The 72,089-nt window shown below is 44.6% G+C and overlaps 2 protein-coding genes across 2 annotated transcripts; both read left to right on the top strand.

Moving 5' to 3' along the window:
* Positions 1-37,436: 37,436 nt before the first annotated feature.
* LOC124170402 lies at positions 37,437-38,596 on the top strand. The gene is made up of 5 exons (XM_046549123.1): positions 37,437-37,620; positions 37,703-37,830; positions 37,931-38,105; positions 38,185-38,260; positions 38,337-38,596. Exons 1-5 carry the CDS (start codon positions 37,437-37,439, stop codon positions 38,434-38,436), a joined length of 663 nt encoding a protein of 220 aa, XP_046405079.1. The 3' UTR covers positions 38,437-38,596.
* Positions 38,597-56,516: 17,920 nt separating this feature from the next.
* Positions 56,517-59,774, top strand: LOC124170401. Its single transcript, XM_046549122.1, has one exon. It carries the CDS (start codon positions 56,517-56,519, stop codon positions 59,772-59,774), a length of 3,258 nt encoding a protein of 1,085 aa, XP_046405078.1.
* Positions 59,775-72,089: the final 12,315 nt, after the last annotated feature.

Here is a 72,089-nt window from a genome sequence, read left to right as displayed (position 1 = left end):
TGCCGTTTTCTTTGCAATATTTTGATTAAAAGTATTTTTTTTAACTTTTTCAAATTTTCAATGCTTTTCTTATGGGCCGAATTTCGGAATTTTTTTCACCAATATGCAATAATCGTAGGACAAATTCACTTAAATGCAAGATACTAGATTTTTTATTCAATTTTTCGGCTATCTTCATGTATCCAAACGACGAAAAAATTTCGAGTTATTAACGATTATGTATTTCCATTGAAATTGCGACTCCTACAACGTTCGGTAACTTACAACACATCCGCCGTGAAGTTTGCATTCCCTCAACACACGATTTTAAATTTTTCCCAATTTTTTTTTACCACTTCCCGACGTGGTACGGACACCAAATTCAGGTGATTGACGTCTTTCTCGTGCCCGTACGCGCCGCTACCAGGAAAACGCAGAATATTTAATTTTAAGGGGTGACACCGTCGAAAAAGCATGCTTACACTACAGCTACAGAGCCGAAAATTTTATCCAAGGTTAACGATGCCGCGTTTTACAGACCAAGCACTTTAGGTCCCCCGAAAACCCCCTGTGACCCCCCAAAAAAATAAAAATTACTTAATAAGTCGTATATTTCGTGTACCATTCATCCCAGTTGTATCGTTTTTATTGATTCCGAATGGGAATTGTGTCGGCTATTTTTACGCGTCATGTTCAATTATCCTGCCCCAATTACACACCCGCAATAAAACTTCAAATTTTTAAATGTACATTTCTTAACAAAATAGTAGAGTAATAAAAGGGGTTCCAGGACAAGGACACCTAAAACCGATTTATTTTAACCACTTCCCCATAAGGTACGGCTACGAAATTCACAATAATTATGCCTTATTACAGCGCCTATGCACCGCTATGTGGAGAACACAGAATTGGTAATCTAAATGTGAGTAATACGGGAAAATTCACTGTTCCCCTACAGTTAGATCGCTGGACTTTTTACTGTAGGTAGACTAAGACCTTTTATACAAGAAAACCCCTCGATATTTCCCGTGGCTTCCAAGAAGACCAGGGAAAAAATTATTTTTTTTCTGTGAACAGCATGTTCTTCGGTGTTTTCGCATATTTTAGCAGTAACTCCCTTCTCCTATGACTCATCGCTAAGGAATTTATTTGGATGATTGCGACTGTTGTCAGTATACTCATAAAAACCCCTGGAAACCCCCCGGACCCCGTTCGAAACATCGTCATAAGCTAAAATGCCACAATCACGGCTAGCATGCGTCTACATTCAGCCACATTCTCCCCCGGCAGCCTTTGTAAACGATCGGGGAAAGCTGGTAGTACGCATTGCTCTGTGAAGAGTGAAACCCCCGCCGGCGAAGCTGCCCCCGCCCCAGGAACGACGGAGACATTCCGAGGAGTCAGAGGCACGGAAAACCTCCGAGAACCCTCGGGCGGCAAATCCGCTCCAACACGTGGAGCAGCCGAATGGGTGTCTTACGAGTGGGGAGGGCGCCGATAACCCTTGGGCGGCGAAGCCGCCCAAAGACGAGGAACGGCGAAGCCGTTCCGAGGAGTCGACGGTTCGGGGGGACACAGTAAACCTTGGGCGGCGAAGCCGCCCCATCACGCGGAAGGGCGATGCCGTTCCCAGGAGTTGACGCCTCGGGGGGACACGGGTAAACCTTGGGCGGCGAAGGCGCCCCATCACCAGGAAGCTTACGGGGGGAGGGCGCCGATAACCCTTGGGCGTCGAAGCCGCCCACAGACGAGGAACGGCGAAGCCGTTCCGAGGAGTCGACGGCTCGGGGGGACAAAATAAACCTTGGGCGGCGAAGCCGCCCTATCACGCGGAAGGGCGACGCCGTTCCCAGGAGTCGACGCCTCGGGGGAACACGGGTAAACCCTGGGCGGCGAACCCGCCCCATTACGAGGAAGCTAACGAGGGAGGGCGCCGATAACCCTTGGGCGGCGAAGCCGCCCTCCCGCGAGCAACGGCGCAGCCGTTCCGAGGAGGCGATGGCTCGGGGAAATAGGTAAACCTTGGGAGGCGAAGCCGCCCCATTACGACGAGATAACCCTTGGGCGGTGAAGCCGCCCACAGGCGAGGAACGGCGCAGCCGTTCCGAGTTGTCGAAGGCGCGGGGGAACACCGGTAAACCTTGGGCGGCGAAGCCGCCCCGCCACGAGGAAGGGCGATGCCGTTCCTAGGAGTCCACGCCTCGGGGGGACTCGGGTAACCCTTGGGCGGCGAAGCCGCCCTAACACGATGAACGGCGAAGCCGTTCCGAGGTACTAGCTGGTGTCTGTTGGAGGGCTGCCTCAATATATGGGCGGCGAAGCCGACCCACAACGAGAAACGGCGAAGCCGTTCCGAGGAGTCCCGGGTGGGACGGCGAAGCCGTCCGGAGGGGGCGGCGAGGAACGGCGCAGCCGTTCCGAGTTGTCGCAGTCTCGGGGGAACACCGGTAAACCTTGGGCGGCGAAGCCGCCCCGGCACGAGGAAGGGAGATGCCGTTCCCAGGAGTCCACGCCTAGGGGGGACTCGGGTAACCCTTGTGCGGCGAAGCCGCCCTCACACGATGAACGGCGAAGCCGTTCTAAGGAACCAGCTGCTGTCTGTCGGAGGGCTGCCTAAATATATGGGCGGCGAAGACGACCCCTCGTCGAGGTACGGCGAAGCCATTCCGAGTAGTCGCGGGTTGGACGGCGAAGCCGTCCGGTGGGGGCAGCCGGCGAGGCCGGATGCGGGGGGTTTTAGGGGGCGTAGCCCCCTAACGAGCGCGCGCAGCGCGGCGAGACCTATCTATATACAGCCCTTGTGGTGACTGACTGACTGATGGATACAAATTCCCGACCACTTCTAGAAGTGCTGGAGTGCTGAAATTTGGCACGCGTGCGGGCAACCCGATATGATTCGGAGGAAAAATCCGAAAACCGGAAGTTTCCGCCACGTGTCGTCGCTAGGACGACAAAATGGCCGAGATCGGGCTTTTTTCGGGGACCATCTTTCGGTTTTTATTTTACTGCGCGCGAATGGTGTGTGCCACACGGATCGCTAATGCATTTCCTAAAAGCTGATGAACGTTGGCACGTAATAACGTAATGTTGTAAATTTCTTTTTCAGAAAATTGCAGCCAAAATGGCGTCCAAAAATTCGTTTTTCTATTAAAATTTCATAAATTCCGCTCCCTTCGACTTAATTTAAGGTATAGGATAACAAAAATGATTATTATATATGCTTATATCATCGTCTACGAAATATAGGTAACAATTTTCTTTCATCGTCCTTGGTTACTGAGAAAAAATTAAAATATTCCGAAAATCACCGAAAATTACGATTTCCAAAAGATTAACACAAGATTATGTCAATTTTAACCTGACCAATTTCTTTCAAACTTTGTAGTTACATACACCTATTTATTGTTTTACAGAAAACATGAACGTTTAATAAATGATTCAATATATTTAACAGCGAAAAAATAAAAATGGCGGGCACTACTCACTTTTTTCAGGGACTGGCTTTTTATTGTATTACTCTCGAAATATAGATGTCATAGGGCACACTACTGTTAGATATGGCAGTAAATGAATGTGACCATATATTATCGTCATCTTTAAACCCCCCGAAACCCCCTAAAGAATTAAAATTTGCATAAAAGTAGCCTTTTCGGGTACTTTTCGTCACAATTCCGCCGCTTTTCCAAGCCTTACCTCTCATCGCTACGGAATTGATGTGGATGATTGATGACCGCTGGCAGTAAAAACCTATAATCCCCCGGTAAACCCTCATACACCCCCCCAAAAAATAAAATTTTGCATATAAGTCTACTTTTTGGATACTTTTCGTGACTATTCCACCGCCCCAACGACTCATCCCCACGGAATTAATGTAAATGGATGGTGACCGCCAGGAGTACACAAATTTAAACCCTTGCTATCTCCCTGAGATCCCTCCCAAACGTAAAATGTGTCATTTAGTCTCCTATTTGGGTACTTCTCGCAAACATTACGCCACACTACCCGTCCCCTCTGAGCTCAAGATCCGGAATATTTGGTGAGGGCGAGCAGCCGTAAACCATACGGGAAAATACACCAGAAACCCCCGATCACCTCCTGGAACATCGCTGAAAAAAAAATTAATGAATGTTAAAGTCGCCTTTCCGAGTAGTTTTCGTCACAATTTAACCGGTGCCCAAACCACTTATTAAAACCCCCGATAACCCCGTGAAACCTCCCAAAAAATTCTAATAAATCGCCTCTCCAGGTAAAAGAATCGTCAAACAACTGCTCCGGACCCCTAGGACTTATTGGCACGGAATTTATGAGAACGATTTGTGACCACTGGTTTAACACAAGTATACCCCCGGTATTCCGTTGGAACCCCCCGAAAAAAAATTAAAAACTTGCCTTTAAGTCTTCTTTTATGCGTATTTGTTGCCACTATTACTCCGCATTGCACTACCCCTTTAAAATCATCGCTACGTGATCACTGTGGACGATTGGTGACCGCATGCATAACATATTAAAACCCCCGAATCCCCCTGGGCACCCTTCCAGGTGGAGAAGAGCATTAATGAGGACTAAGCGGAGCAGCCGCGGGGGGGCTCCTCAACCTCAAGGCGGCGAAGCCGCCCCAAAACGAGGAACGGCGAAGCCGTTCCGAGGAGTAGCTGGCTTCGGCGAGGGGGAGCTTCAGTAACCCTCGGGCGGCGAAGCCGCCCCGATGTTCAAGCGGCGCAGCCGCTTTGGACTCCCCCCATCTCTGGGCGGCGAAGCCGCCCCTCAAACGGATAACGGTGAAACTGTTCCGAAATGCCCTCGCCCTCTGGGCGGCAATGGCAACCCCAGACGAGGAACGGCGAAGCCGTTCCGAGTATTAAGCAGGGCAGCCCTGGGGGGGCACACTCAATCCCTGGGCGGCGAAGCCGCCCTTCAGTGAGGAACGGCGAAGCTGTTCCCAGGAATGAGTGGGGTGCCTCCCTACCCCCTGGCCGGCTAAGCCGGCTAGCTGAGATGAGATTATTTGAACTTCAAAAGTCTTCGAACGACCAAAAATAAAGACGGCGAAGCCGGAACCGGGGTTTTTAAGGGGCGGAGCCCCTTAACGAGCGCGCGCAGCGCAGCGAGTCTATACTATATACAACCCGATGTGTGACAGATAGCACACTCACTGATTCACGTATACAAATTCCCGACCACTTCCGGACGTGCTGGGAAGACGAAATTTTTACAGGTAGTGGAGAAAAAATATTCATCGGGGGGAAAAGTCCGAAATCTCGAAAAAGTCGATCGGTTTTCGAGATATATCGATCCGAATTAACATTGGAGCCTTATGGGACTAAAACATATTCCATTATTTGCCTACTTAAAAATGTCACCGGAACATGAAATTTCACTGACGGAAACTAGATTTTTTGGTCAATTTTTTGATGCGAAACTTTTGCCATATTTTGATTGAAAGTATTTTTTATAATTTTTTTAAATTTCCAATGCTTTTCTTATGGGCCTATCTTTGGATTTTTTAAAAACCAACTTAAAATCGTTGTAGGAATAAGTCCCTAACGTATGAGACACTAGATTTTTTGGTTGATTTTTTGGTGTGGTTGCCTTTGCAATTTTTTGTTTAAAAGTATTTTTTTTAACAATTTAAAATTTCCAATGCTTTTCTTATGGGCCGAATTTCGGAATTTTTTTCACCAATTTGCAATAATCGTAGGACAAATTCACTTAAATGCAAGATACTAGATTTTTTATTCAATTTTTCGGCTATCTTCATGTATCCTTAAGACGAACAAATTTCGAGTTATTAACGATTATGTATTTCCATTGAAATTGCGACTCCTACAACGTTTGGTAACTTACAATACATCCGCCGTGAAGTTTGCATTCCCTCAACACACGATTTTAAATTTTTCGGAATTTTTTTCTGCCACTTCCCGACGACATACGGCCACGAATTAACGTGAGTGACGTCTTTTTGTTGCCCCTACGTGCCGCTACCCGGAGAACGCAGAATACTTAATTAAAACGGATGACACCGTCGAAAAAGCATGCTTACACTACAGCTACAGAGCCGAAATTTTTATCCAAGGTAAAGGATGCCGCGTTATACAGAACAAGCACTTTAGGTCCCCCGAAAACCCCCTGTGAACCCCCCAAAAAAATAAAAATTACCTAATAAGTCGTATATTTCGTGTACCATTCATCCCAGGTGTATCGTTTTTATTGATTCCGAATGGGAATTGTGTCGGCTATATTTACGCGTCATGTTCAATTATCCTGCCCCAATTACTCACCCGCAATAAAACTTCAAATTTTTAAATGTACATTTCTTAACAAAATAGTAGAGTAATAAAAGGGGCTCATGGACATGGACACCTAAAGGCGAATTTTTTAAACCACTTCCCCATAAGGTACGGCTACGAAATTCACAGGAGTTATGCCTTATTAAAGCGCCTATGCACCGCTATGTGGAGAACACAGAATTGGAAATCTAAATATTAATAATACGGGAAAATTCATTGTTTCCCTACAGCTAGATCGCTGGAATTTTTATTGTAGGTAGACAAAAACCTTTTATGCAAGAAAAACCCTCTAAATTTCACGTGCCCTCCTAGAAGACCAGGGAAAAAAATTATTTTTTTTCTGTAAATAGCATGTTCTTTGGTGTTTTAGCATATTTTAGCAGTAATTCCCTTCTCCTATGACTCATCGCTAAGTAATTTCTTAGGATGCTTGTGACCGTAGTCAGTACACTCACAAAAAAACCCTGGAAACTCCCAGGACCACCTTAAAAACATCGTTTTAAATTAAAAAGATGCCACAATCACGGCTAGCATGCGTCTACATCCTCCAATATTATCCCCCGGCAGCCTTCGTAAACGATAGGGGATAGCCGGTAGTTCTCACTGCTTGGTAAGGAGTGAAAACCCGGGCGGCGAAGCTCCCCCAGCTCCAGGAACGTCGGACGCACTCCGAGGAGTCAGAGGCGAGGAAAAAACTCCGAGAACCCTCGGGCGGCGAATCCGCCCCGACACGCGGAGCACCCGAACGTGTGTCTTACGAGGGGGGAGGGCGACGATACCCCCTGGGCGGCGAAGCCGCCCACGGGCGAGGAACGGCGAAGCCGTTCCGAGGAGTCGATGGCCCGGGGGGTACACAGGTAAACCTTGGGCGGCGAAGCCGACCACGGGCGAGGAACGGCTAAGCCGTTCCGAGAAGTCGACGGCGCGGAGGGACCCAGGTAAACCTTGGGCGGCGAAGCCGCCCCATCACGACGAAGGGCGATGCCGTTCCCAGGAGCCGACGCCTCGGGGGGACTCGGGTAACACTTGTGCGGCGAAGCCGCCCTCCCACGAGGAACGGCGAAGCCGTTCCCAGGAACTAGCGGGTCTCCGTCACAGGGCTACCTCGATATCTGGGCGGCGAAGCCGACCCCTGACGAGAAACGGCAAAGCCGTTCCGAGACGTCGGGGGTGGGACGGCGAAGCCGTCCGGTGGGGGCAGCCGGCGAAGCCGGATTCGGGTCGCCGATAACCCTCGGGCGGCGAAGCCGCCCACAGGCGAGGAACGGCGAAGCCGTTCCGAGGAGGCGACGGCTCGGGGGGACACAGGTAAACCTTGGGCGGCGAAGCCGTCCACGGGCAAGGAACGGCGAAGCCGTTCCGAGAAGTCGATGGCTCGGGGGGACCCAGGCAAACCTTGGGCGGCGAAGCCGCCCCATCACGAGGAAGAGCGATGCCGTTACCAAGAGTCGAGCCTCGGGGGGACTCGGGTAACACTTGGGCGGCGAAGCCGCCCTCCCACGATGACCGGCGAAGCCGTTCCGAGGTACAAGAGGGTCTCCGTCACAGGGCTACCTCGATATCTGGGCGGCGACGCCGACCCCTGACGAGGAACGGCGAAGCCGTTTCCGAGACGCCGCGGGTGGGACGGCGAAGCCGTCCGGTGGAGGCGACGGCTCGGGGGGGCACAGGTAAACCTTGGGCGGCGAAGCCGACCACGGGCGAGGAACGGCGAAGCCGTTCCGAGAAGTCGATGGCTCGGGGGGACATAGGAAAACCTTGGGCGGCGAAGCCGCCCCATCAAGAGGAAGGGCGATGCCGTTACCAGGAGTGGACGCCTCGGGGGGACTCGGGTAACCCATGTGCGGCGAAGCCGCCCTGCCACGGTGAACGGCGAAGCCGTTCCGAGGAACAAGCGGGTCTCCGTCACAGGGCTACCTCGATATCTGGGCGGCGAAGCCGACCCCAGACGAGGAACGGCGAAGCCGTTCCGAGACGCCGCGGGCGGGACGGCGAAGCCGTCCGGTGGGGGCAGCCGGCGTAGCCAGATGCGGGGGGGTTTTAGGGGGCGTAGCCCCCTAACGAGCGCGCGCAGCGCGGCGAGTCTCTATTATATACAGCCCTTGAGGTAACTGACTGACTGATGGATACAAATTCCCGACCACTTCCAGACGTGCTGGAGAGCTGAAATTTGGCACGCGTGCGGGAAACTCGAAATGATCCGGAGGAAAAATCCGAAAACCGGAAGTTTCCACCACGTGTCGTCGCTAGGACGACAAAATGGCCGAAATCGCGCTTTTTCCGGGGACCGTCTTTCGGTTTTTATTTTACTGCGCGCGAACGGTACGTCCTATGTGAATGTTTTATGCACGCTTTGAAAGGTAATAAACGTGAGCACGTAATTATATAATGTTATTAGTATCTTTTAAAGAATTTGACTGCCAAAATTGCGTCCAAAAATTGGTTTTTCTAAAATAATTTCATTCCTTCCGCTCCCGTCGATTTATTTTAAGGTGAATGATAACAAAAATGGTTATTATATATGCTTACATAATTTTACATTTAGCCTAGGCAACAATTTGTCTTTGTCACCTTTGGTTTTCGAGAAAAAAATTAAAATATGCCAAAAATCACCAAAAAGTACAATTTCCAAAGGATTAACACAAGATTTAGTCCAGTTTTACACGACCGATTTCGTTTAGACTTACTATATGCATAAAGCTATGCATTTTCTTTCAGAAAATTTAAACATTTTTACAATATTGCCATCAATAAATCAGCAAAAAATTAAAAATGGCGGACACTTCCCATTTCTCCCGGGAGTTTGTTTACTATTTATCGTTACACAGGCGAAACATTTCCGTCACACGGAACGTTGTCATATATATTGAAAGCTTATAAATGTCGCCACCTACTTATGTAATTTTTAAAGTTAAATTCTATGTAAAACGCTTTCAAAATGGCGTCCAAAAATCGATTTCTCGGAAAATATTTCATATTTTCCACTGCCGTTGGCCTTATTTTGTGAGTAGGACAACGAAAATGATTATTATATATGCTCATAACATTGTCTACGAAATGTAGGTAATAATTTTCTTTCGTCGTCCTTGGTTACTCGGAAAGAAATTAAAATATTCCGAAAATCACCGAAAATTACGATTTCCAAAAGATTAACACAAGGTTTTGTCAATTTTAACCCGACCGATTTCTTTCAAACATTGTAGTTACATAGAACTATGCATTTTCTTTCAGAAAACATAAATATTTAATACATAATTTAATCGATATAACCGCGAAAAAATAAAAATGGCGGGAACTACTAATTTTTCCGGGGAGAGATTTACATTTTATTGTATTACTCTCGAAATGTCATGGATGTCATAGGACTATGGATGTCATAGGGCCTACTTCTTTTAGATATGACAGTAAATGAATGTGACCACATAGTATCGTCATCTTTAAACCCCCCGAAACCCAAAAAAAAAAAAATTTGCATATAAGTAGCCTTTTCGGGTACTTTTCGTCACAAATCCGCCGCTTTTCCAATCCTTACCACTCATCGCTACGGAATTGATGTGGACGATTGATGACCGCTGGCAGTAAAAATCTAAAAACCCCCGGCAAACCCACATACACCCCCCAAAAATAAAATTTTGCATATAAGTCTACTTTTTGGGTACTTTTCGTGCCTATTCCACCGCCCCAACGACGCATCCCCACGGAATTTATGTGAATGGATGGTGACCGCCAGGAGTACACACATTTAAACCCCCGGTATCCCCTTGAAATCCCCCCCAAACGTAAAATGTGTCATTTAGTCTCCTATTTGGGAACTTCTCGCAAACATTACGCCGCACTACCCGTCCCCTCTGAGCTCTAGATCCGGAATATTTGGTGAGGGCGAGCCACCATAAACCATACGGGAAAAATACCAGAAAACCCCCGATCACCTCCTGGAACATCGCCGAAAAACAAATAAAAAAATTTATAGTCGCCTTTCCCTATAGTTTTCGTCACACTTTAACCGGTACCCCTACCACTCATTAAAAACCCCGATAACCCCGTGAAACCTCCCAAAAAATTCTAATAAATCGCCTCTCCAGGTAAAAGAATGGTCAGACCACTATTCCGGACCCCTAGGACTTATCGGCACGGAATTTATGAGAACGATTTGTGACCACTGGTTTAACACAAGTACAAAACCCCCGGTATTCCGTTGGCTTGCCATTAAGTCTTCTTTTATAGGTACTTGTCGCCACTATTGCTCCGCATTGCACTACCCTTTACAATCATCGCTACGTGATCACTGTGGACGATTGGTGACCGCATGCATAACACATTAAAACCCCCAAATCCCCCTGAGCACCCCTCTCGGTGGAGAAGAGCATTAATGAGGACTAGGTGGAGCAGCCGCGGGGGGCTCCTCGGCGAAGCCGTTACGAAGAGTAACTGGCGTAGGCGAGGGGGAGCTTCACTAACCCTCGGGCGGCGAAGCCGCCCCGAAGTTCAAGCGGCGCAGCCGCTGTACACTCCCCCATCTCAACTCACACTCAACCCCTGGGCGGCGAAGCCGCCCTTCAGCGAGGAACGGCGAAGCCGTTTCGATGAATGAGTGGGGCGCCTCCCTACCCCCTGGCCGGCGAAGCCGGCCCCTAGCTGAGGTGAGATTATTCAAACTTTAAAAGTGTTCGAGCGACCACAAATGTAGACGGCGAAGCCAGAACCGGGGTTTTTAAGCGGCGGAGCCCCTTAACGAGCGCGCGGAGCGTGCGAGTCTATATTATATACAACCCGATGTGTGACAGATAGCTCACTCACTGATTCACGTATACAAATTCCCGACCACTTCCGGACGTGCTGGGAAGACGAAATTTTTACAGGTCGTGGAGAAAAAATATTCATCGGGGGGAAAAGTCCGAAAACTCGAAAAAGTCGTTCGGTTTTCGAGATATATCGATCCGAATTAACATTGGAGCCTTACGGGACTAAAACTCTTTCCATTCTTCGCCTACTTGCAAATGTCACCTGAACGTGAAATTTCACTGACGGAAACTAGATTTTTTGACCGATTTTTTGATGTGAAACATTTTGCCATATTTTGATTTAAAGTATTTTTTATATTTTTTTTAAATTTCCAATGCTTTTCTTATGGGCCTATCTTTGGATTTTTTTTAAACCAACTTTTAATCGTTGTAGGAATAAGTCCTTAACGTATGAGATACTAGATTTTTTGGTTGATTTTTTGGTGTCGTTTTCTTTGCAATATTTTGATTAAAAGTATTTTTTTTAACTTTTTCAAATTTTCAATGCTTTTCTTATGGGCCGAATTTCGGAATTTTTTTCACCAATATGCAATAATCGTAGGACAAATTCACTTAAATGCAAGATACTAGATTTTTTATTCAATTTTTCGGCTATCTTCATGTATCCAAACGACGAAAAAATTTCGAGTTATTAACGATTATGTATTTCCATTGAAATTGCGACTCCTACAACGTTTGGTAACTTACAACACATCCGCCGTGAAGTTTGCATTCCCTCAACACACGATTTTAAATTTTTCCCAATTTTTTTTTACCACTTCCCGACGTGGTACGGACACCAAATTCAGGTGATTGACGTCTTTCTCGTGCTACTACGCGCCACTACCAGGAAAACGCAGAATATTTAATTTTAAGGGGTGACACCGTCGAAAAAGCATGCTTACACTACAGCTACAGAGCCGAAAATTTTATCCAAGGTTAACGATGCCGCGTTTTACAGACCAAGCACTTTAGGTCCCCCGAAAACCCCCTGTGACCCCCCAAAAAAATAAAAATTACTTAATAAGTCGTATATTTCGTGTACCATTCATCCCAGTTGTATCGTTTTTATTGATTCCGAATGGGAATTGTGTCGGCTATTTTTACGCGTCATGTTCAATTATCCTGCCCCAATTACACACCCGCAATAAAACTTCAAATTTTTAAATGTACATTTCTTAACAAAATAGTAGAGTAATAAAAGGGGTTCCAGGACAAGGACACCTAAAACCGATTTATTTTAACCACTTCCCCATAAGGTACGGCTACGAAATTCACAATAATTATGCCTTATTACAGCGCCTATGCACCGCTATGTGGAGAACACAGAATTGGTAATCTAAATGTGAGTAATACGGGAAAATTCACTGTTCCCCTACAGTTAGATCGCTGGACTTTTTACTGTAGGTAGACAAAGACCTTTTATACAAGAAAACCCCTCGATATTTCCCGTGGCTTCCAAGAAGACCAGGGAAAAAATTATTTTTTTTCTGTGAACAGCATGTTCTTCGGTGTTTTCGCATATTTTAGCAGTAACTCCCTTCTCCTAAGACTCATCGCTAAGGAATTTATTTGGATGATTGCGACTGTTGTCAGTATACTCATAAAAACCCCTGGAAACCCCCCGGACCCCGTTCGAAACATCGTCATAAGCTAAAATGCCACAATCACGGCTAGCATGCGTCTACATTTAGCCACATTCTCCCCCGGCAGCCTTTGTAAACGATCGGGGAAAGCTGGTAGTACGCATTGCTCTGTGAAGAGTGAAACCCCCGCCGGCGAAGCTGCCCCCGCCCCAGGAACGACGGAGACATTCCGAGGAGTCAGAGGCACGGAAAACCTCCGAGAACCCTCGGGCGGCAAATCCGCTCCAACACGTGGAGCAGCCGAATGGGTGTCTTACGAGTGGGGAGGGCGCCGATAACCCTTGGGCGGCGAAGCCGCCCAAAGACGAGGAACGGCGAAGCCGTTCCGAGGAGTCGACGGTTCGGGGGGACACAGTAAACCTTGGGCGGCGAAGCCGCCCCATCACGCGGAAGGGCGATGCCGTTCCCAGGAGTTGACGCCTCGGGGGGACACGGGTAAACCTTGGGCGGCGAAGGCGCCCCATCACCAGGAAGCTTACGGGGGGAGGGCACCGATAACCCTTGGGCGTCGAAGCCGCCCACAGACGAGGAACGGCGAAGCCGTTCCGAGGAGTCGACGGCTCGGGGGGACAAAATAAACCTTGGGCGGCGAAGCCGCCCTATCACGCGGAAGGGCGACGCCGTTCCCAGGAGTCGACGCCTCGGGGGAACACGGGTAAACCCTGGGCGGCGAACCCGCCCCATTACGAGGAAGCTAACGAGGGAGGGCGCCGATAACCCTTGGGCGGCGAAGCCGCCCTCCCGCGAGCAACGGCGCAGCCGTTCCGAGGAGGCGATGGCTCGGGGAAATAGGTAAACCTTGGGAGGCGAAGCCGCCCCATTACGACGAGATAACCCTTGGGCGGTGAAGCCGCCCACAGGCGAGGAACGGCGCAGCCGTTCCGAGTTGTCGAAGGCGCGGGGGAACACCGGTAAACCTTGGGCGGCGAAGCCGCCCCGCCACGAGGAAGGGCGATGCCGTTCCTAGGAGTCCACGCCTCGGGGGGACTCGGGTAACCCTTGGGCGGCGAAGCCGCCCTAACACGATGAACGGCGAAGCCGTTCCGAGGTACTAGCTGGTGTCTGTTGGAGGGCTGCCTCAATATATGGGCGGCGAAGCCGACCCACAACGAGAAACGGCGAAGCCGTTCCGAGGAGTCCCGGGTGGGACGGCGAAGCCGTCCGGAGGGGGCGGCGAGGAACGGCGCAGCCGTTCCGAGTTGTCGCAGTCTCGGGGGAACACCGGTAAACCTTGGGCGGCGAAGCCGCCCCGGCACGAGGAAGGGAGATGCCGTTCCCAGGAGTCCACGCCTAGGGGGGACTCGGGTAACCCTTGTGCGGCGAAGCCGCCCTCACACGATGAACGGCGAAGCCGTTCTAAGGAACCAGCTGCTGTCTGTCGGAGGGCTGCCTAAATATATGGGCGGCGAAGACGACCCCTCGTCGAGGTACGGCGAAGCCGTTCCGAGTAGTCGCGGGTTGGACGGCGAAGCCGTCCGGTGGGGGCAGCCGGCGAGGCCGGATGCGGGGGGTTTTAGGGGGCGTAGCCCCCTAACGAGCGCGCGCAGCGCGGCGAGACCTATCTATATACAGCCCTTGTGGTGACTGACTGACTGATGGATACAAATTCCCGACCACTTCTAGAAGTGCTGGAGTGCTGAAATTTGGCACGCGTGCGGGCAACCCGATATGATTCGGAGGAAAAATCCGAAAACCGGAAGTTTCCGCCACGTGTCGTCGCTAGGACGACAAAATGGCCGAGATCGGGCTTTTTTCGGGGACCATCTTTCGGTTTTTATTTTACTGCGCGCGAATGGTGTGTGCCACACGGATCGCTAATGCATTTCCTAAAAGCTGATGAACGTTGGCACGTAATAACGTAATGTTGTAAATTTCTTTTTCAGAAAATTGCAGCCAAAATGGCGTCCAAAAATTCGTTTTTCTATTAAAATTTCATAACTTCCGCTCCCTTCGACTTAATTTAAGGTATAGGATAACAAAAATTATTATTATATATGCTTATATCATCGTCTACGAAATATAGGTAACAATTTTCTTTCATCGTCCTTGGTTACTGAGAAAAAATTAAAATATTCCGAAAATCACCGAAAATTACGATTTCCAAAAGATTAACACAAGATTATGTCAATTTTAACCTGACCAATTTCTTTCAAACTTTGTAGTTACATACACCTATTTATTGTTTTACAGAAAACATTAACGTTTAATAAATGATTCAATATATTTAACAGCGAAAAAATAAAAATGGCGGGCACTACTCACTTTTTTCAGGGACTGGCTTTTTATTGTATTACTCTCGAAATATAGATGTCATAGGGCACACTACTGTTAGATATGGCAGTAAATGAATGTGACCATATATTATCGTCATCTTTAAACCCCCCGAAACCCCCTAAAGAATTAAAATTTGCATATAAGTAGCCTTTTCGGGTACTTTTCGTCACAATTCCGCCGCTTTTCCAAGCCTTACCTCTCATCGCTACGGAATTGATGTGGATGATTGATGACCGCTGGCAGTAAAAACCTATAATCCCCCGGTAAACCCTCATACACCCCCCCAAAAAATAAAATTTTGCATATAAGTCTACTTTTTGGATACTTTTCGTGACTATTCCACCGCCCCAACGACTCATCCCCACGGAATTAATGTAAATGGATGGTGACCGCCAGGAGTACACAAATTTAAACCCTTGCTATCTCCCTGAGATCCCTCCCAAACGTAAAATGTGTCATTTAGTCTCCTATTTGGGTACTTCTCGCAAACATTACGCCACACTACCCGTCCCCTCTGAGCTCAAGATCCGGAATATTTGGTGAGGGCGAGCAGCCGTAAACCATACGGGAAAATACACCAGAAACCCCCGATCACCTCCTGGAACATCGCTGAAAAAAAAATTAATGAATGTTAAAGTCGCCTTTCCGAGTAGTTTTCGTCACAATTTAACCGGTGCCCAAACCACTTATTAAAACCCCCGATAACCCCGTGAAACCTCCCAAAAAATTCTAATAAATCGCCTCTCCAGGTAAAAGAATCGTCAAACAACTGCTCCGGACCCCTAGGACTTATTGGCACGGAATTTATGAGAACGATTTGTGACCACTGGTTTAACACAAGTATACCCCCGGTATTCCGTTGGAACCCCCCGCAAAAAAATTAAAAACTTGCCTTTAAGTCTTCTTTTATGCGTATTTGTTGCCACTATTACTCCGCATTGCACTACCCCTTTAAAATCATCGCTACGTGATCACTGTGGACGATTGGTGACCGCATGCATAACATATTAAAACCCCCGAATCCCCCTGGGCACCCTTCCAGGTGGAGAAGAGCATTAATGAGGACTAAGCGGAGCAGCCGCGGGGGGGCTCCTCAACCTCAAGGCGGCGAAGCCGCCCCAAAACGAGGAACGGCGAAGCCGTTCCGAGGAGTAGCTGGCTTCGGCGAGGGGGAGCTTCAGTAACACTCGGGCGGCAAAGCCGCCCCGATGTTCAAGCGGCGCAGCCGCTGTGGACTCCCCCCATCTCTGGGCGGCGAAGCGGATAACGGTGAAACTGTTCCGAAATGCCCTCGCCCTCTGGGCGGCAATGGCAACCCCAGACGAGGAACGGCGAAGCCGTTCCGAGTATTAAGCAGGGCAGCCCTGGGGGGGCACACTCAATCCCTGGGCGGCGAAGCCGCCCTTCAGTGAGGAACGGCGAAGCTGTTCCCAGGAATGAGTGGGGTGCCTCCCTACCCCCTGGCCGGCTAAGCCGGCTAGCTGAGATGAGATTATTTGAACTTCAAAAGTCTTCGAACGACCAAAAATAAAGACGGCGAAGCCGGAACCGGGGTTTTTAAGGGGCGGAGCCCCTTAACGAGCGCGCGCAGTGCAGCGAGTCTATAATATATACATCTACATTATATACAACCCGATGTGTGACAGATAGCTCACTGCCTCACTGATTCACGTATACAAATTCCCGACCACTTCCGGACGTGCTGGGAAGACGAAATTTTTACAGGTCGTGGAGAAAAAATATTCATCGGGGGGAAAAGTCCGAAAACTCGAAAAAGTCGATCGGTTTTCGAGATATATCGATCCGAATTAACATTGGAGCCTTATGGGACTAAAACATATTCCATTTTTTGCCTAATTAAAAATGTCACGGGAACATGAAATGTCACTGACGGAAATAAGATTTTTTGGCCGATTTTTTGATGTGAATTATTTTGCCATATTTCGTTTATAAGTATTTTTTATAATTTTTTTAAATTTCCAATGCTTTTCTTATGGGCCTATCTTTGGATTTTTTTAAAACCAACTCATAATCGTTGTAGGAATAGGTCCCTAACGTATGAGACACTAGATTTTTTGGTTGATTTTTTGCTGTGGTTGCCTTTGCAATTTTTTGTTTAAAAGTATTTTTTTTAACAATTTAAAATTTCCAATGCTTTTCTTATGGGCCGAATTTCGGAATTTTTTTCACCAATTTGCAATAATCGTAGGACAAATTCACTTGAATGCAAGATACTAGATTTTTTATTCAATTTTTCGGCTATCTTCATGTATCCTTAAGACGAACAAATTTCGAGTTATTAACGATTATGTATTTCCATTGAAATTGCGACTCCTACAACGTTTGGTAACTTACAATACATCCGCCGTGAAGTTTGCATTCCCTCAACACAAGATTTTAAATTTTTCGGAATTTTTTTCTGCCACTTCCCGACGACATACGGCCACGAAATTAACGTGAGTGACGTCTTTTTGTTGCCCCTACGTGCCGCTACCCGGAGAACGCAGAATACTTAATTTAAACGGATGACACCGTCGAAAAAGCATGCTTACACTACAGCTACAGAGCCGAAATTTTTATCCAAGGTAAAGGATGCCGCGTTATACAGAACAAGCACTTTAGGTCCCCCGAAAACCCCCTGTGAACCCCCCAAAAAAATAAAAATTACCTAATAAGTCGTATATTTCGTGTACCATTCATCCCAGGTGTATCGTTTTTATTGATTCCGAATGGGAATTGTGTCGGCTATATTTACGCGTCATGTTCAATTATCCTGCCCCAATTACTCACCCGCAATAAAACTTCAAATTTTTAAATGTACATTTCTTAACAAAATAGTAGAGTAATAAAAGGGGCTCATGGACATGGACACCTAAAGGCGAATTTTTTAAACCACTTCCCCATAAGGTACGGCTACGAAATTCACAGGAGTTATGCCTTATTAAAGCGCCTATGCACCGCTATGTGGAGAACACAGAATTGGAAATCTAAATATTAATAATACGGGAAAATTCATTGTTTCCCTACAGCTAGATCGCTGGAATTTTTATTGTAGGTAGACAAAAACCTTTTATGCAAGAAAAACCCTCTAAATTTCACGTGCCCTCCTAGAAGACCAGGGAAAAAATTATTTTTTTTCTGTAAATAGCATGTTCTTTGGTGTTTTAGCATATTTTAGCAGTAATTCCCTTCTCCTATGACTCATCGCTAAGTAATTTCTTAGGATGCTTGTGACCGTAGTCAGTACACTCACAAAAAAACCCTGGAAACTCCCAGGACCACCTTAAAAACATCGTTTTAAATTAAAAAGATGCCACAATCACGGCTAGCATGCGTCTACATCCTCCAATATTATCCCCCGGCAGCCTTCGTAAACGATAGGGGATAGCCGGTAGTTCTCACTACTTGGTAAGGAGTGAAAACCCGGGCGGCGAAGCTCCCCCAGCTCCAGGAACGTCGGACGCACTCCGAGGAGTCAGAGGCGAGGAAAAACTCCGAGAACCCTCGGGCGGCGAATCCGCCCCGACACGCGGAGCACCCGAACGTGTGTCTTACGAGGGGGGAGGGCGACGATACCCCCTGGGCGGCGAAGCCGCCCACGGGCGAGGAACGGCGAAGCCGTTCCGAGGAGTCGATGGCCCGGGGGTACACAGGTAAACCTTGGGCGGCGAAGCCGACCACGGGCGAGGAACGGCTAAGCCGTTCCGAGAAGTCGACGGCGCGGAGGGACCCAGGTAAACCTTGGGCGGCGAAGCCGCCCCATCACGACGAAGGGCGATGCCGTTCCCAGGAGCCGACGCCTCGGGGGGACTCGGGTAACACTTGTGCGGCGAAGCCGCCCTCCCACGAGGAACGGCGAAGCCGTTCCCAGGAACTAGCGGGTCTCCGTCACAGGGCTACCTCGATATCTGGGCGGCGAAGCCGACCCCTGACGAGAAACGGCAAAGCCGTTCCGAGACGTCGGGGGTGGGACGGCGAAGCCGTCCGGTGGGGGCAGCCGGCGAAGCCGGATTCGGGTCGCCGATAACCCTCGGGCGGCGAAGCCGCCCACAGGCGAGGAACGGCGAAGCCGTTCCGAGGAGGCGACGGCTCGGGGGGACACAGGTAAACCTTGGGCGGCGAAGCCGTCCACGGGCAAGGAACGGCGAAGCCGTTCCGAGAAGTCGATGGCTCGGGGGGACCCAGGCAAACCTTGGGCGGCGAAGCCGCCCCATCACGAGGAAGAGCGATGCCGTTACCAAGAGTCGAGCCTCGGGGGGACTCGGGTAACACTTGGGCGGCGAAGCCGCCCTCCCACGATGACCGGCGAAGCCGTTCCGAGGTACAAGAGGGTCTCCGTCACAGGGCTACCTCGATATCTGGGCGGCGAAGCCGACCCCTGACGAGGAACGGCGAAGCCGTTCCGAGACGCCGCGGGTGGGACGGCGAAGCCGTCCGGTGGAGGCGACGGCTCGGGGGGCACAGGTAAACCTTGGGCGGCGAAGCCGACCACGGGCGAGGAACGGCGAAGCCGTTCCGAGAAGTCGATGGCTCGGGGGGACATAGGAAAACCTTGGGCGGCGAAGCCGCCCCATCAAGAGGAAGGGCGATGCCGTTACCAGGAGTGGACGCCTCGGGGGGACTCGGGTAACCCATGTGCGGCGAAGCCGCCCTCCCACGGTGAACGGCGAAGCCGTTCCGAGGAACAAGCGGGTCTCCGTCACAGGGCTACCTCGATATCTGGGCGGCGAAGGCGACCCCTGACGAGGAACGGCGAAGCCGTTCCGAGACGCCGCGGGTGGGACGGCGAAGCCGTCCGGTGGGGGCAGCCGGCGTAGCCGGATGCGGGGGGGTTTTAGGGGGCGTAGCCCCCTAACGAGCGCGCGCAGCGCGGCGAGTTTCCCTATTATATACAGCCGGATGTGTGCCTCACTCACTCATGGATAGAAACTCTAGACCACTTCTAGACATGTTGGAGAGCTGAAATTTGGCACGCGTGCGGGGAACCCGAAATGATTTGGAGGAAAAATCCGAAAACCGGAAGTTTCCGCCACGTGTCGTCGCTAGGTCAACAAAATGGCCGAAATCGCCCTTTTTCCGGGGACCGTCTTTCGGATTTTATTTTACTGCGCGAAAACCGTGCAAGCAACTCGGAATTTTGTTGTGCATTTAGAAAGCCAATAAATTGTGCCACGTACGTATGTATTGCTTTAATTAAATTGCTAATTTAAACATCACCAAAATGGCGTCCAAAAAATGATTTTTCGGAAACATTTTCATTCTTTCCGCTGCCATCCACCTAATTTTTGGTGTTGCACAACGAAAATGATTATTATATATGCTTTTATGATTCTCCATTTAACCTAGGCAACAATTTGATTTGTCTTCATTGGTTGCCGAGAAAAAAATTACAATATGCCAAAAATCACTGAAAAGTACAATTTCCAAAAGATTAACACTAGACTTCGTCCAGTTTTCCGCGACCTATTTCGTTAACGCTTTGTATTTACATAAAACTATGCATTTGCTTTCAGAAAATTTAAATTTTTTTACAATATTGCCTTCGATAAACCACCAAAAAATAAAAAATGGCGGGCAGTTCCCATATTTTCTCGAGAGTTCATTTACTCTTTATCGTTATACAGGCGATTTATTTCCGTCACACGGACCGTTGTTGTATATTATGAAAGCCAATAAATGTCGCCACGTACCTATGTAATTTTTTAAGTTAATTTCTAACTTAAACTCTTTCAAAATGGCGTCCAAAATCTATTTCTCGGAAAATATTTATTATATTCCACTGCTTTCGGCCTAATTTTGTAAGTTGGACAACGAAAATGATTATTATGTATGTTCATAACATCGTCTGCGAAATTTAGGTAACAATTTTCTTTCGTCGTCCTTGGTTTCTCAGAAAAAAATTAAAATATTCCGAAAATCACCGAAAATTACGATTTCCAAAACGTTAACATAGGATTTTTTCAATTTAAACCTGACTCATTTCTTTCAAAATTTTTAGTTGCATACAACTATGCCTTAACTTTTAGAAAATATAAACATTTAATAAATGATTTAATGGATTTAACCGCGAAAAAATAAAAATGGCGGGCACTACTCACTTTTTTCGAGGACTGGTTTGCTTTTTATTGTATTACTCTCGAAATATGGATGTCATAGGGCACACTTCTGTTAGATATGATAGTAAAAGGATGTGACCATAGAACATCGTCATCTTTAAACCCCCTGAAACCCCCTAAAAATTAAAATCTGCATATGAGTAGCCTTTTTGGGTACTTTTCGTCACTATTCCTTCTTTTTCTCAAGCGTTACCACTCGTCGCTACGGAATTGATGCGGACGATTAATGATCCCTGGCAGTACAAACCTATAAACCCCCGGTCAACCCACATACATCCCCCAAAAAATAAAATTTTACATATAAGTCTACTTTTATGGTACTTTTCGTGACTATTCCACCGCCCCCAAACGACTCATCCCCACGGAATTTTTGTGAACGGATGGTTACCGCAGGGAGTACACACGTATAAACCCCCGGTATCCCCCTGAAGTCCCCCCCCAAATGTAAAATGTACCAATAAGTCTTCTATTTGGGAACTTCTCGCAAACATTACGCCGCACTTACCGTCCCCTCTGAGCTCTAGATCCGGAATATTTGGTGAGGGCGAACCGCCGCAAACCATACGGAAAATAATACCAGAAAACCCCTGGAACCTCGACGAAAAAAAATTTTTAACATCGCCTTTCCGAATAGTTTTCGTCACACTTTAACCGGTGCCCCTACCACTCATTATTTAGGACAATGATTATTTAGGAGAAGAGCATTAATGAGGACTAGGTGGAATAGCCGCGGGAGGCTCTTCATCCCCAAGGCGGAGAAGACGTTCCGAGGAGTAACTGGCGTAGGCAAGGGGGAGCTTCAGTAACCCCCGGGGAGAGAAACACCGCGATGTTCAAGCGGCGCAGCAGCTGTGGGCTCCATCTACCCCTGGGCGGCGAAGCCGCCCCTTAAACGAATAACGCTGAAAAAGTTCCGAAAAGCCCTCGCCCTCTGGGTGGCTATGCCGACCCCAGACGAGGAACGGCGAAGCCGTTTCGAGTATTGTGCGAGGAAGCCCCTTAGGGCACACTCAACCCCTGGGCGGCGAAGCCGCCTCACAACGAGGAACGGCGAAGCCGTTCCGAGGAATGAATATGGCGCTTATCTACCCCCTAGCCGGCGAAGCCGGCCCCTAGCTGAGGTGAGATTATTCAAACTAAAATTCTTCCAAAGATCACGAGTATAGACGGCGAAGCCGGAACCGGGGTTTATAAGGGGCGGAGCCCCTTAACGAGCGCGCGCAGCGCAGCGAGTCTATAATATATACAACCCGATGTGTGACAGATAGCTCACTGACTCATTCACGTATACAAATTCCCGACCGCTTCCGGACGTGCTGGGAAGACGAAATTTTTACAGGTCGTGGAGAAAAAATATTCATCGGCGGGAAAAATCCGAAAACTCGAAAAAGTCGATCGGTTTTCGAGATATATCGATCCGAATTAACATTGGAGCCTTATGGGACTAAAACTTTTTCCATTCTTCGCCTACTTGCAAACGTCACTGGAACGTGAAATTTTACTGACGGAAACTAGATTTTTTGGCCGATTTTTTGATGTGAACCATTTAGCCGTATTTTGATTGAAAGTATTTTTTATAATTTTTTTAAATTTCCAATGCTTTTCTTATGGGCCTATCTTTGGATTTTTTTAAAACCAACTTTAAATCGTTGTAGGAATAATTCCTTAACGTATGAGATACTAGATTTTTCGGTTGATTTTCTTGTGTCGTTTCCTTTGCAATATTTTGATTTAAAGTATTTTTTTTAACTTTTTCAAATTTTCAATGCTTTTCTTATGGGCCGAATTTCGGAATTTTTTTCACCAATTTGCAATAATCGTAGGACAAATTCACTTAAATGCAAGATACTAGATTTTTTATTCAATTTTTCGGCTATCTTCATGTATCCGTAAGACGAACGAATTTCGAGTTATTAACGATTATGTATTTCCATTGAAATTGCGACTCCTACAACGTTTGGTAACTTACAATACATCCGCCGTGAAGTTTGCATTCCCTCAACACACGATTTTAAATATTTCGGAATTTTTTCTGCCACTTCCCGACGACATACGGCCACGAAATTAACGTGAGTGACGTCTTTTTGTTGCCCCTACGTGCCGCTACCCGGAGAACGCAGAATACTTAATTTAAACGGATGACACCGTCGAAAAAGCATGCTTACACTACAGCTACAGGGCCGAAATTTTTATCCAAGGTAAAGGATGCCGCGTTATACAGAACAAGCACTTTAGGTCCCCCGAAAACCCCCTGTGAACCCCCTAAAAAAATAAAAATTACCTAATAAGTCGTATATTTCGTGTACCATTCATCCCAGGTGTATCGTTTTTATTGATTCCGAATGGGAATTGTGTCAGCTATATTTACGCGTCATGTTCAATTATCCTGCCCCAATTACTCACCCGCAATAAAACTTCAAATTTTTAAATGTACATTTCTTAACAAAATAGTAGAGTAATAAAAGGGGCTCATGGACATGGACACCTAAAGGCGAATTTTTTAAACCACTTCCCCATAAGGTACGGCTACGAAATTCACAGGAGTTATGCCTTATTAAAGCGCCTATGCATCGCTATGTGGAGAAAACAGAATTGGAAATCTAAATATTAATAATACGGGAAAATTCATTGTTCCCCTACAGCTAGATCGCTGGAATTTTTATTGTACGTAGACAAAGACCTTTTATGCAAGAAAACCCCTCTAAATTTCACGTGGCTTCCTAGAAGACCAGGGAAAAAATTATTTTTTTTCTGTAAATAGCATGTTCTTTGGTGTTTTAGCATATTTAAGCAGTAATTCCCTTCTCCTATGACTCATCGCTAAGTAATTTCTTAGGATGATTGTGACCGTAGTCAGTACACTCACAAAAAAAAACCCTGGAAACTCCCAGGACCGCCTTAAAAACATCGTTATAAATTAAAAAGATGCCACAATCACGGCTAGCATGCGTCTACATCCTCCAATATTATCCCCCGGCAGCCTTCGTAAACGATAGGGGATAGCCGGTAGTTCTCACTGCTTGGTAAGGAGTGAAAACCCGGGCGGCGAAGCTCCCCCAGCTCCAAAAACGTCGGACGCACTCCGAGGAGTCAGAGGCGAGGAAAAACTCCGAGAACCCTCGGGCGGCGAATCCGCCCCGACACGCGGAGCACCCATACGTGTGTCTTACGAGGGGGGAAGGCGGCGATACCCCCTGGGCGGCGAAGCCGCCCACGGGCGAGGAACGGCGAAGCCGTTCCGAGGAGTCGATGGCTCGGGGGTACACAGGTAAACCTTGGGCGGCGAAGCCGCCACATCACGAGGAAGGGCGATGCCGTTCCCAGGAGCCGACGCCTCGGGGGGACTCGGGTAACACTTGTGCGGCGAAGCCGCCCTCCCACGAGGAACGGCGAAGCCGTTCCCAGGAACTAGCGGGTCTCCGTCACAGGGCTACCTCGATATCTGGGCGGCGAAGCCGTCCGGTGGGGGCAGCCGGCGAAGCCGGATTCGGGTCGCCGATAACCCTCGGGCGGCGAAGCCGCCCACAGGCGAGGAACGGCGAAGCCGTTCCGAGGAGGCGACGGCTCGGGGGGACACAGGTAAACCTTGGGCTGCGAAGCCGACCACGGGCGAGGAACGGCGAAGCCGTTCCGAGAAGTCGACGGCTCGGGGGGACCCAGGAAAACCTTGGGCGGCTAAGCCGCCCCATCACGACGAAGGGCGATGCCGTTACCAGGAGTGGAGCCTCGGGGGGACTTGGGTAACCCTTGGGCGGCGAAGCCGCCCTCCCACGATGACCGGCGAAGCCGTTCCGAGGTACAAAAGGGTCTCCGTCACAGGGCTAACTCGATATCTGGGCGGCAAAGCCGACCCCTGACGAGGAACAGCGAAGCCGTTCCGAGACGCCGCGGGGGGGACGGCGAAGCCGTCCGGTGGAGGCGACGGCTCGGGGGGACACAGGTAAACCTTGGGCGGCGAAGCCGACCACGGGCGAGGAACGGCGAAGCCGTTCCGAGAAGTCGATGGCTCGGAGGGACCCAGGAAAACCTTGGGCGGCGAAGCCGCCCCATCACGAGGAAGGGCGATGCCGTTACCAGGAGTCGACGCCTCGGGGGGACTCGGGTAACCCTTGTGCGGCCAAGCCGCCCTCCCACGATGAACGGCGAAGCCGTTCCGAGGAACAAGCGGGTCTCCGTCACAGGGCTACCTCGATATCTGGGCGGCGAAGCCGACCCCTGACGAGGAACGGCGAAGCCGTTCCGAGACGCCGCGGGCGGGACGGCAAAGCCGTCCAGTGGGGGCAGCCGGCAAAGCCGGATGCGGGGGGATTTTAGGGGGCGTAGCCCCCTAACGAGCGCGCGCAGCGCGGCGAGTCTATATTATATACAACCCGATGTGTGACAGATAGCTCACTGACTCATTCACGTATACAAATTCCCGACCACTTCCGGACGTGATGGGAAGACGAAATTTTTACAGGTCGTGGAGAAAAAATATTCATCGGAGGGAAAAGTCCGAAAACTCGAAAAAGTCGATCGGTTTTCGAGATATATCGATCCGAATTAACATTGGAGCCTTATGGGACTAAAACATATTCCATTTTTTGCCTACTTAAAAATGTCACGGGAACATGAAATGTCACTCACGGAAACTAGATTTTTTGGCCGATTTTTTGATGTGAAACATTTTGCCGTATTTTGATTGAAAGTATTTTTTATAATTTTTTTAAATTTCCAATGCTTTTCTTATGGGCCTATCTTTGGATTTTTTTTAAACCAACTTTAAATCGTTGTAGGAATAAGTCCTTCACGTATGAGATACTAGATTTTTTGGTTGATTTTGTAGTGTCGTTTTCTTTGCAATATTTTGATTTAAAGTATTTTTTTTAACTTTTTCAAATTTTCAATGCTTTTCTTATGGGCCGAATTTCGGAATTTTTTTCACCAATTTGCAATAATCGTAGGACAAATTCACTTTAATGCAAGATACTAGATTTTTTATTCAATTTTTCGGCTATCTTCATGTATCCAAAGGACGAAAGAATTTCGAGTTATTAACGATTATGTATTTCCATTGAAATTGCGACTCCTACAACGTTTGGTAACTTACAATACATCCGCCGTGAAGTTTGCATTCCCTCAACACACGATTTTAAATTTTTCGGAATTTTTTTCTGCCACTTCCCGACGACATACGGCCACGAAATTAACGTGAGTGACGTCTTTTTGTTGCCCCTACGTGCCGCTACCCGGAGAACGCAGAATACTTAATTTAAACGGATGACACCGTCGAAAAAGCATGCTTACACTACAGCTACAGAGCCGAAATTTTTATCCAAGGTAAACGATGCCGCGTTATACAGAACAAGCACTTTAGGTCCCCCGAAAACCCCCTGTGAACCCCCCAAAAAAATAAAAATTACCTAATAAGTCGTATATTTCGTGTACCATTCATCCAAGGTGTATCGTTTTTATTGATTCCGAATGGGAATTGTGTCGGCTATATTTACGCGTCATGTTCAATTATCCTGCCCCAATTACTCACCCGCAATAAAACTTCAAATTTTTAAATGTACATTTCTTAACAAAATAGTAGAGTAATAAATGGGGCTCATGGACATGGACACCTAAAGGCGAATTTTTTAAAACACTTCCTCATAAGGTACGGCTACGAAATTCACAGGAGTTATGCCTTATTAAAGCGCCTATGCACCGCTATGTGGAGAACACAGAATTGGAAATCTAAATATTAATAATACGGTAAAATTCATTGTTTCCCTACAGCTAGATCGCTGGAATTTTTATTGTAGGTAGACAAAGACCTTTTATGCAAGAAAATTCCTCTAAATTTTACGTGGCTTCCTTAAAGACCAGGGAAAAAATTATTTTTTTTCTGTAAATAGCATGTTCTTTGGTGTTTTAACATATTTAAGCAGTAATTCCCTTCTCCTATGACTCATCGCTAAGTAATTTCTTACGATGATTGTGACCGTAGTCAGTACACTCACAAAAAAACCCTGGAAACTCCCAGGACCGCCTTAAAAACATCGTTATAAATTAAAAATATGCCACAATCACGGCTAGCATGCGTCTACATCCTCCAATTTTATCCCCCGGCAGCGTTCGTAAACGATAGGGGATAGCCGGTAGTTCTCACTGCTTGGTAAGGAGTGAAAACCCGGGCGGCGAAGCTCCCCCAGCTCCAGGAACGTCGGACGCACTCCGAGGAGTCAGAGGCGAGGAAAAACTCCGAGAACCCTCGGGCGGCGAATCCGCCCCGACACGCGGAGCACCCGAACGTGTGTCTTACGAGGGGGGAGGGCGACGATACCCCCTGGGCGGCGAAGCCGCCCACGGGCGAGGAACGGCGAAGCCGTTCCGAGGAGTCGATGGCCCGGGGGACCATTTATGAGGACTACGTGCAGCAGCCGCGGGGGGTTCTTCATCCGCAAGGCGGCGAAGCCGCCCCACAACGAGGAACGGTGAAGTCGTTCCGAGGAGTAACTGGCGTAGGCGAGGGGGAGCTTCAGTAACCCTTGGGCGGCGAAGCCGCCCTGACGTTAAAGCGGCGCAGCCGCTGTGGGCTCCCTCCGCCTCTGGGCGGCGAAGCCGCCCCTTAAACGAATGACGGTGAAACAGTTCCAAAATGCCCTTGCCCTCTGGGCGGCTTTGCCGACCCCTGACAAGGAACGGCGAAGCCGTTCCGAGTATAAAGCGGGGTAGCCCCGGGGGGGCACACTCAACCCCTGGGCAGCGAAGCCGCCTCTCAACGAGGAACGGCGTAGCCGTTCCGAGGCATGAGTGGAGCGCTTCCCTACCCCCTGGCCGGCGAAGCCGGCCACTAGCTGAGGTGAGATTATGCGAACTAAAATTCTTCGAAGAATCACAAATCTAGACGGCGAAGCCGGACCCGGGGTTTTTAAGGGGCGGAGCCCCTTAACGAGCGCGCGCAGCGCAGCGAGTCTATATTATATACAACCCGATGTGTGACAGATAGCTCACTGACTCATTCACGTATACAAATTCCCGACCACTTCCGGACGTGCTGGGAAGACGAAATTTTCACCGTGGGTGAAGAAAAAATATTCATCGGGGGGAAAAATCCGAAAACTCGAAAAAGTCGTTCGGTTTTCGAGATATATTGATCCGAATTAACATTGGAGCGTTATGGGACTAAAACATATTCCATTTTTTGCCTACTTAAAAATGTCACGGGAACGTGAAATGTCACTGACGGAAACTAGATTTTTTGGCCGATTTTTTGATGTGAAACATTTTGCCATATTTTGTTTATAAGTATTTTTTATAATTTTTTTAAATTTCCAATGCTTTTCTTATGGGCCTATCTTTGGATTTTTTTAAAACCAACTTATTATCGTTGTAGGAATAAGTCCTTTACTTATGAGATACTAAATTTTTTGGTTGATTTTTTCGTGTGGTTGCCTTTGCAATTTTTTGTTTAAAAGTATTTTTTTTAACAATTTAAAATTTCCAATGCTCTTCTTATGGGCTCACTTTGGGAATTTTTTTGACCAATTTGCAATAATCGTAGGACCAATTCAATTTAATGCAAGATACTAGATTTTTTTCTTAATTTTTTGGCTATCCTCTGATATCCACATGTTAATCAAACTTCGAGTAATTAACGATTATGTATTTTCATTGAATTTGCGACTCCTACAACGTTTGGTAACTTACAACACATCCGCCGTGAAGTTTGCATTCCCTCAACACACGATTTTAAATTTTTCGGAATTTTTTTTTACCACTTCCCGACGTGGTACGGACACCAAATTCAGGTGATTGACGTCTTTCTCGTGCCCCTACGCGCCGCTACCAGGAGAACGCAGAATATTGAATTTAAACGGGTGACACCGTCGAAAAAGCATGCTTACACTACAGCTACAGAGCCGAAATTTTTATCCAAGGTAAACGATGCCGCGTTATACAGAACAAGCACTTTAAATTCCCCGAAAACCCCCTGTGACCCCCCCAAAAAAAATAAAAATTACTTAATAAGTCGTATATTTCGTGTACCATTCATCCCAGTTGTATCGTTTTTATTTATTCGGACTGGGAATCGTGTCGGCTATATTTACGCGTCATGTTAAATTATCCTGCCGCATTTACACACCCGCAATAAAACTTCAAATTTTTAAATGTACATTTCTTAACAAAATAGTAGAGGTATAAAAGGGCTTCCAGGACATGGACACCTAAAAGAGATTTTTTTAAACCACTTCCCCATAAAGTACGGCTACGAAATTCACACGAATTATGCCTTATTACAGCGCCTACGCACCGCTATGTGGAGAACACAGAATTGGTAATATAAATGTGAGTAATACGGGAAAATTCATTCTTCCCCTACAGCTAGATCGCTGGAATTTTTATTGTAGGTAGACAAATACCTATTATGCAAGCAAACTTCTCTAACTTTCATGTGGCCTCCTAGAAGACCAGGGAAAAATTATTTTTTTTCTGTAAATAGCATGTCCTTTGGTGTTTTCGTATATTTTAGCAGTATTTCCCTTCTCCTATGACTCATCGCTAAGGAATTTATTTCGATGATAGTGACCGTTGTCAGTACACTCCATAACACCCCTATAAACCCCCCATACCGCCTTCAAAACATCGTCATAAGCTAAAATGCCACAATCACGGCTAGCATGCGTCTACATTCTGCCTCATTATCCCCCGGTAGCCTTTGTAAACGATGGGGGATAGCTGGTAGTACGTATTGCTCTGTGAACCATCGATTTTCAATTATGATTACAGTACACTGGGCGCTTCCATTTTATTTTACTTGAATTTCAATAAATTGGAATAAGTTTTGAAAATATAAATATGGTTTCACTATACGTATTTCGGATTAAGTAGCCATGGAGAAAGGAATTATCTTGAATGGAATGTCGTTCAATTTTCGCTGTTAAAAGTTTTATTAATTAAGAATTTTGATATCATTGTAACACTGAGCTTCTTTCATGTGCTTCTCAGTTGAACGAATTTTGATCAAAATAATCTAATCTAATAATACCATATCATGCCAATAAATTGCAGTTTCACTAAAAAAAGGCAATGACTGCTTAGTATTTGCAGTGGAGGGGGGGGGGAACATTTTAAGCGATAAAACATTACGTGTATGGATCTCAATTTTAATATGGTTTCACTATACGTATTCCGGATAAAGTAGCCATGGAGAAATGAATTATCTTGAATGGAATGTCGTTTAATTTTCGCCGTTAAAAGTTTTATTAATTAAGAATTTTGATATCATTGTAACACTGAGCTGCTTTCATGTGCTTCTCAGTTGAACGAATTTTGATCAAAATAATCTAATCTAATAATACCATATCATGCCAATAAATTGCAGTATTTCTCCCCTTTCATCCAGGATTGCGTATATCGAACGTTGAGGGCCGATATACATCGATTAATAATGAAGCTGCGGGTGTTGGCCCCTGCAGTTACCTTCCTGACAATACCTCCAGCGCCAGCTATGTGGCGTAATGTCATATACAGGAGACACGTACTGGCGCTGGGACGGTGGCTACACCGGTATTACAGATGTAAGATATTACACAGTATTCGCACTCACGTACCAGGATGACGTTAACCGTTCCTCTCATAACTGACTTATTTTACAGGGGGGATCCGGGTCGTAGATATCACAACTCCTTTTCTTGTCGATCACGGTGGGGTAGACGACACATTTTTTGAGAGGTTAGTATTTCATTCTCATATGGTTTTCCAATGCCCAATGAAGGTTGTTTTCATTTCCTTTCCTTCTTCCGTACAGGTATATGGGTAAAGGTAATCGTCGCCGTCCCGACGGTGTCCACCCTAATCAGAGGGGGATGGAGGTGGTGATGGAATGCTTGGAGAGGAGTGTGTGGTAGGGAGTGCTTGCACGTGTGAATGTGATGCGTGAATGGCTGTGTGTGTCTTTGTGTTTGTCGGTTACAAGTAGGCCTATGTGCCAGTTGAAAAATATTGTCTTTACGTTTGCTGTGCTCTCTCGGCCGGTTTACTTGGGGATATTTTCAACTGGGGCGTGGGGATCCCTTTTCCGTTACGTCTACGTATAAAAAAGGGAAACGCGCCTTGCCAGTTACCTCTCGGGTGGCGTGGAAAAACTGCTATAAACTCATTCAAACTTCAAATGGATGACTTTTAACTTTATCAAAAAAATTCTACCCCTGATATTACAAGCACAAATAGGCCCAGTGCAGAAAATGTGGTAACAATTATTAAATATGAAGTAAGTTGTGTATTAACACTTTCATAGGTCGCAAATAACGTACATGATTTCAAAATTTAAATAAAACTGTATTAAAACTATGAATTGCAGCTTCACTGGAATTAGGCACTGATTGCTTAATGTCAGCAGTGAAGAGAGCGGAATATTTTAAACGATAGGGGAGACTGGGGCACAGTGGTACAGTTTTAGCATTTAATTTTTATTTTCCTCAGAAAAATTGGTATATTATATTACGTGTATGGATCTCAATTTTAATATTGTTATTTCCTGATAAACATTGCAAAGATTTTAGGCGCATCATTCATGAACATTTATCAACTAATGCACTTCAATTTCTTTGAAAACGGAAGATAACATTTTGAAAATGCGTTTATTAATTGGAAGTTTTGGAAATTCACCAGTTAAAAAAAAGCATTACAGCGTGAAGCACAAAAAACACAATTAGCGTGCACATACGATACGTCACGCTAGAAAATTGAACTGATTCTACATACGGGAATTATGAAAGCTGAATGCCTTTCTCATCCGGCACGTACACATAACATTGATTATTCCACGTTTAGTAACACACTTCGTTCAAGAAATCAAATGCAATCTGCAATTCGTCACTTTACTTTTTCAATCTGCCATGCCCTGTGGCTATACCAATAAGATCATTTTCTCCGAGAACGCACTATCAATATTGTATCCTATATTTCGAGATAAACTATGTTCATTACGCAATGGTTCTTTCATCGCCTTCATGTCCGAGTCGCAGACGCCTAAATGGACGATCGATTTTGAATTATGGTTACAGTACACCGGTCACTTTGATGTAATTCTACTTGAATTACAATAAATTGGAATAATTGTCGGAAATATAATTTTCCTTTCATCATTCGTATTTCGGAGGAAATAGTCATGGAGAAATGAATTATCTGGAATGGAACGTCTTTGATTTTTCATAGTGAAAATTTATATTTAATTTGGGAGAAGCTATATAATCGGACGGGATGGTATCGTGATTTTTAGATACATTATTAATTGAGAAATGAGCTAAATAATGTCAAATGCATTCTGAATATTGTATCCTATATTTCGAGGAAAACCATTTTCATTGCCCGACGGTTGGTTTATCGCCTTGACGTCTACGCGAGCATGTTCGCGTAGACGTTCTCATGTCATCCTCTGTGGCGTACAATATTCACATTTGTCGCGTACATTACCGTACGGTGTTGTATTAAAAGGGTGGGTGGATCGAGAAATGCGACACGCAGGATAGAAAGGACACGAATGGGGTGAAAAGCGTTGGGAAAACCCGCAAAAGACAGACAAGGGTGAAAGTATAGTTATTTTGGATTTTCACATGCACATTCAAATATCCTTTTGGCGGCATCCCTTCGTCTCAAGCGGGGATATTCTTTTCAGAAGGCTTTCCATCAACAATGGGCTGCTAGAGTGCTCAACGACCTTGCCCGCGCAGCGCTGGCAGTTGTGTGTTGCCTGGGGGAGGGGTCCACAGCGCAAAGGAACACATCTTTACCGATTGACGGACGTCCGAGAACCCATTTACGAAACTGTTACATGCATATTAACGCATATTCATACGCATGTAACAACTCGTGACTAAATAACATGTAGTGGAAAATAAGAAGAGTTGCAGGAAGAGTTTTAAGACAATATAGCACAACTACGCCAAATGCAGAAAAGGTGGTAATAATTATTAAATATCAACTAAGCTTTGTGTTCACACTTTCATAGGTCAATAATTCCGTATATGATTTTAAATTTTTAATGAAATTATATCATGCAATAAATTGCAGTTTCACAAAAAAAATGGCAGTGACTACTCAATATTTGCAGTGAAGAGGGCGGAATATTTTAAGCGATATTATATTACGTGTATGGATCTCTATTTTAATATTGTTATTTCCTGAAAAACATATTGAAGCTTTAAGGCAATCAATTCATAATTGCATTAATTCTTTTAAATAAATAACATCATTTTGTATTCATTCCTCGTTTTAATACATTCGTAGACAATTACACTACCATAATGTTACATGCATAGACATCGTACGATGTCGCGTTGACGTCAGGGCGAAAATGGATGAATACGTTAAAATTGATCACAGATCTTTGTTTAAAAATTGTAATCGCTGCTCTGAAGACAAAAAATGTCATTCTTAATTTATATTTTTCGAGAAAGGAACAAGAAGATTTTTCGCAAAACGCATGCATAAACAATTAATGACCGCGGACGCTTACTGCTTTCACATTCGTTCGGAGACAGGGTCTCCGAATTAATTTATAACCCATTCGTTTCTTATTTTATCGTTAAAATAAATTTGCTATTTCTGTATGATGGTTCTTTTTTCGACTTCATGTCCGAGTGGCAGACGCCTAAATGAACGATCGATTTTGAATTATGATTACAGTACACTGGCCACTTTGATTTTATTTTACTTGAATTTGAATACATTGGAATGAGTGTTGAAAATATAAATATGGTTTCACTATACGTATTTCCGATAAAATAGCCATGGAGAAATTAATTATCTTGAATGGAACGTCGTTGAATTTTCCCTGTTAAAAGTTTTATTTATCTACGGAACAGCTATATACTCGGACGGGATTTTGAAGTGACATTTACATACATTGTCGATTGCAAATGAGCTATATTATATGAAATAAATCAACTGCCATCGTGTTGCAGAAATACATTCATGAGAATAGCAAAGGTGATAATGTGGCCGCAACCATAATCTATTCTTAACTTATGTATTTATAAGTGAAACTAAATGAAAGATAAGGAACTACGCATTCAATTCTTCAACAGTTTATATCCGATATTGTCACACGACGCCTACTGCTTTATTCGTCGTTAAGAGACAGTGGTCCTTCGCGTCGTTGCTTTTCGTTACGGAACTTTTTGGCATCATTCATGAACATTTATCAACTAATGTACTTCAATTTCTTTGAAAACGGAAGATAACATTTTGAAAATGCGTTTATTAATTGGAAGTTTTGGAAATTCACCAGTTAAAAAAAAAAGCATTACAGCGTGAAGCACAAAAAACACAATTAGCGTGCACATATGATACGTCACGCTAGAAAATTGAACTGATTCTACATACGGGAATTATGAAAGCTGAATGCCTTTCTCATCCGGCACGTACACATAACATTGATTATTCCACGTTTAGTAACATACCTCGTTCAAGAAATCAAATGCAATCTGCAATTCGTCACTTTACTTTTTCAATCTGCCATGCCCTGTGGCTATACCAATAAGATCATTTTCTCCGAGAACGCACTATCAATATTGTATCCTATATTTCGAGATAAACTATGTTCATTACGCAATGGTTCTTTCATCGCCTTCATGTCCGAGTCGCAGACGCCTAAATGGACGATCGATTTTGAATTATGGTTACAGTACACCGGTCACTTTGATGTAATTCTACTTGAATTACAATAAATTGGAATAATTGTCGGAAATATAATTTTCCTTTCATCATTCGTATTTCGGAGGAAATAGTCATGGAGAAATGAATTATCTGGAATGGAACGTCTTTGATTTTTCATAGTGAAAATTTATATTTAATTTGGGAGAAGCTATATAATCGGACGGGATGGTATCGTGATTTTTAGATACATTATTAATTGAGAAATGAGCTAAATAATGTCAAATGCATTCTGAATATTGTATCCTATATTTCGAGGAAAACCATTTTCATTGCCCGACGGTTGGTTTATCGCCTTGACGTCTACGCGAGCATGTTCGCGTAGACGTTCTCATGTCATCCTCTGTGGCGTACAATATTCACATTTGTCGCGTACATTACCGTACGGTGTTGTATTAAAAGGGTGGGTGGATCGAGAAATGCGACACGCAGGATGGAAAGGACACGAATGGGGTGAAAAGCGTTGGGAAAACCCGCAAAAGACAGAGAAGGGTGAAAGTATAGTTATTTTGGATTTTCACATGCACATTCAAATATCCTTTTGGCGGCATCCCTTCGTCTCAAGCGGGGATATTCTTTTCAGAAGGCTTTCCATCAACAATGGGCTGCTAGAGTGCTCAACGACCTTGCCCGCGCAGCGCTGGCAGTTGTGTGTTGCCTGGGGGAGGGGTCCGCATTCTGGCGTAGACTTGGGGTTTTCCAAATATTTTGAATGGGGGATCTGTCATGGGTACAAATGCATTGGAAAAACGTAGGTTACTACTATCGATTCCCACGTACCGTGCACATACGCTATACATAAAGAATTCGATTTGATTGCACGTACGGAAATTATGATAGCTGAATGTATTTCACTATACGGCACGTACACATAACGATAATTATTCCACGTTTAGTAACATTATTCGGAAATCAAATGCAATCAGTAATTGGTCGTGAAAATGTATTTAAAGTATTTATGAAATTTATTTCCTTTCGCTGTCATTACTTTGCATTTATAACGGAAGGAAACATATTTAAACTGCTTCTATTAATATTTAGTTTTGGATATTCTTAAAAATACTCTCAACTAGAAATAAGGAAGGTGCCATGCGGTCAGCACTTTCGCCGAAGGATTCCCAAGGGTTATTATTCCCTGACTCCACCATCGGCGAACTCACCCACGCAGGTCCCTCTCCTCGACCCTACCAGCGGGGCGCGTACCTCCGAAAAAGTGACCGATCCTACTACATTTTCGAACTCTATCATACTATCCCGTCATCAGAAATTGAATGTTTTCATCGCACTCCGGCAAATCATGCCATCAAGTAGGAACTCGAACGGTGTTTCTGCGATGAAAAATAAGGATTTTGTTAATTTTTCTATAATTCCTCCTGCGTGTTCTGGGCACGAGTATGTACCAGAGTACTGGTGAAATGTAACCTATGCAGCTTAAACTTAGGCGCCTGATGTCAATTCCTTGCGCAGCAGCTTCCCTCTTATAATCTGCCGTGCCGTGCGGCTATCCAAATAAGCTGAATTTTTCCATGAACGTCATCTACTACCAATATTGTATCCTATATATCGGGGAAAACTATGTTAATCACGCGATGGTTCTTTTTTCGCCTTCATGTCGGAGTGGCAGACGCCTAAATGAACGGTCGATTCTGAATTATGAATACAGTACACTGAGCGCTTCCATTTTATTTTACTTGAATTTGAATAAATTAGAATAAGTGTTGAAAATATAAATATGGTTTCACCATACGTATTTCGGATAAATTAGCCATGGAGAAATGAATTATCTTGAATGGAATGTCGTTGAATTTTCGCTGTTAAAAGTTTTATTAATTAAGAATTTCGATATCATTGTAACACTGAGCTGCTTTCATGTGCTTCTCAGTTGAACGAATTTTGATCAAAATAATCTAATCTAATAATACCATATCATGCCAAAAAATTGCAGCTTCACTGAAAAAAGGCAATGACTGCTTAGTATTTGCAGTGGAGGGGGGGGGGAATATATTAAGCGATATTATATTACGTGTATGGATCTCAATTTTAATATTGTTATTTCCTGAAAAACATTGCAAAGCTTTAAGGCAATCAATTCATAATTGCATTAATTCTTTTAAATAAATATCATCATTTTGTATCCATCCCTCCTTTTACAACATTCGTAGGCAATTACAATACCATCGTCTCGGAAGTTTTAGGGGACACTTCAAGCAAATTATTAAATTATTGCGCTTTTATATTTCTTTAAAACGGAAGTTAATATTTAGAAACTACTTTCATTGATTGGAAGTCTCGGAAATTCTTAAAGTATCCATCAACTGTTAATGTATCATTTGTGTAACGGAAATGGAAAGGTTGGGCAAAAAATGTGCATGCTTTCTTCCATTTACATAAACAGTAGAAAATTATTCGATACACTTCCTTTCCACCGTGTGATGAGCATGTACGATTCCAATTGCGTGCTGTATATTCGTGATTTATAAACCCCTGCCAATTATGCCAGAGGTGGATCATACTTCAGCTGTTACGTGGTTGTCAGCCGCCATGACTCCTCCCACGGAAGGCGGGGTTTAGGTGGTGGGAGCTACGAGACACGTCCGTCCGGCGTATAGTGGGAAGGTTTGAAGGTTTAGGAGTGGGGGAAGCGGCGGAGAAGGGGTGCTACGTAGCATGCGAACGTCATCTGCATCTCAGCAAGGACGTTGGAAGGATATCGTGCGCTCCTGTAGAAACCCTGCCGCTGTCCATTACCCGTTGCCGACGATGGAAGGGCCAGTTATGTGCGGACATCAGCTCCTGGGCGACTCCCATATGGTGCGCCTGGGTGCGTATTTGGGGTGGCGGATGGAGGGAGGTAAGTACATACTTATACTATGATGAAGTACCTTTTCCAATAACTTCTCTTCCTGCTCATCACCTGTGATTTCTCACAACAGTTCGCCCTGCCCGCATCGGGTTATGTGTATCGGGGCAGACAGTCCTCCAATTGAGGAGACTCGTGGATGACCACGGTTATTTTGCAAAGCCTGTGATCGTCCTTATCGGGTCGAACGACCTCCGTAATGTAAGTGTTCCTATTTACACTTTTCCGTGAAAGAGAGCGTCAGCGGATTCCAACTCCTCTCTCGCGGAGAATAACGTATTATTTCTCCCCTTTCATCCAGGATTGCGTATATCGAACGTTGAGGGCCGATATACATCGATTAATAATGAAGCTGCGGGTGTTGGCCCCTGCAGTTACCTTCCTGACAATACCTCCAGCGCCAGCTATGTGGCGTAATGTCATATACAGGAGACACGTACTGGCGCTGGGACGGTGGCTACACCGGTATTACAGATGTAAGATATTACACAGTATTCGCACTCACGTATGCTGGATGACGTTAACCGTTCCTCTCATAACTGACTTCCTTTACAGGGGGGATCCGGGTCGTAGATATCACAACTCCTTTTCTTGTCCATCACGGTGGGGTAGACGACACATTTTTTGAGAGGTTGGTATTTCATTCTCATATGCTTTTCCAATGCCCAATGAAGGTTGTTTTCATTTCCTTTCCTTCTTCCGTACAGGTATATGGGTAAAGGTAATCGTCGCCGTCCCGACGGTGTCCACCTTAATCAGAGGGGGATGGAGGTGGTGATGGAATGCTTGGAGAGGAGTGTGTGGTAGGGAGTGCTTGCACGTGTGAATGTGATGCGTGAATGGCTGTGTGTGTCTTTGTGTTTGTCGGTTACAAGTAGGCCTATGTGCCAGTTGAAAAATATTGTCTTTACGTTCGCTGTGCTCTCTCGGCCGGTAAACTTGGGGATATTTTCAACTGGGGCGTGGGGATCCCTTTTCCGTTACGTCTACGTATAAAAAAGGGAAACGCGCCTTGCCAGTTACCTCTCGGGTGGCGTGGAAAAACTGGTATAAACTCATTCAAACTTCAAATGGATGACTTTTAACTTTATCAAAAACATTCTACCCCTGATATTACAAGCACAAATAGGCCCAGTGCAGAAAAGGTGGTAACAATTATTAAATATGAAGTAAGTTGTGTATTAACACTTTCATAGGTCGCAAATTACGTTCATGATTTCAAAATTTAAACAAAACTGTATTAAAACTATGAATTGCAGCTTCACTGGAATTAGGCACTGATTGCTTAATGTCAGAAGTGAAGAGGGCGGAATATTTTAAACGATAGGGGAGACTGGGGCACAGTGGGACAGTTGTAGCATTTTATTTTAAATTTTCCTCAGATTAATTGGTAAACGAAAAATTTTGGTCTCACTGCTTGGAGAATATATTCTAAAACTTATAAAAAAAACCGCAAGTAATACATTTCACTCAAAACAGTTGAAATACTTACGTTTCTTCTTCGATGAAAAATGTCCCACTCTGCCCCAGGCAGGGACAGGCTTGCGTTGGTCAACAAAATACAAATTTTAAATTAATTGAGGGCAAAAAATGAATTTATTTACATTAATAGGTTAAATATATATGCAAGCGTGCATATTTATCAATGAAATTATTATTCAAGATACATGCGCGGATGAAAAATATTAAGTCATGTTATTATCAATTTTAAATCACTGCTTGCAATTATTTTCATCAAAATTTCATTATTTTAATGGCTTAAGTCCTTTGAACTGTGCTTAATGCTCAATTTAGTGATTTTATTCTAAAATTAATGCTTTCTCTTCCATTTCCAATCCCCTTTCGTAGGCCTTTCATATAAAAATCTTAAATTTTCTTGACATTTTAACCACAAATTTCACGAACCTTTCCGTAACACCTGGGAAAAATATTTCTTTTCTGTAAATACCCTCCTTTTCTGTCGCTTTCGCATAATGGAGTACTAATTCCGTAACCCTTTGCATCATCGTTGAGGAATTCCTTTGGACGATAGTGACCAATAACGATGGGGGACAGCTGTCAGTACGCATTTCCTGGTGAGGAGTGACAATCCTGGCACGGAAGCCGCCCTTTATTACAGCGTCGTTGCACCCGTACTTTGCAGTCATGCATCCAGCCACAAGTTAACCGTTTACTTCATTATCATTTCACAGAATTTACTAGTTATGGCGTACTTTATTAAGGAATTTCCCAGGAAATTAATGAAGACATGATGCATTGCTGTTAGTTGGAAAACTTGCCCCTGCTTCATGTTCTCAGGAAACAGAAGTCACTTCCGTTGGAGCACCAAAGGCGGCTGAGCAGCGTACTACACATGCTACGCGGCTCATCTAGACATGGTTTCAAAGGGTATCGGCCACATTAGGGGAGGTTTTATAAGGGCTTAAAATCGGATAACAGTTTCCCCAGTAAATAGAAAAGAAATTCATAACTGCAAGCGACCATGTAGTGAATATGTAACGCTTAAAACAAGTACTCCATCCATTGAACTTTAATTTCATTCTTGGAATTGAATTCCTCGATTCATTATGAGAAAATCAAATTTTGAACGAAGTTCTACCGACAATATTAGCGACAGTAAGCAGTAAATTTATTCATGTTGACTTCAGGGCGGAAATGGGTAAAATCGTTAAAATTGATCGCAGAACTTCGTTTAAAAATTGTTATGGCTGCTTTGAAGATGAACAATGGCATTCATGATTTACATTTTTCGAGAAACGAACAAAAATTTATCTCGCAAAACTACTGCATAAACAATTCGTCACGGCCGGCCCACGAGCCTCTGGGGTTCGTTCACAGACCTGCGATACAGGTACCTGCTCAGCCCTCGGGCGATTCCACCGTAAAACCACCGTGACGCTCCTGCGTTATGGCCTGATTACCTTATATCAAATATCTATGTGGATAATTGTCCAGTAAACGTAAATTGCAGACTTGCAATCGAAGTCCTCGTTTCATTATGAGAATTTCGAAACTTTGAACGACGTTCTAACGTCAATTTCAACCTATGTATGCAAGAACATTTTCCTTATTGACGCTCCGGCGGAACACCATACAAAGGTTGATAGTTACATTAGAATTTTTTTAGTGTAAGCGCTACTCTTAACACGAACAATTCCATCCTTGAGTTATCTTTTTCTAGAAGGGAACGTGAAAATATTTCGCAAAACTCCTAGATTGACAATTTATGAGCGCGGTCGCTTTCCGCTTTGAGAGTCGTTGGGAGACAGGGGTTACGACTTACTTTCTAACCTTTTCGATGTTTATTTTATCTATATAATTATTTCGCTACGATTTCCTATAAATACATATCTTTGTGCATGCTCTTCCTATGTCATGTATTTCTTCTTATCGTCTGTATTTCATCTTCGAATTATTTGGGGACACTTCATGCCAATTATTAAAAAAACCCTGACAAGAATTCGAAGGGTGAAATTCCGCATATTTTCAGTTTACACATACACACTTAAAATTCCACGTGGCGGTAACCCATTTTTCGTCGCAAGCGAAAGGGGTTTTTCCTTTCCGAGGGCTCAAAGTCAACAAAGAGCCGATGGAGTGTTCAATGACCTTGCCGGCGCGGCGCAGGGGTGTCCGTTGGGCCGAGGCGGCCGCCCGCCATTGCAAAATCTCTAACCCGGCGTAGACTGGGGTTTTCCAAGTTTTTGAATGGGGAGGAGGGGTGGTGGGAGATGCTTTCTCTGAGGCGGGTACACCTGCATAGGGAGGTATGCCCTAAACATGAAACACATTGCCGACAAACACATTCCCCAATACTATGTAACCTACTTAATGCAATTACAATATTTAATCACCAACGACATAGCAGCGTAGAGTAATTAATGTCATTCACAGTAACTCAGCAGTAGAACATATTATCAAAGAGTAACTGTTGAAATTCGTCAATTATAAAAAATGGGACTTGAAGCTGGAATTAATTTTTCCTCGTCATAATTCGAATGCGTGGAAAGGAATACAACTTCACCCATTGACAGACGTCCGAGAACCGTTAATACTAACGCAAAGATTTATGCTGATTGGATTATCTAATTCATATTTACGTGTTTCCTCAGATATGTATATGATGACACAATGAATTTGCTAACTCTGTATTTTGTATTTGCAATTTTTTTTATTGAATTGCATCTTGTTGAAATGTCTCCTTCCCTCCGGGCCTCCTCTGTTTACGTGAAACAGCAAAGTGGATAATTGTTCATTGAACCTAAATTTTAATCTTGAAATTGCGTTCCTCCATTCATCATGAGAAATCTTAAATTTTAAACGAAGTTATAACGTCAATATCAGCCCAAGTAACCGTCGAAATTACTCACGTTGACATAAGGACGGAAATTTCTAAAAACCTTATAATTGATCGCAGAACTTCGTTCAAAAATTGTTATCGCTGCTCTGAAGACGAACGATACCATTCTTGTTTCACATTTCTCGAGAAACGAACACAACTTTATTTCGCTAAAGGGATGAATAAACAATAACTGACCGCCGACCCAACCCACACTGCTCGTGTGGTCGTTCACAGTCCCCGTTGACTGGAAGGGCCCGGGGCGATTACTTCCCAAGAGGGAGTAATCCCCGTCCTTAAGGGCCTTCTTTCTTTATGTGAAATAGCTATGTGGCTAATTGTTGATTGAACTTTAATTTCATTCTTGGAATTGAATTCCTCGATTCATCATGACAAATCTCAAATTTTGAACCAAGTTCTACCGACAATATTAGCGACAGTAAGCAGTAAATTTATTCATGTTGACTTCAGGGCGGAAATGGGTAAAATCGTTAAAATTGATCGCAGAACTTCGTTTAAAAATTGTTATGGCTGCTTTGAAGATGAACAATGGCATTCATGATTTACATTTTTCGAGAAACGAACAAAAATTTATCTCGCAAAACTACTGCATAAACAATTCGTCACGGCCGGCCCACGAGCCTCTGGGGTTCGTTCACAGACCTGCGATACAGGTACCTGCTCAGCCCTCGGGCGATTCCACCGTAAAACCACCGTGACGCTCCTGCGTTATGGCCTGATTACCTTATATCAAATATCTATGTGGATAATTGTCCAGTAAACGTAAATTGCAGACTTGCAATCGAAGTCCTCGTTTCATTATGAGAATTTCGAAACTTTGAACGACGTTCTAACGTCAATTTCAACCTATGTATGCAAGAACATTTTCCTTATTGACGCTCCGGCGGAACACCATACAAAGGTTGATAGTTACATTAGAATTTTTTTAGTGTAAGCGCTACTCTTAACACGAACAATTCCATCCTTGAGTTATCTTTTTCTAGAAGGGAACGTGAAAATATTTCGCAAAACTCCTAGATTGACAATTTATGAGCGCGGTCGCTTTCCGCTTTGAGAGTCGTTGGGAGACAGGGGTTACGACTTACTTTCTAACCTTTTCGATGTTTATTTTATCTATATAATTATTTCGCTACGATTTCCTATAAATACATATCTTTGTGCATGCTCTTCCTATGTCATGTATTTCTTCTTATCGTCTGTATTTCATCTTCGAATTATTTGGGGACACTTCATGCCAATTATTAAAAAAACCCTGACAAGAATTCGAAGGGTGAAATTCCGCATATTTTCAGTTTACACATACACATTTAAAATTCCACGTGGCGGTAACCCATTTTTCGTCGCAAGCGAAAGGGGTTTTTCCTTTCCGAGGGCTCAAAGTCAACAAAGAGCCGATGGAGTGTTCAATGACCTTGCCGGCGCGGCGCAGGGGTGTCCGTTGGGCCGAGGCGGCCGCCCGCCATTGCGAAATCTCTAACCCGGCGTAGACTTGGGTTTTCCAAGTTTTTGAATGGGGAGGAGGGGTGGTGGGAGATGCTTTCTCTGAGGCGGGTACACCTGCATAGGGAGGTATGCCCTAAACATGAACCACATTGCCGACAAACACATTCCCCAATACTATGTAACCTACTTAATGCAATTACAATATTTAATCACCAACGACATAGCAGCGTAGAGTAATTAATGTCATTCACAGTAACTCAGCAGTAGAACATATTATCAAAGAGTAACTGTTGAAATTCGTCAATTATAAAAAATGGGACTTGAAGCTGGAATTAATTTTTCCTCGTCATAATTCGAATGCGTGGAAAGGAATACAACTTCACCCATTGACAGACGTCCGAGAACCGTTAATACTAACGCAAAGATTTATGCTGATTGGATTATCTAATTCATATTTACGTGTTTCCTCAGATATGTATATGATGACACAATGAATTTGCTAACTCTGTATTTTGTATTTGCAATTTTTTTTATTGAATTGCATCTTGTTGAAATGTCTCCTTCCCTCCGGGCCTCCTCTGTTTACGTGAAACAGCAAAGTGGATAATTGTTCATTGAACCTAAATTTTAATCTTGAAATTGCGTTCCTCCATTCATCATGAGAAATCTTAAATTTTAAACGAAGTTATAACGTCAATATCAGCCCAAGTAACCGTCGAAATTACTCACGTTGACATAAGGACGGAAATTTCTAAAAACCTTATAATTGATCGCAGAACTTCGTTCAAAAATTGTTATCGCTGCTCTGAAGACGAACGATACCATTCTTGTTTCACATTTCTCGAGAAACGAACACAACTTTATTTCGCTATAGGGATGAATAAACAATAACTGACCGCCGACCCAACCCACACTGCTCGTGTGGTCGTTCTCAAAACTCCTGGATTGACAATTTTTGAACGCGGACGCTTACCGCTTTCAGTCTTTGGGAGACAGGGGTTACGAATTACTTTCTAACCTTTTCGATGTTTATTTTATCTATATAATTATTTCGCTATTTAAAGTATTACTTAAATTCGTTTCCTTTCGCTGTACATTACCTGGGATTTAGAACGGAAGGAAACATATTTAAACTGCTTCTCTTAATTTTGATTTTCGGATATTCTTAAAAATACTCTCAACTAGAAATATTGAAGGTGCCATGCGGTCAGCACTTTCGCCGAAGGATTCCCGAGGGTTATTGTACCCGGACTCTAACATCGACGAACTCACCAACGCAGGTCCCTCTCCTCGGCCCTACCAGCGGGGCGCGTACCTCCCAAAAAGTGACCGATCCTACTACAATTTGGAACTCTATCAACCTATCCCGTCATCAGAAATTGATTGTTTTCATCGCACTCCGGCAAATCATGCCATCAAGTAGGAACTCGAACGGTGTTTCTGCGATGAAAAATAAGGATTTTGTTAATTTTGCAATAATTCCTCCTGCGTGTACTGGACACGACTATCTACCATCGTACTGGTGAAATGAAACCTATGAAGTTTAAACTTAGGCGCCTGATGTCAATTCCTTGCGCAGCAGCTTACCTCTTATAATCTGCCGTGCCGTGCGGCTATCCAAATAAGCTGAATTTTTCCATGAACGTCATCTACTATCGATATTGTATCCTATACTTCGGGGAAAATTATGTTAATCACGCGATGGTTCTTTCTTCGCCTTCATGTCGGAGTCGCAGACGCCTAAATGAACGATCGATTTTGAATTATGATTACAGTACACTGGGCGCTTCCATTTTATTTTAGCTGAATTTGAATAAATTGGAATAAGTGTTGAAAATATAAATATGGTTTCACCATACGTAACATCATTTTGTATCCATTCCTCGTTTTAAAACATTCGTAGACAATTGCATTACGATAATGTTACATTCAAAGACAGCGAACGATGTCGCGTTGACGTCGCGTTGGCTAGGATTGGTTGGCTGTAGCGAGGTAGGGCGTGGAATGGGTGCTTTTCAACACGCAGGGGGGGGGGGAAGGTGTTGAGGGTGGCAAGTGAGAGCAGGGCGTCACTTCCAAATCAGTACTCGAGAGAAACGCATCCTTTGTGCCAGTGTCCTCTCATTTGCATTGAGTGAAGTGAACTTATCTGTGGGGTAAATACCTGCAGTTGCCTTTTCCAGGAACTTCGCGCAGATTCTTCCGTGTGAGAAGGGACGTGTCTTGGGGCTGTAAATCACCGCACTGATTTCTGGTTAGTACAACGATTTCTCTCTATTTTGTTATTGCGGTGGATGCCACGTTACGTTTGGCGAAGAAATTATACTTCCTCCGATGTCGCCCGCGATTCCGAGATATGTACTTAACTGTGGAAATTCTTTTCAACTTTATGTAGTTCAACGTTGTGAAATCGATTACTGATTATTGACCCGTTTCCAATATCATTCATTGACTATAAATACTAACAACAACAATGTCCATCACACTCAAAATGACAGTAGTTAATTTTCATAACCGTTTTCTTTATTTCGTCAAACTTTGAGGCATACAAGGTCTATCGCAAAGGTATTTTCTCATATCTGATGACTAGAATGATTAATTGGTGATAGTTGGTGCATTGTCTTCTTTTAGTATTCCTGACCTTGCACTGAGGCCGTTTATATAGGTCACATCATAGCGTATGTTATCAATAAAAACATTCGTTGAAATTGTGAGAGTCACAATTTGGGAATATAGCACGGGATATTTTGTGATCTCCCATCCTTGCATTCTAGCAACTCACCGATTTACACGACAAAAATTTGACTGCACTTTCGTACGCTTGTCACATCGCGCAATTTCGTTCCCTCGGTCACACTGGTATATTCATTTACGTCAAAAAATATCATTAACCTAAACCGCGTCATTTACTTTTTAAAACTTCTTTCATCAAACTCAGCTGAATTTTTGTCCCGTTATATCCTCGCAGTGACCGGCACACTATTAACAACTTGTCAATAGTTAGTCCTTGCTTTCCATATACAGATGAAAGTCCTCATGGAATACATAGATGCAAATGGCGCAAACAGTTACCCCTGCTTTATAACGTGTTCAACCTATTTTAATGATATGAAAAAATTAGGAGTATATGACTAATTACAGGTCACCACGTACATTTTTTTTCGGCGTGTTCGGCATAGAGATTTCAAAATCGATAAACTTTTCTTTTTGGAAATGAAATATAAAGATATTTAAAAAACTATAAATCGTGTTGCAATATTTTTTGGCGAGCACATACTCTTTCATGCGCTCTAAGTGTACATTTTCTTCTCAAATATCATAGCGCAATTTTCCCCACCTTATCCTGCTACACAGTTTCACAGTATCGTTTCATTTGCGTTCATTTCTCCCCCTCCACGTTATTGTTTACGTTTTGTGAAAACATATACTTCCAAGAAATTTTATAACGCCTACTTAAAAGTATAACCTTTAATACTTAAATGTCATAAACGTTGTTTCAGTCTTGAATTGATTTCTTCGATTAATCATGAGAATTTTCAAATTTTGAACGGAGTTCTAGCGTCAATATCAGCAGATATTAGCATCGAAAAGGTTCTTGTCGACGTCGGGGCGAAAATCCTTAAAAACGTAACAATTGATCGCAGATTTACAGTTTAAACTTGTAACCCCTGCTGTGAAGACGAACAATTCAATTCTTGATTAATATATTTCGAGAAATGAACAAATATTTATTTTTCAAAACGGCTGGATTAACAATTATTGACCACTGACCCGCGCTGCTCGCGTGGGCGTTCGGACACCCGTCTAATAGCAGGGCCCTCCGTCATTCGTTCCTCCTTCCTTCGCTTGAAAAAGGTATGTGGGTAATTGTTGTCTGACCGTAAATTTTGTTCTTGAAATTGAATTCTTCGTTTCGTTATGACAATTTTCAAATTTAAAAGAATTTCTAGCGTCAATATCAACTGATATAAGCAGCAAAAATGCTCTTGTTGTTGTCGGGCCGTAAATCCTTAAAAACTTGAAAATAAATCGCAGAATTTTAGTTAAAACTTGTAACCGCTGCTCTGAAGACGATTGCAGAAGTGAATGTAGCGCATACCTGTTGTAATCAACATTGCATTAGAAAATGTTTTCTTCCAATAAACACCATCACGCGTTAGCTGTATATGCAAATAACAACTCCGTTGAAAAGAACGGTAAATCTACCCTCGAAATTTGGACGTGTAATTAAAATGGAATAAATGTTTCATTAGTTCCCCATCCATATCTTAAGTAACAAATACTTTAGCACAAAGTAAAAATTCAAATTGTATTGGTTGACCGCACGTAAGGAAGGTGTTTTGCCTAACCGACGGTCCATGCCGTGGACTATCATCGTTGAATTTGTCCATCACTTAGTCTTAAGTTCATTGCGCAGGAAAACGGAAAACATTGTCACCAACTGCCATCATTTCACTTTCTAAGAAAGCGTTGTACGGTACATTGACGTATATATTCACCGTTTTCATGTTCAACGCAAGTTCCTCGCTCTTAGTGCATTTCTGTGACTTATTTATCATGACCGTTTCACCCTTCCTACAGCTGAGGCGCGCATTACAAACTACAGTGAGAGACATTCCTTTTATTGCATGTTCACATTTTGAAAGAATGGCTCTGCTCTCCCGTCTTTAACTTATATCGTAGTCATTCGTTTATGTAGTTTGACTAAGCGATGCTATTTACAGCTACTTGCGCGAGAATTTTCTTCTCTTTGATTATTTTCGATTTTAATGAGTTGACGACCAAACTTAGGTTTCTCTAGTCAATCAAAAGTACAACGACCTACTTCACGTGCAAACCATACTGATGACTAGCGACACTGAGACTATGATGACAGTGGTATTTGCATGGCAGAAAAGTGTTTTGTAAAAATAACGGATACAGTTCAATACGATAGTGAGTTCGGTAACTTTCATCGAAGGTATGATTCCTTTTACGAAGGTGATTGCTGGTTTGGTTTTTATTGTCAAACTCTGTATTGTTATGGATACATTCGGTTTGATGGAATTCATAGCTTCGTAACTTATCGAAGGGTCTGTCGTTCCTCTTCTCTTCATACTGACGTCGGGGCGAAAATCCTTAAATACGTTAAAATTGATCGCAGAATTTCAGTTAAAAATTCTAACCGCTGTTCTGAAGACGAACAATTCAAAACTTGATTCATATTTTTCGAGAAACGAACAAAATTTTATTTTGCAAAACGTCTGAATGAAGAATTATGGATCGCTGACACACGATTCTCGCGTGGTCTTTCGGAGACCCGGCTAATTGTCGGGCCCTCGGGCGTTTGTACCCCAAGAGGCGAAAAAATCCCCTTGCCTTCGGTCCTCCTTCGTTCACTTGAATTAGGTATGTGGGTATGAAAGGCAACGGGAAGCCTTCGTCAGTAACTAAATTTAGTGGGCGGAAAGACGCAGCTCTAAGAAATGGCAGATATATATTTACTGATTTAGAGTAAAAATACTGCAAAACAATAGCTGCAAATTAATTTGACCTAATTGACAATGTTTCTGTGATACGACTGTTATGATATACCATGAAAATTTTATTCCGTTACTAGATTACACGTGTTACAAGACAGCGCTGCATACCAAAGAGCAAAGTCATTGCCGAGGGAGGGGAGGGGGTGGAGGGGAAGTCTCCAGTAAGTGGTGCGGGCCGTACTTCAGCGGCGCCGCGGTGCGGGGTGGCGCCCTTGTTGCACACGTGTGGCACACTTGTTATTCACATTCATTTACCAATGGCGTATAAATGAATAGGCAGTGCATCCATGTGGATATGGATATTTTAACGTAACCAATCGTCGTAATTGATATCATTTCGGATATCCATTACGTATTACAGCGAATTTGAATTAACATTGTCAGGTCCCTTTAGTTAAAGAGTTACTGCAGAAAGAGATACAATCCGGATTCCGTACATTCCTTTCCTTTTCGCGAGAGTACATTCATATTCATTCAACTAACCTGCACGGTGGTTAATTTATAATTATATTCAATTAACGCATCCCAATTACTTTCATTGTAAGAAATACTGAATCACAATTACTTTCCTTGAAAGGGGTATTCATCGAAATTAACCATTGGCGAATGATATTGCTACTTGGCATAACATCCCTTCACATTTACGCTCGAATTTTATTTGAAATTCTACTCCTCTTCTGTCCCGACTGCCTAAGTTACGAGGGTAACCGAAGGAAGGCCACTTCCGTCGGTGGTCGGGGTGGAGCGGTCGGCTGTTGAGCTCTGCAGCGTGGAGAGGGATGTTTTGAGCACGAGTGGTGGGGCCAGTGGTTATGTTTGCCTGACAAAAGTGAGCTTACTTGTGAGGCGATATATGCGGTTGACTGCTCCGGGGACATATAGCAGCATCTTCCGTATGAGGGGGGGAGTTTTTCGGGGGTACGAATCACCACATTCAATGTCAGGTGAACTTGTGAATTCTCATAACGATTATTATTTTCAATGTCACCTTATCCCCCGTGCTCGAATGTCATCTCATCTAATACCACGGGCTATTCCGTCATAGTTGCCTGAGGTCTCGTTCACCTACTCATTAAGTTTGTCTGTGTGGATATGTTATTTATGAAGAAGGTAAAAGTTACCGCTTACCTCACTTCACATTTGAATCTACGCATGAGAGCTTACTTCATGTGAACAAAATAGCATTTACGAGCTATATCAATTTATCAGTGTCCGGCGTGTTTTCTAGAAATGTTTAATATCCATGAGAATAACCTTAACTCATAAACTGACACACAATGTCATTTACTTAAGTATCGACTCGTTCTCCACCCGCACTGTCATTATCAAGGTACGAATTTGGCCTTACATGCATAGGCGGATCCAGGGGGGGGGGCACGGGGGCACGTGCCCCCCCAGACCCTTAAAAATATGATAGATTTTTAATACGGTCCCATTATAATTTCGTTCGTTTTGTATAACAAGGTATCCTTGTGCCCCCCCCTGAACAAAATCCTGGATACAGCCTTGCTTGTGCCCCTCCCAGAAAGAAATCCTGGATCCGCCCCTGCTTACATGTTCCATATATACCTTCAAGTAAGAGAAGGGTGTGGTGGAAAGGATGAAAAGGGAGTGGGAGAGACAGTTTCAATAAAAACTTGGGTAATAGGTAAGGAGGGGGGACGAGGGATTACGTAAATGCGATTATTCCTACCCTTTCCTTCAAACACATTCGCTATTACCCACCTTTTTAGTCAAAGTGTCTCCCCCACTCCCTTTTCATCCATTCCACCCCACCCTTCCCTTGCTGGACGGTGTATGCGTAGAACGAGGAATGCCAATTTTCTACCGTGATAATGAGATTACGTGTCGAAACCGGGTCGGTACTTAAGTAATTAGAAATGTGTGGAAGTTAAATATTTACTTTACTCTCATCACTATCCATTTGCATATTTAACTCTCTCTCCAAAAAAACATACCGCGATTAATCGAAATACATGTTTAAAACCGAAAATTCATACCGAACATCTTTCGAATGGAATTCCCATATCATTCATCCGATATTCTTGCAGTGTTACGAGCGTGTCACTACCCTTAAGCCCGTGTGACACTTCCCAATGTATTGCCCAATATATCGGCGCGAAATATTGGTTTAAATATTGGGCCTTACGCATCGTACGACACGTAACAATATTTACACCAATATTGGCCGTTCAAGTGTTCTAATATCCCGCTAGAGAACGCCACATAACCCAAAATGACAAAAGAGCATCTGAAAACGCAGATTGATTGCAAATGAGGTACAGAATGGGAGGTGGCATAATAATTGTAAAATTAATAACTATTTCGAGGGGTTGCAAAGATTTTCTCGAAATTTCATTCGGGTGAGTTCCTTGAATGATTACAGATAGGCAATATTGTGATCCCATACGTGAGCCAAGATAACGTAGCGGCTCGTTTTGGCTGCAATGAGTTCATCGAATAAACAGAGATTGTGTCATTAATTGGGACTTTCACCCGACATTTTTGCTCTCAAATCATGAAATATAGTTTAATAAATGTAAATTAAACCAAATGTCGACGCAATCGAGGAGAAACACGACGTTTTTATTCATTAAATATCCGAAATGTAATTTCCGAATTACCGACTTTACATAGTTGATGTTCGTGAATTTATGTTCTCTCAAAGTACATATTAATTATTTGAGCTATTTCATGGGTTGCTATGCTTCCAAAGTTTTTATCTATTATATTAAAATTCCGAGGTGGATGCCAATGGCAAGATGGACGCCGTGCGCTCATATCATTCAAGCAAATTAGAACAGGCCTGAAATTTCATTCGAATGCAGGAATTTTCCGTTATACACGGTTAATGATGGTCATTCGAATGATCCTTCACGTGTAAAGCGGCCTTAATAGCCAAACCGAATGCTTTGCCAAGAGCTTCTAGTTTTGGGCACTAGTAGTCGAGAAGACTGATTTCTGATTGGAGATTGGCCGCGAGAAAATAGAACCTGTTCTAAATTCCAGATTGGGCAATAAATAGTGTCCCATATTGTGAAATGGATATTGGGATAGGAATTGGTGTGTGTCAGTGGGTCCACAATCCAATTGGCCAATAAATTGGGAAGTGTCATACGGGCTTCAGCGTTATTACAATATGCACCTCGCGCAATGAATTTATTAATACCTATCAGTGTCGCTTCCCGAATGCATAACGTACTACATGAAGCGTTACTCATCATCATCCTGAATTTTAGCGTTTAGAAATGTGTTTACGAAGGAAATTACTTCATTTATCCATATAGTCCAGGAAAGAAAGGTCAAAATGTGCAAAACGTAGTAATTTCCGAATTTTTTACTATTGAGCAAAATGAATGTTATGCTAAAATTCGTTACCCAAACATTTATTCTTTTTTCTAGTGCGCTTCACTTACTTAGATCAAAAGTGCATTTTCTACGCAATTACATAACATCCGTTCTTTTTTTAACATCAAAAATTTTCAAAATTAAGTAATTTAAATTAATAACACTATCATTCGTTGATAGCTACTTCATTTAGGGAAATTTAAGGGAACACGATCAATTGTAGCTACGGTGTTAGTTATGTTGTTCTTATCACTGATGTTTTCGTAGAAAAAGTAGGGACAGAACTCTTTTTTGTAATGACTTGCTTACATTATCATCGTTCAGATCATTAAGATCGTTTGGAAGTATCTTAAAATAGATTCTTAAAAAAATGAAATTATTGGTACTTAATTTTTAAGCGAAAATTCCAGTCTTCGTCACTCGATATGATTTTCTAGAATTTAGTCTTTCAAAACAAAAGCTTTACATTGAGATGGCGTCTCTCGGTTCGTTTTCGTTGTCAAAGGATATCAAACAATTACATTCCTAAGGTTTCCTTCGCGTATGACCTACATTTTCTAAAATTTGTAGTTCCGCGCCCTTCCAAATGATTTATATTTCGATCCTTGGTCTACTCCCTACCTGCTGTTAACATTTCCAGTAAATCCATTCGCTTATAAGAATTTGCTAGACAAACACCTTCCTTCATTTCCTGGACTAGTACCTCGAAACGGAACACTGCCGTTCATTGCTCTCCAAAATGACACATGACGTTGCCTCTATAGGGGGATATCGTATTGCTACCCTTCCTCGTAAAGCAAATGACATCACTGTCGCTGACTTCCATCGAATTTGCAATCTATTCATATCCAGTTGATTATTTTAGTTGTAGGGAAATCATTGACGCCAACTGAATTCCCTTAGGTGTGTCCTTGTCGCGTAATGATCATTTTCCTTTCCCATTTCTTTCCTGTAACTTGTGATTACTGTTACTGTACACGACAAAAAATTAACATTCATTTCAATTCCATTTTCTTTACATCTTATACGTCGTCACACAGATATGTATTCACTTCTTCACGTTCTACAAGAGCTGATTCTTTGACGTGCATGTCTCTCACATAAATATCACGCTCCTTCCATTTTTTACGGTGTGCCCTTAATACACTCAAAACTGGGACATTCCTGTCCATGCCTGCTCATGTTGTATTATTCAGACCTTCACCTTCCCTTCTTCAATTGTCATCGTACTGATGAAGCACTTGCGTTATGCTAATGACAAACACCTGAGAAATATTGCCTAACATTTTGATCATCGGCTGCATTGTTACTCATTTACCTTCCTTTCTCCCTATATCCTTGTAAGTGCCCTTACTTTTATTCGGATGTGTCGTTCAGTCTCCAAGGCGTTTCCCTCCATTCCCGTTATTTCCCTACGCTCTGACTACATTGACGATTACGTTTCTTCGTACATTCCATTGTTTCATTTTTCGCTTTTCCTTACACTTTGAATCATTCATTCACGCAGTAGCTCACCTCTACCCCTTCACCAACGTATCAATGTCGCCAAATTCACTTATCTGTGCCGTGTACAAACGTATTTTCTCTGTTAAAACTTTCATATTGAGATAATTACATTTTCCAACAGGTTTTCCAAATGAAAACATACCTCATTACCTTCTTTGATCGGAATACGCCACAAGGTCTTCATGCATGCACTTCATAACGTTTCCCTTTCTTTTCTGAGTTCTTGTATTAAAGTTTATTCCAGCTATTATTTCCACTTCAGCTATGGCCACTGGAGTACATTGCATTATTCGTACAAATTCAGTTATTGACGTGAATAGCTAACGCTGATCGGTTTTTCGCAGTACTTTTAACGAACTCAGTTCCTATCCAGTACTTCAATATTTGTTTCACTGTGATATTGCAATAATCATTTACAGGTTATACCGAGGACTCCCTATCCAGGTGTTTGAATTTCCTTACATCCAACAGTCTCTTCCAATAAGTGAGTATAAACACAATCTGCCTCTGATACTTTTTTCACCTTCCGCGATGCATACGCGCTCTAGGGGGTTCTCCTGCGTTGCTGCGGGGTCTATCCATCAGGGCAACTACGACCTTTTCGGTTGGAGTGCAGGTTCACAATGTGTAGTGAACTCCTCCTGCGCGGCAGTTTGGGGCTTCATCGACGGAAAATTCAATACGGACGTAATAAATTCACTCCTTTTCTGCGGAAACCGGATATATAGAACTTTGCGAGATGATTCAATTGGGGGCGTAGAACGTTACCTTTTCCCGGAAGAATTACCCCAGGTGTTAAAGGTAATGGGAAACGTAGTCCACATCGCCGTATCAGACGTGCACTACGGCATTTATCCGCTCACTATCTCAGATGTCGAGGAATACGTCAGGTCACTATCACATGTCCTTGAGAACCTCCTATCACAAACCCAAAATGACATTGCTTTCATTTTCACCGGTCGTCTCCGTTCAGTTAGCTTTTGGCGCCGATGTGGCAACATTTACTTATTCGACTCTCATGCTGTGGACTACGACTACCGAACCTGTGGCGACGGTAGGGCCAGCTTGTTTAAATGCCACACGTACGCATCTCTGGCCTCTATGCTTCTTTCATCTAACAATTACAGCCCTGATCAAAACCAATACACCATTACACGGCTCATTTTCACACGCCCAGCGGACGTTTCCTCTTCTGCAGCATGTAGCCAAAGGACGATCGCCGCTACGGAAATTACAGGTATTCATTCACGGAGCAGCATCACTCAGGATCCCAAACTGCTTCACATGAAACCTGTTGTCGTATTATTTACATTAGATAATCCACTCACTGCTCCTCCCGTGACCGGAAAAGGAAAGGGTCGCCCCAAGAAGGTCAAACGCGGAAGACCGAAGGTACTGGATACCACGAGAGACGAGCAGGTAGCGGCCGCAAAAAAAAATATGCAACAAAGAGACCAGACGTTAACCTGGGCTCAGTTCGTCGCTACAGCCAAGACAATCCAGAAGTGAATAGGGAAGCCGTGAGGAGGTACGCCGCCGATCACCCGGAGGTTCACAGGGAAGCCGTGCAAAAGTACGCTACCGAGCACCCGGAGGTTAACAGGGAAGCCGTAAGGAAATACGCAACGACGCATCCGAGGGTTCAAACGATTGCTATCAGTCGATTGCAGGAGATCGATCCAGAGGCATCGCGGCAGACGTCGGTGAGGTACAGGTTGCGTAATCCGGATTTACAGACCATGAGGCACATTCCCGCTGCTCTCGGAAAAAAGATAGTTAGCAATGGCCCCATGGCCTATTGGAATGGAGCGGCTCTGGACGACGTCGCGCCTTTCAAGTTGAAGAGGGTATCGCTTTGGGAAGAAGGCGTGCATCGATGCTCTCACTGTGGCGCTAGGCTTTTCGACGAGGAGAAGGAACGTAGAAAGTGGTGCTGCGGGGAGGGATCGTTTAATGTGCAGCGGCTGCCTTCCCTAGACGCACCGTTTTATTCCAATAGAGCATTCTTGGGTAGATCGCGAGCGTACAACGACCTGTTCGCCTTCTGCGCGCTAGAGGTCAGTGGTGGGTACAGGCACCCAAGTGGGCTGTCATTTTTTAAGATAGAAGGTAGGATGTACCATCATGTGCACGCTCTGGAAGCTCGAGGGCAAAGGTTCACCACGAGAGGAGGTAATACTCAGTTCGTGAACCGCTGTCGCCTTTACATAGACGACGGCGAAGAACGAAGAAACATAGCGCTGGGAAGAACGCTCAGCACGGACGTCATTGAAGAAATTGACTGTTACATCACAAGTGTGAATCCGTTCATCGAGGAATTCCGTCGCCTGAGTGCGGAGCCATCAATCGACGCGCACCTCACTTTCGAAGTGACGAGCAGATCCACTCACGGTCCGAGACTTGGAGATAGACAAACTGGTATCGAGGTGCACGCCGCCATGAGCACGGAGGACGCAGCATACGATCCTAGGAAATTGACAATATGGAAGAGGAGTGACCGAAGACCGTCCTCAATAGACCTCTTGAGTCCTCTTATGGAGCCGTTCCAATATCCGTTGCTCTACCCCCACGGTAATTTGGGTTGGCACGTGGGAATGAAGGATAACCAAGGAAGAAAGCTCACGCAGTTCAACTACGCAAGATGCCTACTGCTGTCCGAATGCCGATTTTCCCACTTGGGGCGTTTATAGCAGGCGTGGCAAGTGGAAATGTTCGCCCGGTACGAAGAAGAGCGGCTACGTTTCATCCGCTATTCCCAGATGCGATCCTCCTCCGCAACCGCCACGCGGATCGCACCTCTGGACGAACTGATAGACGTAGGAAGACAGGAACAAGGACAGGTTCGACGAGATATCGAGGGTGACGAAACAGTTCAAGGAGAAGGTGGCGTGCGTCCGGGGAAAGTTTACCTTCCGAGCACGTTCACCGGAGGACCCCGGTACATGAAGGTCCACTACGAGAACGCCATGGCTCTAGTATCGCGGTTGGGAGCGCCGACGTACTTTCTCACGTTTACCTATAGCGCTCACTGGGAGGAAAATAGTAAGGCGTGCCCCCACGGAAGCAAGCGCAGTGATCCTTCCACAGCCTGCAGGATATTTAGCATAAAGCTCGGGGAATTGATAAGGGACTTGCGTAGCGGAGCATTTTTTGGGCGCCCCGCCTACTTCGTCTACGTCATCGAAATGCAAATGCGGGGATTGCCTCACGCGCACATAGTTTTCAAGGTACACGGAGGGGAACCGGTACAAGCGGCAGAAATCGACGAGGTAATTCGCGCAGACATTCCATCCGACTACGAGGCCGGTGGACGACTTAGGAAATTAGTATTGCAACACATGATCCACGGCCCGTGCGGTACCGACTACCGCACCGACTTTCCATGTTGGGATGACGCGAAAGGTTGTTGCGGTAAATTCTATCCCAAACCGTCTTGCGAAACAACCCACGTGGACGAAAGAGGTTTCGTTCAGTATAGGCGCAATTATTCGAATCGGGGGATTATCACCACGCGACGCAGGGAAATTACAGTGCACGACGGATGGGTGGTCCCGTACAACGCCGCGTTGATGTTGAAGTACGAGGCGCACATAAACTTAGAACTTGCATCCACTCGCCGCGTAGTTAAATATTTGTTTAAATACCTAATGAAGGGTGGCTCACTGCAAAACGTCACCGTGACCCCGATAGGATTGCAAGAGAACGAGGTCGAGCAGTATGCCACAAAGCGCATGATAGGCGCCAGCGACGCCTGCTGGCGTTTGCTTGAGTTCCCCATTTCTAAATTGGAGCCCACCGTGGAATGCCTTCCCGTCCACTTGGAAGGGAAACAACAAGTCATATACAGGCCTCGCGAGAGTAATTTGACAGAAATCGCGTCTTCCGCCTCTTCCAAATTAATGATTTACTTCGACCGTCCGCGAGACCCCATTTTTGACGACTTGACGTACCAGAGTTTTTACGAGACGTGCATAGTCCACTCCCGTTCTCCGCGTACTGACGTCTTTTTCGAGCACCCGGACGGCGTGCATTACGTTACCGCTCGCAAGCGCGGGGAAAAAGTCTGTAGGTTGCTTTGGATTTCACCTAACCGAGGCGAACAGTATTACTTAAGGATCCTTCTCATGACCACTCCTTGCCGTGGTTACGCCGACCTTTTGTCCCGCGGGGTAGGTCATTGCCGCACGTTTCAGGAAGTCGCGCGTACTTTAGGCTTGATCGAGGACGAGGAGGAATTCAGCGATGCCATGAAAGAGGCCTCGGCGTTCATGCTTGCAAATGCATTGCGGTCATTCTTCGTTCTTCTCTGCAATGTAGGCGCACCAGCGGCCATCCTTTGGGAGAAATTTAAGGATGCCCTGAGTGAGGATCATTTAGACCGGCATCCCGAAAACCCCGAGGTAGCGTACCGATTAACTCTTTTAGCTATCGATAGGAGCCTCAGGCGTCAGGGTTCTTGTCTCACCGATCACGGGCTTCCGCACGTCGACGACGACACTACCGAATTGAGTAGAGAGCAGGTTCGTTACGGAAGGGAACAGTTGAGGTCTTTCGTGGAGGAGTGGGAGCCAAGGCTTTCCGAGGACCAGAAACGTGCTTTCTCCCACGTCAAAACCCTCATCCAGGATGAAATAAGAGGGGATAGAATATTGTTCCTCGACGGGCCGGGCGGCTATGGAAAAACCGCACTCATCAGCGTCATTCTAGCGTACGCGCGCGGACACGGATTTGTTGCTTTGGCAGTTGCCAGCTCGGGGATCGCGGCGTCCAACATGGAAGGAGGGACTACGGCCCACAGCATGTTCCGCCTCCCCCTCGATTTAGGGGACGGAACTGGATATTGGAACGTGAGCAACGGTTCGCAGCGGGCTCAACTCGTGAGAGAAGCAAAAATCATTATCTTCGACGAGGCACCGATGGCTCATCACTTTTTGTTTCAAATTATAGATAGGTCACTTAGGGATCTTATGGATAATGATTTGCCGTTCGGAGGAAAGATATTCGTCTGTTCCGGTGACTTTAGGCAAATCCCACCCGTCGTGGAAAAAGCGCGCACCCCCGCAGATGTAGCGCGTGTTTCCCTGCGGTCGTCACCGATGTGGAGGATCTTCAAGGTATTTTCCTTGACAACGCCACAACGAACGAGTAACTGCAAGGATTACTCCGACTTCCTCCTCCAGGTTGGCAACGGCACCATCGACTCCATCCCCTTCGGCGAGGGACGGCTACAAGAGACGCTGATACCACTTCGAGGACTAAGGGCTGTGACATCTCTGCGGCAACTTATCGACGAGGTCTTTCCACCCTGCGTTCTGAGCCAACCCGAGCTCTGCGCAAAGAGAGCGATTCTTTCCACGTTGAATGTAAACGTCAAGGAAATAAATGAGTTAGTTCTCGACTCTTACGAAGGATGCCTGCATGAGCTGAGGAGCGCCGACAGCGTCTACAAAGAAGACGACGAGGGACTCGATGTGGACATCCAACTGTTGAACAAGGCATCCGGAAAAGGCATTCCGGACCACGTTTTGCGCCTCAAGGTCGGATCGGTATGCCTAATCATCAGGAATTTGAATATTGCAGACGGACTGGTGAATGGGACCAAAGTCATCGTGACTGCTATTACACGCCGCCTCGTCACGGTCCGAATTCCCGGGAAGACACACCTCATCGGCATACCCCGGATCAGTTTCATATTCCCATTCACCGAAGGTTCTCCGCTTAAAATACTCCGCCGCCAGTTCCCCTTGGCCTTAGCATACTCCATGACAGGACATAAGAGCCAGGGCCAGACTATAGAGTACGTCGGAGTGGACCTCAGAACCGACTGTTTCACTCACGGTCTACTCTACGTTTTATTGAGCCGCGTGAGAAGGCCGGAAGACATAATCGTACTCGTTCCGCCGAAGAAACTCATCGATGGGATACCTTACGCCAAAAACGTGGTTTTCCCAGAGCTTTTACTATGAGGAATTGTTCATTGATTTCACACGTCTCTTTGAGATGACCCCAAGCGTGCCTTGCATCGTCAGCGGTATATACCATTAGGGAGACTAGGTGCCGTGTCTACAGGCCGGTCTCCGGATTTGTAGAGTAGGGAGAAGGCTACCTTGGGTGTTTCCACCGCATGGAGAGTACATTTCCGCAAAGACATACAATCGCCTGCTTAATGGGAAGTCACCGAATCCATAATCGTCGCTGGATTAAATATCACTAACGATTACGCAAACGAGTGCCTACATCGCCTACCATCTCGTAAGACTACAGTGGAGTGGTGTGAGTGTGACGACCCTCGCCGGCCTTCCATCGCCATCGGTATATATCGTAGGGAGACCCGTGCCGTTTCTACAGGCCGGTCTCCGGGATCGAGGAGTAGGGAGAAGGCCACCTAGGGTTTCCCCACTACACGCACAGTCCATTTCTACGAAGAATATCTCTCTACCTATTGAAGTGATGTCACCGATTCCAATATCGTCGCTGGATTGCATTTAATTTACGAGGATGCAAAAAATTATCTCCATACTCCGTCATTTCCGTGATATCAGTGGAGAAGGGTGGCAAAAGAACCTGGCTTGCCTTCCATCGTCATCGGTATATACCATCACGAAGACCAAGCGCCGTAACCACAGGCCGGTCTCCGGATTATTCGAGTAGGGACAAGGTCACCAGGGACGTTTGCGAGGAAATAACTCATGGAAAATGGGCCTAAAAATTAACTTTTTATAGCCCTTCACCTACACGCTGCGTTACAATGTCACCGTCATAGGTGCACACTTACAATAACTTACCAAAAATTAGAAAATACAAAAAAATGAATCCATAAAAACTATGATCATCTAACCTATGCATGTTACCTTTTCAGTTTGGAAATATAGCATTAAGTAGTACGCATGAACAAGAGAAAATATACAAAAATTAACCATTATTAGTTCCATTAACATTGCACTGTAATATAGTCGTTTCTTTCTCCCTTCTTGTACCACATTTTCTGCATTTTATATACACTTAATTTTAAAGGAACTGCTATGATATCTTTTGTGATGTATGTTCACCGTGTTATGCCTATATTTACATATTTCTCAGTGTTATGCTACTCAACTTTCCCACACCATATCACCGCATTCTAACTATTTACAACCTTGTAAATCACAATCTGCATGCGTATCAATTTATCAACTTGGAGCCGTCTTACTAACGTACATAAATTGTTGCAATTAAGTTACGAAATACGACTAAAGTTTTCTCTATCTTAGCATTGCTTGAAATTCATGTCACAGGATCTCAGCTATTCCTGCCACACCTACGTGAATGTATATGTACCTAAACTTGATTTTCATGATCACTGACGCCTTGTATTTATTTCTACGTTCTCTATTACGAGTAATACGTACGCGTCTTTCAATATCAGAGACATCTGTCTGTGTACATTTAGCTAATACTTAGTAGTGGTTGTAGTGCATGCCCCTCTCAAATCCTAACTGCAGCCTCAACGTGGCGAGGGGGTGGCAACAATCGAAAGCCATTTCACGGACTTTTCAATTAGTGCCACGTCTTTACGACGCAAGCATAACCAATTCCGATTCCGTATTCATTTCGCAGGTGAACACTGCATAAAATTACTTAAGGCAGACTTTGCGTTCCTCTCCACGAACGATTGCTCGTGGATTCCAATGTCTTCCTTCACCGTATTTGGCTTCCGATTGGCAAATGCAGTGGGTGATAACATCTGTACGCTCGATAGAAAGAGAAAAAGATTGCTTACTTTGAGCGAAAATTTCTTCTTCGTACTTCTTTGCCGTGGTAAAACTTACGATGCAAACCGCACAACGGGATATATCACGAGCATCCCAATCATTATCCTTATTGTCAACGTACGTGCACAATGCACCAGTTTCCATCTCCGAAATCTTTCCGGAAAGTATTATCACAGTGAGAGATCGCCAGGGGATATCGGCGGGGGAGGAAAACGGTGCTTCTTCGACGCCAGGGCGATTTCGACGATCGACAAGGGGAACGCAACCCCCGCATTCGAAAAATTTGAAAACATATTTAAGAGCACTGCGGAACGAGGTACGGAGTTCAAACTCACGTGGTCGATACCTTTCCCCTCCGAATACTTACCCGTTGATGCACGACACGATTCGGTTCACACCGGGGGACATGCCGACACCCGACGAAGTCGGGGAACGGCGAAGCCGTTCGGGGCGCGGACGGCGCAGCCGGCCGCGGCGGGGGTTCTAGGGGGCGTAGCCCCCTAGCGAGCGCGCGCAGCGCGGCGAGTCTATATTATATACAACCCGATGTGTGACAGATAGCTCACTGACTCATTCACGTATACAAATTCCCGACCACTTCCGGACGTGCTGGGAAGACGAAATTTTCACCGTGGGTGAAGAAAAAATATTCATCGGGGGGAAAATCCGAAAACTCGAAAAAGTCGTTCGGTTTTCGAGATATATCGATCCGAATTAACATTGGAGCCTTATGGGACTAAAACTTTTTCCATTCATCGCCTACTTATATACGTCACTGGAACATGAAATTTCGCTGACGAAAACTAGATTTTTTGGCCGATTTTTTGATGTGAAACATTTTGCCATATTTTGTTTGTAAGTATTTTTTATATTTTTTTAAAATTTCCAATGCTTTTCTTATGGGCCTATCTTTGAATTTTTTTAAAACCAACTTATAATCGTTGTAGGAATAAGTCCTTAACGTATGAGGTACTAGATTTTTTGGTTGATTTTTTGATGTGGTCGTCTTTGCAATATTTTGATTAAAAGTATTTTTTTTAACAATTTAAAATTTCCAATGCTTTTCTTATGGGCCGAATTTCGGAATTTTTTTCACCAATTTGCAATAATCGTAGGACAATTTCACTTAAATGCAAGATACTAGATTTTTTATTCAATTTTTCGGCTATCTTCATGTATCCAAAAGACGAAAGAATTTCGAGTTATTAACGATTATGTATTTCCATTGAAATTGCGACTCCTACAACGTTTGGTAACTTACAACACATCCGCCGTGAAGTTTGCATTCCCTCAACACACGATTTTAAATTTTTCCGAATTTTTTTTTACCACTTCCCGACGTGGTACGGACACCAAATTCAGGTGATTGACGTCTTTCTCGTGCCCGTACGCGCCGCTACCAGGAGAACGCAGAATATTTAATTTTAAAGGGTGACACCGTCGAAAAAGCATGCTTACACTACAGCTGCAGAGCCGAAATTTTTATCCAAGGTTAACGATGCCGCGTTTTACAGAACAAGCACTTTATGTCCCCCGAAAACCCCCTGTGACCCCCCCAAAAAAATAAAAATTACTTAATAAGTCGTATATTTCGTGTACCATTCATCCCAGTTGTATCGTTTTTATTGATTCCGAATGGGAATTGTGTCGGCTATATTTACCCGTCATGTTCAATTATCCTGCCCCAATTACACACCCGCAATAAAACTCCAAATTTTTAAATGTACATTTCTTAACAAAATAGTACAGTAATAAAAGGGGTTCCAGGACAAGGACACCTAAAACCGATATTTTTTAACCACTTCCCCATAAGGTACGGCTACGAAATTCACATTAGTTATGCCTTATTACAGCGCCTATGCACCGCTATGTGTAGAACACAGAATTGGTAATCTAAATGTGAGCAATACGGGAAAATTCATTGTTCCCCTACAGTTAGATCGCTGGAATTTTTACTGTAGGTAAACATAGACCTTTTATGCAAGAAAACTCCTCGATATTTAACGTGGCTTCCAAGAAGACCAGGGAAAAAAATATTTTTTTTTCTGTGAATAGCATGTTCTTCGGTGTTTTCGCATATTTTAGCAGTAATTCCCTTCTCCTATGACTCATCGCTAAGGAATTTATTTGGATGATTGCGACCGTTGTCAGTATACTTATAAAAACCCCTGGAAACCCCCGGAACCCCTTCAAAACATCGTCATAAGCTAAAATGCCACAATACGGCTAGCATGCGTCTACATTCAGCCACATTATCCCCCGGCAGCCTTTGTAAACGATCGGGGAAAGCTGGTAGTACGCATTGCTCTGTGAGGAGTGAAAACCCTGGCGGCGAAGCTGCCCCCGCCCCAGGAACGACGGAGACATTCCAAGGAGTCAGAGGCGCGGAAACCCTCCGAGAACCCTCGGGCGGCAAATCCGCTCCAACACGTGGAGCAGCCGATTGGGTGTCTTACGAGGGGGGAGGGCGCCGATAACCCTTGGGCGGCGAAGCCGCCCGAAGACGAGGAACGGCGAAGCCGTTCCGAGGAGTCGACGGTTCGGGGTGACACAGTAAACCTTGGGTGGCGAAGGCGCCCCATCACCAGGAAGCTTACGGGGGGAGGGCGCTGATAACCCTTGGGCGGCGAAGCCGCCCACAGACGAGGAGTCGACGGCTCGGGGGGACACAGTAAACCTTGGGCGGCGAAGCCGCCCTATCACGTGGAAGGGCGACGCCGTTCCCAGGAGTTGACGCCTCGGGGGAACACGGGTAAACCCTGGGCGGCGAACCCGCCCCATTACGAGGAAGCTTACAAGGGAGGGCGCCGATAACCCTTGAGCAGCGAAGCCGCCCTCACGCGAGGAACGGCGCAGCCGTTCCGAGGAGGCGATGGCTCGTGGAAATAGGTAAACCTTGGGAGGCGAAGCCGCCCCATTACGACGAGATAACCCTTGGGCGGTGAAGCCGCCCACAGGCGAGGAACGGCGCAGCCGTTCCGAGTAGTCAAAGGCGCGGGGGAACACCGGTAAACCTTGGGCGGCGAAGCCGCCCCGCCACGAGGAAGGGCGATGCCGTTCCCAGGAGTCCACGCCTCGGGGGGACTCGGGTAACCCTTGGGCGGCGAAGCCGCCCTAACACGATGAACGGCGAAGCCGTTCCGAGGTACTAGCTGCTGTCTGTTGGAGGGCTGCCTCAATATATGGGCGGCGAAGCCGACCCACAACGAGAAACGGCGAAGCCGTTCCGAGGAGTCCCGGGTGGGACGGCGAAGCCGGCGAGGAACGAGACGTGCTGGGAAGACGAAATTTTTACAGGTAGTGGAGAAAAAATATTCATCGGGGGGAAAAGTCCGAAATCTCGAAAAAGTCGATCGGTTTTCGAGATATATCGATCCGAATTAACATTGGAGCCTTATGGGACTAAAACATATTCCATTATTTGCCTACTTAAAAATGTCACCGGAACATGAAATTTCACTGACGGAAACTAGATTTTTTGGTCAATTTTTTGATGCGAAACATTTTGCCATATTTTGATTGAAAGTATTTTTTATAATTTTTTTAAATTTCCAATGCTTTTCTTATGGGCCTATCTTTGGATTTTTTAAAAACCAACTTAAAATCGTTGTAGGAATAAGTCCCTAACGTATGAGACACTAGATTTTTTGGTTGATTTTTTCGTGTGGTTGCCTTTGCAATTTTTTGTTTAAAAGTATTTTTTTTAACAATTTAAAATTTCCAATGCTTTTCTTATGGGCCGAATTTCGGAATTTTTTTCACCAATTTGCAATAATCGTAGGACAAATTCACTTAAATGCAAGATACTAGATTTTTTATTCAATTTTTCGGCTATCTTCATGTATCCTTAAGACGAACAAATTTCGAGTTATTAACGATTATGTATTTCAATTGAAATTGCGACTCCTACAACGTTTGGTAACTTACAATACATCCGCCGTGAAGTTTGCATTCCCTCAACACACGATTTTAAATTTTTCGGAATTTTTTTCTGCCACTTCCCGACGACATACGGCCACGAAATTAACGTGAGTGACGTCTTTTTGTTGCCCCTACGTGCCGCTACCCGGAGAACGCAGAATACTTAATTTAAACGGATGACACCGTCGAAAAAGCATGCTTACACTACAGCTACAGAGCCGAAATTTTTATCCAAGGTAAAGGATGCCGCGTTATACAGAACAAGCACTTTAGGTCCCCCGAAAACCCCCTGTGAACCCCCCAAAAAAATAAAAATTACCTAATAAGTCGTATATTTCGTGTACCATTCATCCCAGGTGTATCGTTTTTATTGATTCCGAATGGGAATTGTGTCGGCTATATTTACGCGTCATGTTCAATTATCCTGCCCCAATTACTCACCCGCAATAAAACTTCAAATTTTTAAATGTACATTTCTTAACAAAATAGTAGAGTAATATAAGGGGCTCATGGACATGGACACCTAAAGGCGAATTTTTTAAACCACTTCCCCATAAGGTACGGCTACGAAATTCACAGGAGTTATGCCTTATTAAAGCGCCTATGCACCGCTATGTGGAGAACACAGAATTGGAAATCTAAATATTAATAATACGGGAAAATTCATTGTTTCCCTACAGCTAGATCGCTGGAATTTTTATTGTAGGTAGACAAAAACCTTTTATGCAAGAAAAACCCTCTAAATTTCACGTGCCCTCCTAGAAGACCAGGGAAAAAATTATTTTTTTTCTGTAAATAGCATGTTCTTTGGTGTTTTAGCATATTTTAGCAGTAATTTACTTCTCCTATGACTCATCGCTAAGTAATTTCTTAGGATGCTTGTGACCGTAGTCAGTACACTCACAAAAAAACCCTGGAAACTCCCAGGACCACCTTAAAAACATCGTTTTAAATTAAAAAGATGCCACAATCACGGCTAGCATGCGTCTACATCCTCCAATATTATCCCCCGGCAGCCTTCGTAAACGATAGGGGATAGCCGGTAGTTCTCACTGCTTGGTAAGGAGTGAAAACCCGGGCGGCGAAGCTCCCCCAGCTCCAGGAACGTCGGACGCACTCCGAGGAGTCAGAGGCGAGGAAAAACTCCGAGAACCCTCGGGCGGCGAATCCGCCCCGACACGCGGAGCACCCGAACGTGTGTCTTACGAGGGGGGAGGGCGACGATACCCCCTGGGCGGCGAAGCCGCCCACGGGCGAGGAACGGCGAAGCCGTTCCGAGGAGTCGATGGCCCGGGGGTACACAGGTAAACCTTGGGCGGCGAAGCCGACCACGGGCGAGAAGTCGACGGCGCGGAGGGACCCAGGTAAACCTTGGGCGGCGAAGCCGCCCCATCACGACGAAGGGCGATGCCGTTCCCAGGAGCCGACGCCTCGGGGGGACTCGGGTAACACTTGTGCGGCGAAGCCCCCCCCCCACGAGGAACGGCGAAGCCGTTCCAAGGAACTAGCGGGTCTCCGTCACAGGGCTACCTCGATATCTGGGCGGCGAAGCCGACCCCTGACGAGAAACGGCAAAGCCGTTCCGAGACGTCGGGGGTGGGACGGCGAAGCCGTCCAGTGGGGGCAGCCGGCGAAGCCGGATTCGGGTCGCCGATAACCCTCGGGCGGCGAAGCCGCCCACAGGCGAGGAACGGCGAAGCCGTTCCGAGGAGGCGACGGCTCGGGGGGACACAGGTAAACCTTGGGCGGCGAAGCCGTCCACGGGCAAGGAACGGCGAAGCCGTTCCGAGAAGTCGATGGCTCGGGGGGACCCAGGCAAACCTTGGGCGGCGAAGCCGCCCCATCACGAGGAAGAGCGATGCCGTTACCAGGAACGAGCCTCGGGGGGACTCGGGTAACACTTGGGCGGCGAAGCCGCCCTCCCACGATGACCGGCGAAGCCGTTCCGAGGTACAAGAGGGTCTCCGTCACAGGGCTACCTCGACATCTGGGCGGCGAAGCCGACTCCTGACGAGGAACGGCGAAGCCGTTCCGAGACGCCGCGGGTGGGACGGCGAAGCCGTCCGGTGGAGGCGACGGCTCGGGGGGGCACAGGTAAACCTTGGGCGGCGAAGCCGACCACGGGCGAGGAACGGCGAAGCCGTTCCGAGAAGTCGATGGCTCGGGGGGACATAGGAAAACCTTGGGCGGCGAAGCCGCCCCATCAAGAGGAAGGGCGATGCCGTTACCAGGAGTGGACGCCTCGGGGGGACTCGGGTAACCCATGTGCGGCGAAGCCGCCCTCCCACGGTGAACGGCGAAGCCGTTCCGAGGAACAAGCGGGTCTCCGTCACAGGGCTACCTCGATATCTGGGCGGCGAAGCCGACCCCTGACGAGGAACGGCGAAGCCGTTCCGAGACGCCGCGGGTGGGACGGCGAAGCCGTCCGGTGGGGGCAGCCGGCGAAGCCGGATGCGGGAGGGTTTTAGGGGGCGTAGCCCCCTAACGAGCGCGCGCAGCGCGGCGAGTCTATATTATATACAACCCGATGTGTGACAGATAGCTCACTGACTCATTCACGTATACAAATTCCCGACCACTTCCGGACGTGCTGGGAAGACGAAATTTTCACCGTGGGTGAAGAAAAAATATTCATCGGGGGGAAAAATCCGAAAACTCGAAAAAGTCGTTCGGTTTTCGAGATATATTGATCCGAATTAACATTGGAGCGTTATGGGACTAAAACATATTCCATTTTTTGCCTACTTAAAAATGTCACGGGAACGTGAAATGTCACTGACGGAAACTAGATTTTTTGGCCGATTTTTTGATGTGAAACATTTTGCCATATTTTGTTTATAAGTATTTTTTATAATTTTTTTAAATTTCCAATGCTTTTCTTATGGGCCTATCTTTGGATTTTTTTAAAACCAACTTATTACCGTTGTAGGAATAAGTCCTTTACTTATGAGATACTAGATTTTTTGGTTGATTTTTTGGTGTGGTTGCCTTTGCAATTTTTTGTTTAAAAGTATTTTTTTTAACAATTTAAAATTTCCAATGCTCTTCTTATGGGCTCACTTTGGGAATTTTTTTGACCAATTTGCAATAATCGTAGGACCAATTCAATTTAATGCAAGATACTAGATTTTTTTCTTAATTTTTTGGCTATCCTCTGATATCCACATGTTAATCAAACTTCGAGTAATTAACGATTATGTATTTTCATTGAATTTGCGACTCCTACAACGTTTGGTAACTTACAACACATCCGCCGTGAAGTTTGCATTCCCTCAACACACGATTTTAAATTTTTCGGAATTTTTTTTTACCACTTCCCGACGTGGTACGGACACCAAATTCAGGTGATTGACGTCTTTCTCGTGCCCCTACGCGCCGCTACCAGGAGAACGCAGAATATTGAATTTAAACGGGTGACACCGTCGAAAAAGCATGCTTACACTACAGCTACAGAGCCGAAATTTTTATCCAAGGTAAACGATGCCGCGTTATACAGAACAAGCACTTTAAATTCCCCGAAAACCCCCTGTGACCCCCCCAAAAAAAATAAAAATTACTTAATAAGTCGTATATTTCGTGTACCATTCATCCCAGTTGTATCGTTTTTATTTATTCGGACTGGGAATCGTGTCGGCTATATTTACGCGTCATGTTAAATTATCCTGCCGCATTTACACACCCGCAATAAAACTTCAAATTTTTAAATGTACATTTCTTAACAAAATAGTAGAGGTATAAAAGGGCTTCCAGGACATGGACACCTAAAAGAGATTTTTTTAAACCACTTCCCCATAAAGTACGGCTACGAAATTCACACGAATTATGCCTTATTACAGCGCCTACGCACCGCTATGTGGAGAACACAGAATTGGTAATATAAATGTGAGTAATACGGGAAAATTCATTCTTCCCCTACAGCTAGATCGCTGGAATTTTTATTGTAGGTAGACAAATACCTATTATGCAAGCAAACTTCTCTAACTTTCATGTGGCCTCCTAGAAGACCAGGGAAAAATTATTTTTTTTCTGTAAATAGCATGTCCTTTGGTGTTTTCGTATATTTTAGCAGTATTTCCCTTCTCCTATGACTCATCGCTAAGGAATTTATTTCGATGATAGTGACCGTTGTCAGTACACTCCATAACACCCCTATAAACCCCCCATACCGCCTTCAAAACATCGTCATAAGCTAAAATGCCACAATCACGGCTAGCATGCGTCTACATTCTGCCTCATTATCCCCCGGTAGCCTTTGTAAACGATGGGGGATAGCTGGTAGTACGTATTGCTCTGTGAACCATCGATTTTCAATTATGATTACAGTACACTGGGCGCTTCCATTTTATTTTACTTGAATTTCAATAAATTGGAATAAGTTTTGAAAATATAAATATGGTTTCACTATACGTATTTCGGATTAAGTAGCCATGGAGAAAGGAATTATCTTGAATGGAATGTCGTTCAATTTTCGCTGTTAAAAGTTTTATTAATTAAGAATTTTGATATCATTGTAACACTGAGCTTCTTTCATGTGCTTCTCAGTTGAACGAATTTTGATCAAAATAATCTAATCTAATAATACCATATCATGCCAATAAATTGCAGTTTCACTAAAAAAAGGCAATGACTGCTTAGTATTTGCAGTGGAGGGGGGGGGGAACATTTTAAGCGATAAAACATTACGTGTATGGATCTCAATTTTAATATGGTTTCACTATACGTATTCCGGATAAAGTAGCCATGGAGAAATGAATTATCTTGAATGGAATGTCGTTTAATTTTCGCCGTTAAAAGTTTTATTAATTAAGAATTTTGATATCATTGTAACACTGAGCTGCTTTCATGTGCTTCTCAGTTGAACGAATTTTGATCAAAATAATCTAATCTAATAATACCATATCATGCCAATAAATTGCAGTATTTCTCCCCTTTCATCCAGGATTGCGTATATCGAACGTTGAGGGCCGATATACATCGATTAATAATGAAGCTGCGGGTGTTGGCCCCTGCAGTTACCTTCCTGACAATACCTCCAGCGCCAGCTATGTGGCGTAATGTCATATACAGGAGACACGTACTGGCGCTGGGACGGTGGCTACACCGGTATTACAGATGTAAGATATTACACAGTATTCGCACTCACGTACCAGGATGACGTTAACCGTTCCTCTCATAACTGACTTATTTTACAGGGGGGATCCGGGTCGTAGATATCACAACTCCTTTTCTTGTCGATCACGGTGGGGTAGACGACACATTTTTTGAGAGGTTAGTATTTCATTCTCATATGGTTTTCCAATGCCCAATGAAGGTTGTTTTCATTTCCTTTCCTTCTTCCGTACAGGTATATGGGTAAAGGTAATCGTCGCCGTCCCGACGGTGTCCACCCTAATCAGAGGGGGATGGAGGTGGTGATGGAATGCTTGGAGAGGAGTGTGTGGTAGGGAGTGCTTGCACGTGTGAATGTGATGCGTGAATGGCTGTGTGTGTCTTTGTGTTTGTCGGTTACAAGTAGGCCTATGTGCCAGTTGAAAAATATTGTCTTTACGTTTGCTGTGCTCTCTCGGCCGGTTTACTTGGGGATATTTTCAACTGGGGCGTGGGGATCCCTTTTCCGTTACGTCTACGTATAAAAAAGGGAAACGCGCCTTGCCAGTTACCTCTCGGGTGGCGTGGAAAAACTGCTATAAACTCATTCAAACTTCAAATGGATGACTTTTAACTTTATCAAAAAAATTCTACCCCTGATATTACAAGCACAAATAGGCCCAGTGCAGAAAATGTGGTAACAATTATTAAATATGAAGTAAGTTGTGTATTAACACTTTCATAGGTCGCAAATAACGTACATGATTTCAAAATTTAAATAAAACTGTATTAAAACTATGAATTGCAGCTTCACTGGAATTAGGCACTGATTGCTTAATGTCAGCAGTGAAGAGAGCGGAATATTTTAAACGATAGGGGAGACTGGGGCACAGTGGTACAGTTTTAGCATTTAATTTTTATTTTCCTCAGAAAAATTGGTATATTATATTACGTGTATGGATCTCAATTTTAATATTGTTATTTCCTGATAAACATTGCAAAGATTTTAGGCGCATCATTCATGAACATTTATCAACTAATGCACTTCAATTTCTTTGAAAACGGAAGATAACATTTTGAAAATGCGTTTATTAATTGGAAGTTTTGGAAATTCACCAGTTAAAAAAAAGCATTACAGCGTGAAGCACAAAAAACACAATTAGCGTGCACATACGATACGTCACGCTAGAAAATTGAACTGATTCTACATACGGGAATTATGAAAGCTGAATGCCTTTCTCATCCGGCACGTACACATAACATTGATTATTCCACGTTTAGTAACACACTTCGTTCAAGAAATCAAATGCAATCTGCAATTCGTCACTTTACTTTTTCAATCTGCCATGCCCTGTGGCTATACCAATAAGATCATTTTCTCCGAGAACGCACTATCAATATTGTATCCTATATTTCGAGATAAACTATGTTCATTACGCAATGGTTCTTTCATCGCCTTCATGTCCGAGTCGCAGACGCCTAAATGGACGATCGATTTTGAATTATGGTTACAGTACACCG

This window comes from Ischnura elegans, chromosome 13 (genome assembly GCF_921293095.1).
Source record: "Ischnura elegans chromosome 13, ioIscEleg1.1, whole genome shotgun sequence".
Taxonomy (NCBI): Eukaryota; Metazoa; Arthropoda; class Insecta; order Odonata; family Coenagrionidae; genus Ischnura; species Ischnura elegans.
This window is presented reverse-complemented; position numbering and strand designations above follow the sequence as displayed.

What these genes read in the sequence shown, in the direction of transcription:
- LOC124170402 (XM_046549123.1), top strand. Translation starts at nt 37,437, where the DNA reads ATGCGAACGTCATCTGCATCTCAGCAAGGACGTTGGAAGGATATCGTG. An exon ending in GGTCGAACGACCTCCGTAAT is followed by an intron (nt 37,831 to 37,930) that starts GTAAGTGTTCCT and finishes CCTTTCATCCAG; the next exon opens with GATTGCGTATATCGAACGTT. An exon ending in GCTACACCGGTATTACAGAT is followed by an intron (nt 38,106 to 38,184) that starts GTAAGATATTAC and finishes CTTCCTTTACAG; the next exon opens with GGGGGATCCGGGTCGTAGAT.
- LOC124170401 (XM_046549122.1), top strand. Translation starts at nt 56,517, where the DNA reads ATGTTCGCCCGGTACGAAGAAGAGCGGCTACGTTTCATCCGCTATTCC.